Source organism: Trichoplusia ni, chromosome 6 (genome assembly GCF_003590095.1).
Source record: "Trichoplusia ni isolate ovarian cell line Hi5 chromosome 6, tn1, whole genome shotgun sequence".
Classification (NCBI taxonomy): domain Eukaryota; kingdom Metazoa; phylum Arthropoda; class Insecta; order Lepidoptera; family Noctuidae; genus Trichoplusia; species Trichoplusia ni.
The window spans coordinates 10,995,647-11,067,735 of NC_039483.1; the positions used below are offsets into that span (position 1 = coordinate 10,995,647).

A 72,089-nucleotide genomic window follows, 5' to 3' on the forward strand; every position below is an offset into this window, starting at 1 on the left:
GCGAGCTTCAATTAAAACATACTTCAAGCCGCCCAAGAAGATTAGCCAGTCCTTACCATCTGTCAAGTGTCACATACCTCTACAAGATGCAGGAGTATACAAACTAGATTGTGACTGCGGCCTCTCTTACATCGGTCAAACCAAACGAAGCATAAGGACCCGCGTTAAAGAACACATAGCTGACGTCAAACACCGCCGCTCAACGAAGTCTGCAGTCGCCGAACATGCTGAAGGTTCCAGCCATTATATTAGATTTGACCAACCACAGATCCTCGCTAAAGAATCCAAATTCCTACCTAGGATGTTTCGCGAGGCTATTGAGATTAAAAAACACCCTAATTTCAATAGAGAAGATGGCTGGAAGATATCACCTACTTGGGATCCAATAATAAATAAACTCAAGGCCAAACCCAAGAGCAGCGCTGCAAGACATCAAGACACAGTGAGCTCATACTGCGTAGGTCGGACCACAAATAATTAATTAAAATATGAAGGTAGAACGAGCAACATCTTCTGTCAAGACGAACGCCATCTCAGTCTGCCCGTGACCATGATACCTGCAAAGGTTTCGAAACGTCGGGAACTAAAATCTAAAATTAAAACCGCGATAAAATCCGTAAAAGTAGTTTCATTTCACGTGTATAAACAATGTTTGTTTTTCCTTTTCATGGATTAACTGCGGGAGGGCCCTGGTGACCTGTAATACAGGTTGTGCTGCTGCACAAACCTACGGCAGGCACCAGTCTCTCACAAAGTTACCTATTTATCTGGTACAATTGTAACACGAATAGTATTAAGGAAACTATTGTGATGAGAAAAATAAATAAATATTATTTATTTTAACTGGTTTTTCACATCCTAACTCAGATACGCTACTGACCAACTCATTATACAGGTTGCAGGTGGTGGTTGCCTGTTCAATGTCTTTCTGAGACTCTAAATTTGAAATACTTTTATATGCTTCACTAAGTTCTAATTCAAGCTCAGAAATCCGTCTTAATGAAAGTTCATGCGTGTCCATGCAGAGTTGGTAGTCGGGCACTACTTGACGGAGTTGATGATGTTGGTTGTGTATATCCATGTGTTGTATGTGAAGTTCACATAGTTCATTTTTCAGCTCGGTGTTCCTGTCAATAATCTTCTTTAATTTCACTTCACTGTCCTCCCTCTCGTGCAGTAGGTCGGTACAAAGAATCTTTGAAGCCTCCAATTCCTTCAGAGTAGCCCTCAACTTGTCCTCCATTGATGCAGCCCTGCGGGTCAACATGACTAACCTCACAGGTGTCTGTAATGTAAGGTCAGACAGCTCAGTACTATGAAAGGAAAGTTAAGACAGAGGTGAAAAAGAAAGGAAGAAAAGTTAAATAATTCTAGAAAATTAATAAGAAGAAAGGATTTGAGTAAACAATTGAAACAACTGCTATGTAACGATAATTGGTAAGGTACAAAGCCTCTTTTTATTTTGTTATTTAAATTGATCACTTTCAAATTATTTATTGGTATTGGTACGTAGCTACTCATCTAGTAAGAATTGACATTAATAAATATTCTTATTATTATTTTTTATTTTTTTATGGCAATCTGCTAATTGTTTTAGCAATTTCTGCCAGTGTCGTGTTATGACCACACATGGGCACTGTGAGATCTGACTGGAATACAAGTGTCTTTTCGGCAGAATTCCGGTATCTAAAACAACACAAAATAAGTGTTAGTATATTATGCTAATACTTACAATAAATGCTTTTTACACGTATATACTACATAGTTATAAATTAATATTATTAGCTTTAACAAATCTACAAAACGCACATATAATTTGGGGATTAGGAAAAAAGGACAGGAGGTGGCGGATGTTCACTGGCCTTTGAATTTCCAACTGAGTCACGACCCGATCCAAAGCGCAAGTGTTGTGCAGGGGGCAATTTAGAAAAATGTGGTCGATCGAAACTTCGTCCTGACCACACTCACAAAGTGGGCTGTCGCGGACTTTAATTTTGTGGAGGAAAACTGGAGTGCAGCAATGACCAATACGTTTACGACATATTACTGACGTAACCGTCTTTGGAACCTTTTTGAATTTATAAAACCATGGTTTAGATGGAATAGTAGGCTGGATTGCTGCATATGCTCCGCCTTTGGCCTTACTGGTCTCAGACCAATAAGACTGCCAGGCCTCGAAGAGATCAGGTTTTGCGCTATGGATCAAGTCGTAAACTTCAATTGAAAAATGCTTTCGGTCTGCGAAGCTGCTGGAAACAGCAGCTTTAGCTGCAACGTCTGCACACTCGTTGCCCGTAATACCCCTATGTCCGGGAATCCATGCCAATATAACCTCTACGCCCTTATTGGAGCAAGAAAGCAAAAGGTTTTTAATGTCAAAGATAATGGGACTGCGCAGAAAATCCTTAAAGGGATTCTTGACAATAGCCTCCAGGGCACTACTGGAGTCAGAGAAAATAACAGCTTTTGAAATATTGCTGTGTGATGATATGTACAAACATGCCTCGAAAATGCCAATGCACTCTCCAGTGAAAACAGATGTTTCTAGAGGGCACTGGAACTGGAGGAAGGTTTGAGAGTTGGGGATATAAACTGAAACACCGGTACAGCCGTCTGGGGATAATTTAGATGCATCGGTATAGAACCTAGCATAATCCGACCATTTGTCGTTTATAATTTGACAAAACCTGTCATTAGCCTGTACCGTTTCCTTATTTATACCTATGTTGTTGAAGACTAGGGGAACAAAATTTAAAACACTATATGGGGAGGTATAGACGGGTAATTTAGTACCCTGGCGAATAGGGGCGTTCTCCTCCACCATCCTTATTTTTCTGAAAGAATTTATAAAGAGAGGGATGTCCTTATGTCTCCAATAAGAGCTTTGATTACACAAGTGGTGCAAGGTAGCCAGTTTAGGCAGAATCTTGTGGGTAAACGCCTGCCAGAGCCCGCAGCAAGTTTATCTTCCTCTAGCATTTATCGGAAACATAGTCAATATGGGAGGCTCCAGATAACTTCGAGTCCAAGATGACTCCTAGAAATCTCACCCGGTCTACAACCGTAATGGGAGATCCTTCGATTTCCAGGTGAACATCTGGACAAACTCATTTACGAGTGAAAATTACACAGGAGCGCTTAGGGGCTGATAAACTGAGTCCATGGGACATAAGCCAGTGATTTAATGAGTCGAGGGAAAATTGCATGGATTCCGCTGCTCGTTCCATGGATGAACCCGACACATATAAGCACAGGTCATCCGCATACTGTAAAATCTGACAGTCGACGTTGAGAGACGTGTGTAGGTCCGAAGTGTAAATGCTGTACAGGATGGGACTAAGTACCGAACCCTGGGGAAGTCCTCGCCAAACGGTCCTTGGTTCAAGATTTTCACCTGGGATATGGAGCTGAACTTTACGTCCCGACAGTAGCCTACCTATAGCTTGTCGCATCTTACACGGTATACTCAGCTGACGTAACTTACTCCTGAGTACGGAAAGGAGGACGTTGTCGTAGGCAGCTGAAATATCGAGGAACACCGCGAGAACTGAGTCATTTCTAGACAGAGCGATGCGGATATCTGTCAGTAAGACGCCTAAGCTATCCATCGTGCTAGATCCCCTGCGAAATCCAAACTGAGTTTCCGCTAGAAGGCCACGACTTTATATGAGCCATACCAACCTGTTTTTAATGAGGTGCTCATATAACTTAGCAATCACCGGCGACAAGGCAATGGGCCGGTAGTGGTCTGCGCAATCAGGGGATTTACCGGGTTTTAGGATTGGGATGATGAGTTGGGTCTTCCAGGTGTCAGGTATATATGTATATGAGGGAGAAACAGGTGTTGAGGAGGGATAAAAGATAAAGTCGGCTGTGCTCCCCGGAGTTTTTAAAGAAGGAGTAAGGCACGCCATCTATACCTGGAGCCGAGTCCCGAACGTGATTGAGAATAGTCTCTAATTCACGGATTGTAAATGACATGTCTAGAGGATCATTGGAAGGAGGGGAAGGTTAGAGTATAGGGCATTCCTCACTAAGGGGAACATAGGGAGGGGCTAGTTTTGTGAGGAATGTTAAGGCTAGGTCATGGGGAATCGAGGTGGGGTTTTGGTCTGAGCAGCCGCGACTATATCCTTTGAATTCTTTCCAGACTATGGAGGATGGGGTTGTGGGGGTAAGGGATGCACAGAAATTCTTCCAACCTTCACTCTTCTTTTTCCTAAATAGACGCCTGGACTGAGCAACAATTCGGTTATATTCAATCAGGTTCGCTACCGGCATAGCCCGAACATATTTAAATTCCACCTCCCTCCGGGATTTAACCATGGCAGAGGGATGAGAGCCTACCAGAGGCAGAATTTTTTATCGGTATAGAGCTGTCAGCGGCCAAAAGAATAGAACCCAAGTATTGCCCCATACAGGCGTCCAGATTCTCAGAAAATACACTGGGTAAAGCGGTAACCATGCTATCCAGATTTTGAGAATACAAGTCCCATTTAGCATCTGAGATCCTGTATTTTAAAATGGGAGTTTTGTCCCTTTGTGGAAGCATTCTGTTACTCAGAGTGGAACAGATTGGGTCAATCGTTTCCACTCCAATTGTCCCATCAAACTTGCCGAGCAAAGGGTAAGATCTACACAGCTTTTACTTTGTCCTGGTCTGGGTAATCGAGTTTCTGACCCATTATTTAGGACACATAGTCCCACTTCATCCATTATATCCACTAAATCAAAGCCCGGACTGTCACAATGGTCGGATCCCCAAAGAGCATGATGGCAATTAAAATCGTCCAGAATTAGGATGGGTTTATGGACAACACATATATTCTTAACAAATTCTAAACAAAGAGGGTTAGGAGATGGGATATAAATAGAGATAAAATTAATGCCCAGAAGGTTAACACCCACAGCATTAATCTCATTTCCATGGGAAGGAAGGGAAAGAAGGGAGTAAGATAGGGAGTTATTCACGAGCATCGCAGCTCCGCCATAACCGTCAGCACAGTCATCCCGGAGCGTGCTATACCCGGGAATTCTAAAATTGAGCCGTGGAGTTAACCACGTCTCAGATATAGCAAATATTGCTGGTGTGAACAAGTTAATAAGGTGAGATATCTCATGTTTTTTCGGGAGAGCACTCCTGGCGTTCCAGTGCAGGAGATGGAATGTGGTGGACTTGAATGGTTTTTACAAGGTTGTTGGTAACTTGGTCCGGTAAGGAATAGTTGGACAGGAGAGTAGTAAGGAGCATCACAATCTGTTCGATTGTAGATGCACTCTCACTTGGGGGTGGAGGTTTATTCATTAGGGCACTACCATTGGGAGAGAGAGGGAAGCTCGGAAGGAGTAACTATTAATTAGTTCCTGGTGAGCCCGTTGGTTATAACCAGGGGCCAGCGGGGCGTGGGTCTTAGGGCGAAGAAAGACAGTCTTCCTGTAGGATGTAGTGGACGCCTGGCGGGAGTGCATAGGATGAGGAGTTTTGGAAGGCTGTAGAGGATGGGCCATAGAGGGGGCTGATGCTAGAACATCAGCGAAAGATTTCTTAACTGGAGGGAATAGTTTCGCTGCCTCTGAATAGGAGATGTTTTTCTCCGACATGCTTACTTTAATATTCCTCTGTCTGATGTATTCCGGGCACTGCTGACTATTTGCATTGTGACGACCGTCACAGTACAAACAGTTTGGTTCATCAACAGTGCAACTGTCTCCAAAGTGCTCCGCCCCGCAGCGGTAGCAACTCGGTTTGGACCTGCACTGTGTTTTAGTGTGACCATATTTACAGCACCCGTAACACTGAACAGTAGGGAAGTGGTATAGCTCTACAGGAAGGGCGGTGTGGCAGCAAAATACCCGCTCAGGGAGTGCCCGACCATCAAATGTTAACACAACTGTGGAGGTTGGAACCCACTCCGTTTTGCCTTCATTCTGCACTCTTCTATTCATCCAAGACAGTCCAATCAGCCGGGACACCTTTAACTACACCCATTTTAGTGATATTGAAAGTAGGAATCATAGTATTATATCCTTTGCCCTTAATTTCTGAGTTGTTCAGGAATGCATTAGCATCCTCTGGGCCCTTAAATTCCACCGAGATCCGATTCCTGCCTATCTTTTTAATCCCATCCTGCGTTATATTTTTAACTTTCAGTCTCAACAACATCTGTCCAAATTTCACAGGATGGATGGATGTACCCGACTTAGGGTCAGACTCAACCAAAGATGCAAAAACGATAAATGGAGCGACATCAGTATTGGAATATTTTGATCTGGCAATTAGAGACGGGGCAGAAGTCCTGTCACGTTTGCCAGATGTTGTTTCGTCATCATGATTGCCTTCAGGAGCAGTTTCGTTAATAGCACGTTTAGGTTTTTGTAAGACCTGGGATTCTATTGCCTCAAAGGAGGATAACGGCACAGTTAATAACGGAGTATGGGGAAACAACTCCTGGGATTGAATGTTGGGAACGGTTTGGGTAGGATTGATTGGGTCAGGTTGCGGGGATTCATCGGGATCTTGGGGCCGGCCCGGAGGCCTGTCATCCACTTCCATGGTGGACGAGCGTTGCACGCATAAAAGGTGTAAAAAAGGGCTTGTTACCTTCTATGTGACACTTAAACTAACAAAACGCACACAGACAGCACAAATAATCACAGAACACACCGAAAATAACTTTCTATAGCTTAAAAGCCTAATAGAAACAAACTCCACATGTGTCAGTCACCAAACACAAACCGGAAGTCTCCTATTCTTATTTTAGTTAATATAATTTTAATTTGACAGTTATTAAGTTGTGTGCATAATTTAATAGTAAAAAACTTGAAAGAACACGATCTGCTGTGAATTAAATGTCAAAAAAAAAAATTGTCACTTGATAAATCCTAATGAAAGAAACAAAAGGTACTATTATGAGACGTTGATAAGTGTGTTTTTATAAAATCTTATAGTGTGTGATGTGAAAATAGCCAAAAAACTAATAACTCCCCTGGTTTTACGAAGTTTTGAATTCCATCCGTTGACAGTTGACACAGCGGCCGGCACTCGGTTTTAATTTGAACACAAATTAGATTAATGTACGGTTCTTTAAGTTTAAATAACATTTATACATGTAATAATATTGCTAAAACTATAAGGTAATGTTTAATTAATAACTATTTAGATATAAAAACTTTTTTTTTGTGTGAGTAGCCACAGCTATAAGACGTGTCCTAGACTGCTCCTCAAAATAATAGTTAGAATCAAATTATTAAAAAATAATTTAAATTTAAATTATATGAAATAAAACAACAGACAAGTGGCCCGCACCCCCTCTTGCTATTTTTACTAATAATATTAATAAAACAGTGGAATAAATATGGACGGCAAGTTTATGAACAGTCTTGAAGATTTAGAGCAGCTATTCAATTCACGCATGGCTGAATATGAAGAGAAGCTGACCAAGGCTTCAACAGGATCTGGCTCCGTGGCTGTCAATGTATCTTCAATCAGCAGTGAGTTTAGTAATTTTAAGATGTTCGTCTGGCAGGCTTTATCAAAATTAAAAACTCAGATTGAGTTGCTTGGCGTCGGTTTTGACAGACACGAAACCTTCATGCGAAGAAAAGTGTTACTACTTCATGGTGTTCCTGAAAAACCAGATGAGAAATTACATGAAGTAGTCACTGACCTCTTAAACTGCAAATTACGGTTAAGTGACTTGCAAGAATCGCACAATACCTTAAATGTTTGTCACCGGCTAGGGTCTTCCAGGCAGAAAACTCGCCCAATCCTGGTGCGGTTCTTTAAAGTGGAACACCGTCAGCTCATGTGGGATGCCAAGAAGCTACTTAAGGATACCGGCATCACGATCTCAGAATTCTTGACCCAGCCTCGGCATCAAACTTTCCTTGCTGCTAGGAAGCACTTCAGCATGAAGAATTGTTGGACCACAGAAGGTAGAATAGTCATTCTTTGTCCTGACAAAACCAGACGAAAAATTGAGACGATGGGTGAGCTCAACGAGTTGGTGGTGCGTTTCCACACCGGCATCGTCGAGACCGCAGTCACCGATCCTGGATCACGTAGAGATGTCCAGGAAGTCTCCAAAGCACAACGTAAGACTCGTCGTCGGAATTGTTAGCTGCGCGCACTTCGGTTTCAACGCTGAGTTTTTGCTTCATGTGTCGGTACTTCGATATAAATTTAAAGACTTTGTTCTCGGTTACGACACCATAGGCATTTAATCTGTTTATTTGTAGGTACTTTTAAATCGTTAAACCACATCGCAATTTTCTTTTCTTACTATTGGTCGTGGCTGGTAACGAATGAGTAACTTTAATTAATTTAAATCGCACTTTCAAAATTTCAAACTGTTGTCCTTGAATGAGTGACAGCTCTGACAGCGGTCATCTGTCATTGTATTATGCGTTTTGCTAGTGTTACCAGTTTGGCTTCTTGCCTTTTTATATTTAGTTTTATAGACTAGGTAATTTTGTTTTTACTTTAGTTTTATATCCTGTTTTATTAATATGTATTCCTTTTTCTCTTCATCACCAGCGAGAAGGGGATGTCGTTGGTGGCTACTTGTCAATTTTGTGTGTATTTTTTCGTTTTTTTTTTTTTCGATATTTTATTTTCGTATATTAGTATTTTAATATTGTATTATTATTTATACATATATCGGTAGTGATGTTCCTGAAACACCAACTTGGTCCGTAGTAAGTCCCTTGCACAAACGATGGGCGCTAAGAACATTATCTCGTAGTATACGTGACGCTAACTTTACTATTATATTTTTGGGCTTATTATTTTGCTGATGTGCATGTGGGACACGGTGGATGGAAATAATGTCATGTTGTTGAATATTGCACTTAATTATGACCCCAATATTTTGCATCATGGTTACGAGGATTTCGTTACGCCTTTCAGGGATGTTGCATATCTCTATGTTACAATTTCGAGCACTCTGTTCCAAATTATCTATCTTAGATACGGGCTCTATAACAATAGGCTTCAAATCAATGGTTTTTTGAATATTTGTACTCAGATGAGTCACTTTCTTTGTGAGATCAATCTGCTCGTCAGCAACAAACTGGATCGTACTCTCGAGGGAATCAATTCGTTCCGTTGTACTAGAATTCTTCACATCTAACTCTGAAACTTTTTGACGCAGAACTGATTGCTCTGATCGAAGAGAAATAATGTCATTTCTTATCTCTGATGTCACTAGATTGAGCGAAGTAAGTTCAGCTTTCATTGATGCTAAATTCTCTGATATTCTATTAATATTTGTTTCCAGATCCCGTCGCCACTCATTTAGTGTATTCTTCAACTCCGTTGACAACTCATTTACAACCTGTATCCAGTCAGAATCTGGTTGTTTACGTTTACGAATTGCCACATTTTGTTCGCCGCTCATTGGCAAACGAAAGTCGTCAGACGTCAAGTCGGTATTCGAGTGGAATTTTTTCTTGTCCGGTGAACGGAACATACTCATATTGGCTTTTATTAATATTCAATATATCACTCGTTGCTTAAATGGGGTTTTGAAAATGGAAAAAGATTTGCGTGTTGTGAGATTCGAACCGGCGGCACGCCGAGTAGCTCTAGGTACACAAAAAGCTTGCGTCGCCTACCACTCGTCTACGGTGACTTTGAACTAATTATCGAAATTATGTAGCAGTATTTAAAGTTTCTTGTAGGAATGACTTGCAATAAGCTCGTTACTAATGAGGTCCTTTGTTCTCAATGTCGCAAGGTCACTTTGACACACTCACAAACGTTAAAGTTTTAATAGGTATTTTGGCAAATACTAGTATTAAACTGTATTGAATTGTCAATAACTATATATATTTGGATTCCACAACAGTCACTGAATGTATCACAACGAAAATTTGCCGGGATTAGCAGCAAATTACTACTTTTTTAACTTAATTTTGTCGACTGATTTAGGTAGGATACACTACACTCAATGCAACGGTCGTACGACGAATGACTGATATGTGCAATAGTGGTATCATTCCACAAAAATATCAAGCTTTCTTCTCAAATTTACCGCACGTCCAAAGATCTCAAGCAAACCAAATTCAAGCCAATGAGACAGACGCAGACTGATAGTGAGTAAGTTGTAATATGTATTAGTGTATAAGTAATTCCTTTATGTGAGCTTTAAAGTTCTTTATTTAAGTTTTTGATTGTTTATTAATATTGCAATGAGAGATCTTAAGACTTAAAAATAAGGTAAGAAAAGTTAAATTTACTTACCATTTAAAAAATTGTTGATTTAAGAAAACGCATGTGATGAAACTTATTTATAATTAGGTTAGGTTAGGTTATAACTAATTGTTAAACTTAACTTTACCAATGTTCCTATAGAATAAGTTTTTAATTACGCAATATGATGCATAGCTACCTACTAACTATAGGAACTTGCATTTCTAAAATATAAGAAGAGTAATTTTGAAGCAGTAAATCTGCATATTATGTTATTTTTTATTCATTTTACTCGAGGTGAGATAATAACCTACATAAGATGACTAAGTCAAGTCCAATGGAAAACGTAGTAAGTGCCACATCCAACTGAAAAGCTAAAATTCTCCCCGATTAATAGAGTTGGTAGTAGCACTTCCTACAATTTCTCTTTTATGTTTTCGATTAACAATGTTGCATGTGACTATTTTCCTACATTTTTAAATATTATTTGATTATTTCATTACTATTTGTTTTATATTTTATTAATATTCACTTTTGCTAAAGTTAATTTGTCTGTGTCAAAAATAAACGATTTTATGATAAGAAATGTCTTTGATTGCTCGTCCTGTAAAATAACCATTTTGCACTTCCAACATTCTTAATAGCTACCGGCGACTTTAAATCCTCCTGGCCTTCTGTCCGTCTGTCTTTCGGCTGTGGGCATGAACGTTGATAGTTATTTAGAGAGTGAACAGTTTCATAGCTCACCGAGAAATCGAGCTTAAGCATCATTTGGTACGGTCGTGAATTTGATGGGTGACCTTTTTTACATTTTGTACCAACTGTCAGAGTCGCGAATCAGAACCGCACTTGGCCGTTTCTTTTTGCCTACCCTGACTAAAATCTCTGTGCACGCCACTGCTCATAACGCTGCTTTGTAACTGTTACGATACATCATCCATTATGTTCGCATCCTGTCTATCGTATTTCATATTTTATGTTCTCACAGTTATTAAGAATAAGATTTTCTTTTTTTGTTTACATGTTTTAAACTATTCGTTAAAAGATTTTTTATTTTCTAAACTTAATCTAAGAAAGCTACTGACGTTATTGCTTTGTAAAGGATGCTTAATTATTTTTATATTTTTTTATATTATATTACTTATGAGCTTAATATTATTCTTACATATGTATGGTATTAGTACAACACACTCACTGCCTGGCTTTAAAACGAAGTTAGACTATCTACCTAGGGGGCGCTTGTGCTACTGTTTAATTGATACATTTTTCTACAATCCGACATTAAATTCAGTATCTATTATGCAGTACTATTATACATTTAACACTTCTTCCGTTGACATTTTATCACTATTAATACATCATATTAACATATCTAGATATACCAATATTATCAATGGCTGATAAACATTTAACTATTTACTACCAAAACTGTAGGGGAATCCGTACGAAACTGAATGCTCTGTTTATGAACATACTCGTCAGAACATACGACATTATAGTACTCACTGAAACATGGTTAGTGCCTGAAATTAATAACAATGAATTTATTGACCAACGCTACATTGTGTACAAGGTGTGATCGTGATCGCGCTAGCACAGGCAAGCAGGAAGGTGGTGGTGTGCTTATTGCTATTTTAAAAACTCTACGACCTATTGAGGTAGACTTAAACACTTCCGCAAATGCCACTCCTTTGCACAACCATATCGAGCAAATTGCTATAGAAATACCCAGCAATCAAAAGCTAAAGCATCACGTGCTAGCAGCTGCTTATATACCACCAAAAACTCCGTCCTCTATGTATGAAAAACACTTCAGCTTACTTTGTACGTTTTGTGCAAACCAAATGTAAACCTGTTTTATTTAATCGGTGATTATAATCTTACAGAAGCAACATGGTGCTCGTCTTCTACCTCGAATTCTCCACTAAGTTCTTCATTGTGCTCCGGCTCTACTATGTCTTGTGACCATGTAAACAATTTTATGTCACTTCTGAATGCCGCTCAATACAATAGCACACTCAATTCAAAAGGAAAAATATTAGATTTTTAGCTTATATCTAACAGCCTATGTAATGTCCAGCTTGAGTCTTCTCCCCTGCTTCTTTCGGACGTTTATCATCCTCCATTTGTTTGTGACATTAGTCTTAGCGTAAAAAATTATCCTCTGGACAGACAACTGTTAGAAAAATACAACTTTTATAAAGCTGATTACGTAAACATAAGGGAAATGAAACACAAAACTGATTGGCCTGGACTCTTATCACATAAGAAGTCAGAAGAAGCCCTTTCAATGTTCTATGACAAACTCGATCAGATTATCAAGAAACACACTCCTCTATCTTATTCTAAATCCTCCCACTTTCCTGTCTGGTTTTCACGTCCCTTGATTGCCACTTTCAAGAAGAAACAAAAAGCTTGGATAAAATGGAAGAAATATAAAAATATATCCGACTATGAAACATTTGCTACACTCAGAACTAATTTTAAGGAATCGTGCCAAACATGCTTTTCTCAGTACATTAAATCGATAGATTATAGCCTACAAACTAATGTTAAACACTTCTGGACATATATATCTAATGGAAAAAACAAACCATGCATCCCAGCAAAAGTTCACTACAAAGACATCCAGTCTCATGGTTCTGATGCAGTCTGTAGTATTTTCTCAAACTTCTTTCACTCTGTGTACGAACCAGCATCGCCGCTCTTGCCAAAATGGCTGCCACCCACAGAAATTTATTCGGCTAATGATATTATCACCAACATACACTTTGACGAACATAAAATAGCTAAAGAACTAAAGTCTTTAGATCCTACCATAGGTCCAGGGCCAGACGGTATACCCGCATATTTTTTACGAAACACTGCGGCTCACATCTGCAAACCATTAACTTTTATATACAATAAGTGTATCACCGAAGGAGTAATTCCTAAAAAGTGGAAATGCGCAAACATCACACCTGTACACAAGGGTGATTCAAAGAGTAATGTAGAGAACTACCGTCCAATCTCTATTCTTTCCGCTATGTCGAAAGTCTTCGAGAAACTTGTCCATAACGAAATATATCCATTGTTAAACAATGCCATTATAGAGCAACAACACGGATTCGTTAAACAACGCTCAACTACCACAAATCTCATGACCTTTTCCAGTTTTTTATTCGATAGCTTTGATCAAAACTTGCAAGTAGACGCAGTATACACAGACTTCTGCAAGGCCTTCGACAAAGTGGATCATGAAATGTTGCTTAATAAAATAGCATACAACGGTATACGAGGCAACTTGCTGCGATGGTTTGCCTCATACATATCAAACCGTTGTCAAAGGGTAGTAATCAATGGTTACGAATCGAATAATGTCGAAGTTACTTCTGGCGTTCCGCAAGGCTCCATCCTCGAGCCGGTATTATTTAACATATTTATAAACGGCATAAGCTCCTGCTTTCAAAATACTATGATTCTATTATACGCAGATGATTTGAAAATCTATAAAGCCATCAAAACCGCACATGATTGCATCCTATTCCAGCAAGACCTAGACAGACTTACAGACTACTGCCACAACAATAAACTTACACTTAGTAAACCAAAATGCAACCATATTACTTTCACCAAAAAGAAGCAGACTATTAACTTCACATACAGCCTTTGTTGCAAGCCTTTTTCTAAATTAAAATCTTGGCGTTATACTCGACTCTAAACTTTGCCTAGAGTCGCATATCAGCAAAATCACCAGCAAAGCTTACCAAATGTTTGGTTTTATCATGCGATCCACCCATAACTTCAAGATAACTACGTCATATCTATGCTTATACAAAGCCTTAGTTCGTTCACAGCTAGAGTATGCAGTATCAGTATGGAATCCATTTTATACATTTTTTTTTTATACAACTTTAGAGATGATAGAAAATGTACAATACAAATTTCTTGCCATGCATTACAGATGCCATAAACACAACTTGTCCTACTCTCAATTACTCAGCAAGTACAAGCTCCTCTCACTTAGTTCCCGCAGAAATTATCTAGAAACCATTGTGTTATACAAAATTTTAAGAAATGGGTTTAACTGCATGAGTCTGAATAACATGATTTGTTACACTGTCCCCAGAACATTCCATAGGCGGCAGGTTCGCGTAGGTACTCTCTTTGCGGTTAACACTTGTAGAACTAATTTTGGCCTGCGCTCACCTATCCGTCGTATGGTTGATACATACAATACAATGTTTGAAAACATCGATATATTTAGTTGCACTATGGGTACTTTTAAAAGTAAAATTCATAGCTCCTTATCAAAATAATGTATTGCTCTCATTGTTTTCATTAACCCTATAGTAATATTATTTAAAATTCCTACTTTTATATAATACTAGCTGTTGCCCGCGACTTCGTCCCCGTGGGTAGAAAATATAAGTTATGATTTATACCCGCCCAGTTTTTTTTTCACATTTTCCATTGTATCTTCGCTCCTATTAGTCGCAGCGTGATGGTTTATAGCCTAAAGCCTTCCTCGATGAATGTTCTATTCAACACAAAAGGAATTTTTCAATTTGGTCCAGTAGTACCTGAGATTAGCGCGTTCAAACAAACAAACAAACAAACTCTTCCCCTTTATATATTAGTATAGATATAGATTATACCCGCCCAGATTTTTTCACATTTTCCATTGTATCTTCGCTCCTTTTAGTCGCAGCGTAATGGTTTATAGCCTAAAGCCTTCCTCGATGAATGGTCTATTCAACACAAAAATAATTTTTCAATTTGGTCCAGTAGTTCCTGAGATTAGTGCGTTCAAACAAACAAACAAACTCTTCACCTTTATATATTAGTAAATAGATTACTAGCTGTTGCCCGCGACTTCGACCCCGTGGGTAGAAGATATAAGTTATGATTTATACCTGCCCTGTTTTTTTCACATTTTCCATTGTATCTTCGCTCCTATTAGTCGCAGCGTGATGGTTTATAGCCTAAAGCCTTCCTCGATGAATGGTCTATTCAACACAAAAAGAATTTTTCAATTTGGACCAGTATTTCCTGAGATTAGCACGTACAAACAAACAAACAAACAAACTCTTCAGCTTTATATATTAGTATATAGATTTGTTTACATGTACCATCTCTTAGCGATTATACTTACATTTCATATTTCTATGACTATCTGTGGACAGTGTTGTTGGTTGCATTATTACCAAAACTTTAATTAATTCTAATTCTATGCTTGTTTTCTAACATTGTAATGTAACCGTTTACTGTTCCATTTAATAAAAATAAAAACTATGAAAACCAATCGACCTCTTGCTTGACCCGATATCAAAAAATTTAGCAAATTCGCCAGAATTTTTGGAACCAGTGGAGTAAAGAGTATATCTCGGAACATCAACAGCGTGTCAAATGGCGATCATGTGCTAGTCAACTGGAGAAGGATACTCTCGTCGTGTTGAAGGACGATCACCTTCCCCCACTGAGGTGGAAGCTGGGCCGCATTGTAGCAGTGTATCCCGGCAAGAACGGTATCAATCGTGTTGCTAACATTAAAACGGCGAATGGAACGGTCCGAAGGGCGTTGAGCAAAATATGCCCGCTCCTTCAAAAGGATGAATGAGTTGGAGTTGGTTGAAAGACAAGCTTTCAACGTCCCGGGCCATGTTTGGACCTGAGAACGCCTAACCAAATTATTACCGCACTCCAAAGTATATCCATCCATATTGCCACCTTGTACTTCGAAGGAACTATCATTTCATACATAATTATTTTTACCACCCACATTACGTCTGCATAATTATTATAAAAATTATTGTAAAGGTTTTCATATTCGAAATTACATCGCTGTTTTATTACAAATACTCCTGATATTCCCAAACAATGGGCTATACATCCAGTTCTGACATCGCTAATAAAGGTAATAATTATTTCATTGACATAGCTAATTATAATTTCTCTAGCAATAATTTAATTCAATCATTTGTTGCTTATAGTAATACAATTAATTCAAATAACATTAACGATAATAGTATATTCATTCAAACTACTGATTCCTCTGAAATATATCGAGTCATAATGTCTCTAAAAAACACAAAATTGGCTGGTAATGTCATCCCCATTAGCACATATCATAAATTTATCTTTTGAACAAGGATGCTTTCCTGACAGATTAAAATTGAAATGAAACTACTTTTACGGATTTTATCGCGGTTTAATTTTTGATTTTAGTTCTCGACGTTTCGACACCTTTGCAGGTATCATGGTCACGGGCAGACTGAGATGGTGTTCGTCTTGACAGAAGATGTTGCTCGTTCTACCTTCATATTTTTAATTAATTATTTGTGGTCCGACCTACTGTGGTGTCGAAACGTCGGGAACTAAAATAAAAAATTAAACCGTGATAAAATCCGTAAAAGTAGTTTCATTTCAATGTCTAACATTCGCGTAATTAGGTTTACCACAGCAACCAGGAAACCACATATTAAAATTGTTAATAATAAAGCCACTACATAAAAAAGGTTGTAAGTTAAACATTGACAACTATAGACCTATAGCGCTTACTCCCATTTTATCCAAAATATTTGAAAGAGTCATGCATGAACGGGTTCTTAATTTTTTAAGTTGCGGCACTAGCCTGGTAGTAGGCTTGCCGGCAGGTAGGTAGGTAGGTAGGTAGGTCCAAAGAAAGCAAATCTTTGGTAGAAGAAATTTGTCTTTATTTCGGCCAACTTCCGTTGGCCCAATCACACCCCGATCAGGAGGTCGTAGGAGTAAGACTGGGAACACTGGCCTGAACCGTGGGTAGCTCTGGCGGCGGCCTTGCTCCTTCCCAAGTACGCTTCAGGTAGTCCAGACAGGATCCGGTCGGTCTTCCACTCGCCGCAAGGTAGTAATAGGTTGCGAAGCGAGGGTCCAAAGTGGAACATAAATCCTGGAAGCGCAGACACAAGACAAGCGTTAACAGAGCTTGGACCACGTAGCCGGGTCCAAAGGTCACAGTGTCCCAGCAACAAAAGAAAAAAAGGAACAGCTGATTCAAGCTAGAATGTAAAGCAAAGGAGAACACCTTACAATAGAAACACTATCAAGCAATGCACGGAAACTTACCTGTAGTGTATGTAAATTATATTAGAAGCTCTGTCGTCTCATGCGTACACGCCGCGCGCTATGGTGTGGTGGGGGATAGCGGGGCTTACCCTCCCCCCCCCCCCCACACACACACTTGGTTGGGAACAAGGAAGTGGGACGGACGCGCATGCGGCGAGTTAGGCAGTGAGCCGATAATTCAAGTTAAGTGCACGAACAGTACATTTTGGCGACGAGTATTGTAAGTACTGTGTTTTTGTTGGAAAATGCGAAATTGTCAACGTTTATTTTTCTAGTAAGGAAAGGTTAGACTACCAAAGAAATACTAAAGGAAAATACCTAATATTACTGTGCAAGTTCATAAATATTAAGCGTGGGTTATTTACTACACCAAAACATTGCTTGGCCGTTTTAATGGATTAACTTTTGCGCGAAGGAGGACATAAGTTATATATTGATATACGTTGATGATAACGCATTGCTGGTCATTTTTGTTCATATAAACTTTATGAGTATCTTATTGTTTTAAACATTTTTATTTTATCATATGATTAGATTATGTTAAAACTTAAAAGGAATTTGTCACTTAACTATATAAACAATACCTTTATACGGCTATGTATATATTCTAGGCTATTGTAGCATGATATAAACATTATTCGAATCACTTTTTAACAAATAAAGTTCTACATGTAAACAAACACAAACAAAAAGTCGTTGTGTGTAATGCATGTATACCAATAATGAGCATACAGTTAATTAGGATATTATGAATCTGTATTTATTCTACCTACCCACTATCCTATCGGGTTCAAGACCCGATTATTTTGTTGATTTCTGGTTATCATAACAATTAGTAGTTATTATTCGAAGTATGTTTTTATTGTACCTACCCACTTGTCTATCGGTTTCGAGTACCGATTAAATATCTGTCGACTACTGGTACAACAATTTAACATCTTTTATTATTGCATTATGTTATCATTGTAGGTATTTATTATTTTGAAATGAATGTGTTTTTATCGTTAGTAACATAGAAATCTAAATAACAAGGTAATAGAAGTGCCAACGCCGCGTGACCTTGTCGCCACACTGGTGTCTCGGACGACACCAGCGCGCGAACTTACGCTTAGTCGCGCGCGGAACGTCGTCACAGCAAGAACCACTAAAAATGGTGTTTTGCGGCGTTTCTCAGGCTGGAAATTCATCTGCATCGTGTAATAACATAAATAAATAGATAACATTTTATCGGTAAGTAAATTATTGCAGTAATATTGATGTTATTGCAAAATTAAATTTCAAAACATAACCTTCATTATAAACCATATGAATATCGCACCATCCTGCAACAATTGCATTCTTTACTAATCATTGCCTCTGCAATAAGAGACTTACGGAAATGCACCGTTGTAAAAAGAGAAATGTATAACGAAAAATAATATTTATCAATGCGATCGTATTTATAGTGGTACGGCGGCACAAAACTGTCGGAAATAGTGATGTGGCGTAGTGAGCGCGGACAAATTATCCAAAATGAATATTGTATACGAAAAGTAACAATTTTAATAGTCGTTTGTTTTTGTGAACATATTATTGAATATATTTTTATTTCAGATTGCCACAGGATTTAAATAAATACAAAAGACAAGTGGATGTCTACCACGGGTAAACGAAATTGGTACCCTAAAACTTAGGCCGAATATACACTATGAAATTAGTTGCATGCATGATAACTTGCCGCCCGCCGCCGCCCGCGCCCCTCTCCATTGTTACGGCTCGGACCGCGCTCGCAACTGAATGTTTCGAAAAGTACGCCTTGCGTTATAGCATAGCATTGAATAAAAATTGCAATTTAAATTTATCCAAATCTCATAAATACCCATTTATATATTATCAACGTTTACTAGTCATTGGATACATGAACTGGGCTGCTTTTGTAAGACGACTAAAAAATCACCGTATATACCAAATCCTACCAAGTATTTCCTAATAATATTTTTTTTTTTCAACCGACAATTATCGATTTTTTTTTTGTAAATACATATTATAATGTAATCCATAGAAGAATACAACAAAAAACATTGTCACTCATAATTTCGTCTTTCATTATATTTCGGATCCGTAGTAGTTTACGTAATCACTACAACTAATGCAAAAAATGCAATGACTGTGTGAGTTAGTGAATCCATACAACGACAAAGTCAACCTTATTGCAATAGATGTACGGCCTAGTGTTGTTTGCTTGGTCTTCTCGATGTTAATGTGTGCGTGATTGCGTTGTTATTTGCTGTGAATGTGTTGAAGCCCCGCCCACCGGCGACATGCGTTTCGATAGATCGCCGCGGTGTATGCCATTTCTATTACCTTGTTATTTAGATTTCTATGTTTAAGACATTATTTTATGTAAATAAAGGTATAAGGATAGGGTTAAATAGGGTAAAAAGGTCTAGAACATTTGTAAGGGACGCCTAACTGCCGGTATAAGCCTCTGGAAGGGTTTCTTGCCGGCCAGCGCGGGAACGCGGCACGCCATGATTGGCTGGCGCCAAATACGCGCCCCCGTGATTGGTCGGCAGTCACTATAAATTGAGGGACCTCCCGGCGGTTAGGCATTCCACATCCAGTGAGCATCCGGAAAGGAACCTTGGAAGACTAGGAAGCCTAGAAATACTGGGGAGAATAAAGAACTATGTAAGTACTGCACAATTATCTTTTACTGCGTTGAACCCCTGCTTCTTTGTATCCCGCCAGTGCTCGGTCCGAACCCATTGGACCAACGGACCAACCACAAATACAGTCCACTCGCTGGCTACATTTGTGTATAGGTATAGCTATAGTTATAGACATAATGAGTAATGATTCCAACTCCTGATAACAGATGGCGCTAGCATCTAAGCATAGGTGGTTACCCATTTTAATGCCGAAGATTGGTCTCTATTACAGTATATCAGAATGTACTCTGTGATTGATTTTAATGTGTTCACTTCGACGGCTTGGCGGCAAGTGCCGCCATCTTACCATTACTAACTTGATATCTGTCAAAATAATCAGCAATATTACACAAATAAATCGAAACAAACTAAAATAACATATCGATACTTTTTTTAGAAAAAGTTACTACATGGTTAATTAAAATATTATTATAATCACAATATGCACTCTCTTGTAAAAACTGTAGGTTACGTGTCTTACATAAGCAACACTATGTCGAGTGCTGTGGGGATGCTGGTGATGACGGTAAGCACATGTGCTATAATATTCGCACCGTACGCGGCGAGCCGATGCGGGAGTCTGTTTGTGTCAATGAGATTCAGCTAACTTTTGAAATAGATACAGGTTCACCAGTTACCGTTATTTCTGGGCAAACGTATAATAAATACTTTTTTAACCTAACATTAGAAGTCAGTGATGTTATTTTGCATAGTTATAACGGTGATAAGTTACCTATTCTGGGTTAAATAAATCTATTGTTCACATATAAAAATAAAGCATTCACAATAGGAGTTTATGTTGTACGGAATAGAGCCCCTCTTTATTAGGCAGAGACTTCTTTTCGCGCTTTAACTTACAAATATGTTCGTTAAATAACTGTAATGATTTTATTAAAAAAATTGCTTCAAAATACCCACAGTTATTTGGAAATAAATTAGGTTGTTTGAAAGACGTTAAGGTAGATTTAGCATTAAAATCAGACGCAAAACCGATTTTTTTTAAGGCTAGACCTTTACCATTTGCGCTTCGAGAAAGGGTAGAAAATGAATTGAACCGTCTTGTAGATTTAGGAGTGTTAGTACCTGTAAAATACGCAGAGTATGCGAGCCCCGTTGTATCTGTTTTAAAGCGAGGTGGTTGGATACGTTTGTGTGCCGATTACTCCGTGACAATTAATAAACAGTTACTTGTGGATAAGTACCCTTTACCTAGGTATGACGAGCTGTTTTCAAAACTACACGGCGGCAAGTATTATTGTAAATTAGACCTTTCGCATGCCTATAATCAATTATGCCTTAATGAGAAGTCACAAATGCTAACCTGTATAAACACACACAAAGGCTTATTTAAGTTTACTCGCTTAGTATTCGGACTAGCGAGTGCCCCCGCCATTTTTCAGCGAACCATGGAGGCGCGTCTATCAGGGTTAGATGGTACTCTTTTATTTTTAGATGACATTTTGATTAGTGGAGTAGACAAAGATCAGATGATGAGCAGGTTGAATGAAGTTTTCCGTAGGTTGCTAGAAGGGGGCGTAGTTTTAAACCTAGAAAAATGTACCATCTTTCAAGAATCTGTTTCCTATCTGGGGTTTGTCATTGATCGTAATGGTTTACATAAATCTCCAGAAAAAATTAAAGCTTTTAAGCAAAGTCGAGTTCCTAGTAACGTTACAGAACTAAAATCATTTTTAAGAATGGTGAACTATTATCGGAATTTCATTAAAAACGCTTCATCGATTTAAGTCCCCTGCATGACTTACTTAAAAATAATGAGCCCTGGGCATGGACTAAGAAACATGATGAAGCAGTATCAACAATTAAACGCGAATTAGTGTCTGAGACTACATTAGCGCATTTTAATCCAGAGGCATTGTTAATTGTAACTGTCGACGCGTCACCGACCGGTTTAGGCGCCGTGTTATCACAGGTCGAAGGCGGTATAGAAAAACCTATTTCGTATGTTTCTCGTTCATTGAATGCAGCCGAAAAACGCTACAGCCAAATACAAAAAGAGGCTACCGCTATAATTTTTGGTATAAGAAAATTTCACCAATATTTGTATGGTCGACTCCAACCTTTTATTTTGTGAACTGACCATAAACCCTTGGTTATAATTTTTAATCCAGATAAGGGCATTCCCGAGATATCAGCAAATCGGTTACAGCGATATGCTATTTTCCTATCCGCATACAATTATAAAATTGAATATGTAAGCAGTGTATATAACTGTGCGGATTTCTTAAGTCGATCGATAACGGACGATTTAGCAATGACCGCCATGCACTCGGCGCATGATGAGTCATTAGTAGATAAATCCAGTTACGTGTACTTTGTTTACGAAGGAGAAAGATTTTTGTCAATGATGGATATTAAGATTACGCAATTGAGCTAGATAAGGTAATAACAGCCTTCATCGGCTACTTGTCAAATGGTTGGCCGAGTAAAATTATTGAACAGATAATTAAGGTTTATTACAGCCATCGGTTAGAGTTGTCTGTAGAAAAAGGTTGTCTTATGAGGGGCCACAGATTAGTAATTCCAAATAGTTTGCGATATAAAGTATTAAAAGAGTTACATACAGGTCACTTAGGAATCACAAAAATGAAAGAAGAAGCACGCAATAGATTTTGGTGGCCGGGTATGTCTGTAGCTATAGAACTGTACGTCGGCTCGTGCGCCGCGTGTAGCTCGCAGCGCGCCGCGCCCCCGCGTACCCCTCTCACACCATGGCCGTTCTCTACCCAGCCGTGGCATCACGTACACTTAGATTTTCTAGGGCCGATCTGCGGTAAAACATTTTTAATTCTGCATCTACTATAGATGCGTATTCGAAATGGGTGGAATGTTTTGATGTTTCAACGGGGTTCTCTTCGCGAGTAGTGATAGAAAAACTATGCGAAGTAATGTCACGATTTGGCTTATTTCATACGTCTTTTGTATCACATGAATTTAAAGAATTCTGCAATCGTAATAACATTACTCATTTAACTTCACCAACATATAACCCAGCTAGCAATGGACAAGCAGAAAGTTATGTAAAAATTATAAAAAAGGCAATAAAATCATACTTGTCATCAGGTATGAATTCTTGCTTTATTATAGGAATTCTAAACATTCGACCACAAACAGATCACCGGCTGAGGTATTGTTCGGACGCAATTTGAGATGTCGGTTGGACCTCCTGACACCGACCACCACCATGCCATCCGACGCAGCGCTTGACACAGTGGTTAAAGTTAAGCAGTGTTCGCAGATTGACAGTTATTGTGGCAACCGTAAAGTTACGTTTAGTGTGGGTGACCAAGTTCTGGTGAAACTTTATAGTCAACAAAATCAATATTGGTCACGTGGTGTGATTATTAAAAGTGTAGGACAAACTGTATATTTAGTCCAACTAACTGAATCGGGACAAATTATCAAAAGACACGCCAACCAGTTGCTCAAATATAGAGGGAGAGAAGATAAGTCATGTGAAAAGATCGTTCCCGCATTTATACTGCCAACACATCCGACTAGCACCGAGCAGCTGCAGCCGAAGTCTCTGCTGAGGAGTCAGCAGCACAACCAGAGACGACCTCAGGACTTGTTCACGGTGACATCTCCACGGTAGAGAAAGCGACCTTGGCTACTCCCTCTATAGAACCCGAGCCAGACCCGCGCTCGAAACGAAATAGGCCTGTTGTAGATTATAAGAAGTTCTTCTAAATAAAGGTGGAGGGATGTTATGTGGGTACCTACAAATATCTTCTAAGAAGTATGATAGGGTAGACCAGGCACACCGTGTGATTTAATGACTGCTGCGTCAGTCGAATAAACGAGTTTCTACGTATCGGTTGTTATTTTTTCTTCCACGACCCCTTGGACATAACACTCCGCAATAAGAAAATCATTTTATTGGGATTTTAAGTTGTATCGTACCGCGAATACTGTCAATAGATAGGGCTCGCTTGTGCGCATTTTGATATATTAAACGAGTGCCGGAGACTTTCTCCTGGAGTAGGAGACTGAAAAAAGTGCCTAAATTTAGGTTAAGTGACAAAAAAAATCGTGAAAAATACTAGCACATAATCCAAGTAAATCTACATACAGAGCTTTAGGAATGGGGATTGGTTTTTGGTAAATCCATGTCAAGTTATCGACGATTGCAATTTCTACAGGAGTTTTGATTTAGCTGGATCCGGTCCAATCTATTCATCCAATTTATTCCGTTCTATAATGTACATGTCAAAATATTATTATTTTAATTATGTCCATAATCTTTGACCACGAAACTTTTCTGCCATATTACTGTAAAACATTTTTTCCAAATAAGAGACAGATATGACACCCTGGATTAATACATAGGCTACTACGTTAAATCTACGAAAAAATCTTATTTCCATGGGAAAATCGATGTAAATGAATTGGCGGATACTGTAAAACTTTCTACATATTTTTTTCAAATACATGTTAGATATAATATTTTACTGTAGATGCATCTACAGTACCATGAAAGTATATGTAAGTGTTACCAGTAGAGCAGGTAGCAGTAGTAAATGAGGGTGAAACCAGTATAGCAGGAAGTAGTAGGTACATGAGGCAGTACCATTAAATTAGGCTGTGGGAGTTTAAATCAAAATAAAAAAACAAAGAAAGAACGAATTAATAGTGGTCATGGAGATGGTCCACAGGAGCAGCAAGGTAGATGTATATGAAGGTGGTTTCAATCTTGGGAAAGAGGTGCGATTGACATAAAACATGGTTTAACAAAACGCAAGTTTTCAGGTGAAAACAGTCCAGTCGCTACTCTACAAAAGTGAAAGTCCGCGAGTAGAAGATGGGGGTTGTACGCGGAGAGCAGGTAAGGTGGTGCCAGGAAAGCAGGTAGCAGTAGTACATAAGGGTGGTACTACGCAGTTGTATATGAAAAGGTGCGGAGCGGTCGCGATTGGCATAAGTAACTAACTCTGGTATTTTTTTGCTTTTTTATCATCGACTTTCAGGCGGTAATAGTAGTAGGCGAAGTTTGACGAGAGAGTAGAATTATTTATGTGGGCTGTAGCACGAGAGCTGGTATGAGTGAGCATGAGAGTAATAAACTAGAAGGCCAGGTAGCAGATAGTAGTAATACACGAGGGTGGTTCCAGGAAAGCATAACAGTAGTACATGAGGGTGGTACCAGGAGAGTAGGTAGCAGTATTTCATAAAGTTTGTAGCTGGGTAGCAGGTACTGTACATGCATGAGGTCGGTATCAGTAGAGTGGGCAGCAGTCATGAGGGGGTTACCAGGAGAGCAAGTAGCAGTAGTACATGAGGGTGGTAACATTGGTTCGCGAGTCAAAATAATAAAAGGAGTCATTAATTGGTAGCAACTATCAGATTGGTACTACAGCGGCGGTAGTACATTGCTTTTTCAAATATGTTGGAAAATGTTGGTAAAAGGGCTATAGGTCTGTAATTACTGGGGATATCTGTGTCGCCTTTCTTATGAATGGGTTTTACTAGGGATATTTTTAAAGCATCAGGAAATTGACCATCTTGGAAACTTTGGTTTACTAAGTAAGTCAATGGTATAGATAGGTGTTCTGCGCATTGTTTTAGTAAGATTGGAGGAATATCATCTATACAACATGTAACAGAATAAACGCAAGACCTGAAAGTAGTTTGCTTAGAATCGGCTTCTGAATCGATTCCGATCATTATTTATATGTGTTAATTTTCTCCAGAAATATCCTTCATTTAATCTAAATTAGGACCACTGCGTAAAACCAACGTAATCAAATATTTTATTTAGGGAATTATAAGCCTTAGCTCAAAGTAATAAAAGCCCATAAAAATGCACGGCTGAATTTGTAGATCGCTTAATATCCATCCATACACACACGTAAAAAAATCAATACATTTTAGAATAAAGTATGATAGTGTGCGAAAGGTAAAATATTTAATTTAAGAAAGATTAGTCTTTATTTCCGAGCAATACGTCTTACTTAACTGCACAACCGAATTTGTAAAAATAACAATATCATTTCTATCCTTACCTACACACACACGTAGGTTATTACATTTAAGCTAGTTAAATAAAAACATCATTTTAGGAAATTTCAAACTTATCTCAAAGCAATAAAGCTTTTTTAAATGCATTACTGAATTTGTAATTCCGCATTCACAATATTTTGTAGAGAAATGACAAAATATTAGAAAATCATAGGTACGTTTTTTGCAAACGCTAAATCAATATGAAAGAGCGAGATGCAATAATTTACTGACTTAGCCCTTTGAGTTCCCGCTTTTGTTTGATATGCCGCCGGCGCACGTGCCGCCAAATTAGTCATTCGCCGGCAACCGACAAGTGAATTACGCAATTTTGTTGTTGTTGTTTACGCGCGTGTCAGAAAATGCTACAGACCACGTTAGTGATAAGCTTTGTTTTGACTGTTTTACTCATGATGTAATTTTGACATTTGACTAATGAATTTTACTACAGGGAAAATGAAATAACTAGGAGAATAATTAGGAAACAAATATGTATCTAAATTTATTTTATTTCTGCAATTTACTGTTTACTAAATGTAAATATAGTTGTAATCTCAAGGTCTATTTTTCATGAAACATGATAACTGTATATTTTAATTATAACAAGGCAAGGGGAATAGACAACTACATAAGTGATATTGCCATTCCTACTTTTATACATAACACATAATGTACATAAAACATAATAATTGTATTGTATAATACATAAAAAACACATCGTCATCATATCGTAATCAATTAATAATAAAACAAGAGACTTAACTTTGAAGAGAAGTAGTCCGTTCCGTAGTCGAAGCTCAACTGGCTGGCGACGCACCGTCCATCGCTTTTATACTGTACCGTCTAAGTCAATTGACAACTAATAACAACATCCGTTAAAATAAGTTACATTTTAAAATTACTACTAACACTTTAAATTATTATTTTGATGATTTGTAATTAATATTTAATATTTTACTAATATTTAAATAACCGACATAATAATATTTCATACCGGAAGTTCTGTTAAAAAGTATCTATTTAAATCTTTGAGGGTAGATCAATTGAAAATTTGAATCACATCAAAATAATTTTACAGATACCATCACGCGCGATGGCTTTCCGGTACAGCAATATCCAGTGTACTGAGATGGTGAGGACACTGGCTCGTTGCGACGATAATGTGGAGTTAGCGTGTCGAGTCTTCAATGAACGACATGGTACCAGAATGAGCGCCAGGACAATGCTAGGTGCAACTCAGCGCCTGAGGGACTTCGGTACGTTTCGTAACACGGCCTTGGATAGAGGGACGAATGTGCGCTCTACTCGTTTGCAGGAAAACATTCTCGATTATTTCGATGAACATCCAGAGAGCAGCACGAGGGAAGCAGCGTCGTTGTTTGACTGCAGCCACATGTACGCGTGGAGAACGTTACGTGCTGATGGCGAACACCCCTTCCATCTACGACGTTGTCAGGAGCTAATGCCGACTGACTACTTGCCATGACTGCAATTTTGTAGATGGTTGTTGGAAAACTGGCAACGAAACATCATCTGGACGGACGAGAGCACCTTCACACGAGTTGGTATTTACAACCAACATAACATGCATTTGTGGAGGCACGAAAATCCACATGCATGTCGTGTAGACTCATTTCAGCACAGGTTCTCCGTGAACGTGTGGGCGGGAGTTGTAGGTACACACATACTCGGCCCTGTGTTTTTACCGAGGTTGACTGGAGATACCTACCTACACTTCTTGCAAGAGATATTGCCCCAGTTATTGGAGGAGGTCCCTCTCTCGTTGTTACGACGACCCGTGTTTTACCAACATGATGGAGCTCCCGCGCATTTCACGTGGAACGTTCGACGGCATCTTGATGCGGAGTATGGCTCTCATTGGATTGGACGTGGAGGACCTATACCGTGGCCTCCCAGATCTGCCGATCTAACACCGTTGGACTTTTTTTTGTGGGGTCGAATAAAATCGCTAGTGTATGTAAACGAAGCAACCAGTATAAATGACCTCAAACATAAAATTGAACTCGCGTTTTTTAAAGTGAAAAGTGAAACTGAAGTGCTTAACAAATTAAAAATTAACTTAAGAAAACGTGCAATAATGTGTACCGAGCAAGGTGGTGGACATTTTGAAAATCTTTTTTTGAAAATCTTTTTGAAGACATTTTGAAAAAGAGGACGAAGAAGAAGTATTTAGTGTAAATAGCTCAGGTATGTACCTTCGTAATACTTATTTACTACTGTAAATACATAAATGATTGAAATCTTTTAAACACTGAATATGTTTTATACCTACGTAATAATAAAACCGGCCAAGTGCGAGTTGGACTCGCGCACGAAGGATTCCGTACCATTATCGACAAAAAACCGCCAAAAATTCACGTTTGTTGTATGAATAACCCATTTAAATATTCATTTTATTCCGTTTTTAGTATTTCTTTTTATAGCGGCAACAGCGAAGTCTTAACAACAGGGACAATTTTATCCTCTTGGTACGGAACCTTAAAAATGTAAACACACTGACGAGTAGGTGGTACGCGTGACATGTCTGACTTTAGGTATTGCCGTACTGATAAATCGCAGTGGGATGAAAGGTTGCTCAATTTAAAAGTACTTCTTAGCTATCCGTAGTTGAACTGAATTATTCGAAGTTCAAAGCCTGTAGTAGTAAGTGTGCGGACGGCGAGCAATGGGTAGTTCGCCGTTCAGTCGTCTGGTAAGATTCCGGACCAAGCCCAGTCGTCGACGGCACGCACTGTTCCCGCGCGCCTCAAGGAGTTGTCCGAAAAACGTAGGGACCCTGTAATAGGGTCGAAGCCAGCTGGGGCCCGGGTGCGAAAGGCAACGTTGGAACGGGGTGGGTCGTTTAGTCAGTAAGAGTCTGACACTGTCTCTCGCTCCGCCCAAGAGCGGGATTCGTCATTAGATGATTTTTCCCACCATAAAAAAAGCCTGTAAGTGTGATGTAAAGATGAAATCATTATTTTACTAGTTAGGCAACTAACAATATTTTTTTATTTTTTTTATTTAGCGTATACTGTCCCACAGCTGGGCAAAGGCTGGCAACAATAATTAATAGGGTAATACCACAACTTACTAATATCAGCTAGGTACGCAATATTCGGCCATTAAACGTAAAGATACATACCTAAGCTTACATGCATTGCTTTCTACTCCTACCTACATGTTACGTAGGCACGCGCACGAGTATGCGCTATGAGTGTGTGCGTAGGGATACAGTAATATGCTCAAACATTATGCGTCCAGCTAGGAAGGAGGAGCTAGGAGGACCAACTATTTTATAAAAAAAACATAGCGTTCTTTAGGTAAATCGAATTACAGATGTTTCTTTAGTTCTATAATTTAATTTTCTAATTGGGGTGTCTGAGGTCTTGCGTTTATTCCGTTACACGTTGTAGATATAAGTTATGATTTATACCTGCCCTGTTTTTTTCACATTTTCCATTGTATCTTCGCTCCTATTAGTCGCAGTGTGATGGTTTATAGCCTAAAGCCTTTCTCGATGAATGGTCTATTCAACACAAAAATATTTTTTCAATTTGGACCAGTAGTTCCTGAGATTAGCGCGTTCAAACAAACAAACAAACTCTTCAGCTTTATATATTAGTATAGATTGTAATCCCTGATTAACTATTAATTCTTTAAATTGGATACTATTTTTATCGGACGCTCCTAAATCTTTATTAAAATCCCCACAGATTACTATGTTATGTTTTTTATTTCGTAATTTGGAAAGAATATTTGATAAATGTTTGAAAAAAATTGTTACGTCTGAGTTGGGTGTTCGGTATATAGAAAGTACGATTATTTTAGGTTTATATAGTTGTATGCCGCAGATCTCAAAATGTTTATCTCCAGCAAAGGTTTTTGTCACATCAAGTTCAGTGCTTTTGTAACCTTTCGAACACAGTATACAAGAACCTCCACGTCGTTGATCAAGTCGTGAGTAGCTCGCAGCCAGCTAGAAATTGCTTACGTTTAAGTAACTTTCTTCGTTCTTTTTCAAGAAATGTTCGCTCAGACATACTATTATAACATTTTTCTTTAACTATTTTAACTCTTGCAACACAATTTCTAAATCGGTTATTTTATTTAACGCACCAGCAATATTTTGATGAAAAATTTGCTTTTGTTAGTCAATTTGCAGACAGGTTGTATTTGTAATGTTTTTTTTAATAACGGGAAAATAAAAAGGTATTGTACCCCTTCTTGGTTCCAATATAATGGTGTTGTTAATTTTAGGTTTGACAGTCGGTGTCGCATCTGCTGAATTTCGTTTTGTAAACTGATTTCGAACAATATTTCTAAAATTATTACTCTTTTCTAGTTTGTGGTCATTGTATGAAAGAAATGTGTTTGTATATTGTGCAATGTTTATTTGGTGAATAATTTGTGTCGAGATGTCTATATTTGGATCAATTTCAATATACGAACAATTTTCGTAGTTTTAATTATTTATTTAATATTTAAGGAACAAATTGCGTACTCTATTAAAAATCCTAAAAAACTCTGGCGTAACATTAATAATATCACCCATTATAAGAAACCTAAATCTTCAAATGTACATTTACTTCCAATCTCATTACATCCACTTGACTCATTGAATAGAATCAACCACTTTTTTGCTACTATAGGTAAAATACTGGCAGAGGAAATTATGACTCAGACCGGACATATGATGAGCGTGCCAAGTTGTTCTAATTCATACACTCAACCGACCTCTTTTGTATTGCTAGAGACCGACCCAGGGGAAGTTGATGGAATACTGATGGCCCTTGATTCTGGAAGCGCTCCTGGATGGGACGGTATACCCAATAACTTCCTCAAATTGTCCAGAGATTTTGTTGTCCCATTAATATGTAGACTAACGAATCTGTGCTTCAAAACTGGAATATTTCCAACTGCTTTAAAACGTTCCTTAATTACACCTGTGCACAAGGGGGGTGACACGAACGATGACAATAATTACCGCCCAATTTCTGTCTTGCCATCAATCTCCAAAATTTTAGAAAAAATACTAAATAACCGACTTGTAAACCTTAAATAAATATAATATTCTCTCTAGCTCTCAATATGGTTTCAGACAGGGGCTTTCGACACAGGATGCTGTTACAGCGTTAACAAATGAAATCGTTAGAGAAGTGGACAAAGGGTATAAATGCATAACAGTATTTCTGGACCTTAAAAAAGCGTTCTACACCGTTTCTGTTCCCATCCTTGTGCAGAGGCTTGAAGCCATAGGATTAAGAGGCAGGGCTCTCTCCCTTTTCGACAACTATCTTCGGGGAAGGAAGCAACAGGTTAAGATAGAAAACATGCATAGTGAAGAAGAAAACGTTGTTTTTGGCGTCCCGCAAGGGAGTGTGCTCGGCCCAACGCTGTTCCTGTTGTATATAAATGACCTATGTAATCTCAGGGATAGCGGTGGGAAGATCTTCTCCTACGCGGATGACACAGCCATTGTCTTCTCTGGGCAATCATGGGAGATTATGCGCCAAAAAGCAGAAAGTGGCCTAACTATTATTGGGAACTGGTTAAAAGCTAATCTTCTAACCTTAAACATTTCAAAAACGAATTACATCTGCTTTTCCCCAAGTGCAAAATCTAAACCAGGTTCAGATTTTAAAATAGTAATCCTCAAGAGTAAAACGTCTTCTGATTTAAACATAAATTGTCAAGAGTTACAACGAGTCACTACCACAAGATACCTAGGTATTATTATTGACGAGCGGTTATCGTGGTATGCACAGATTGACACTAATATCTCTCGAGTTAGGAAATTCATATGGATCTTTAAGACTCTTCGCTGTGTTATGCCTCCAGATCTGCTTGGTAAAATCTATATTGCGCTGGCACAATCTGTTATAACATACTGCATCCCGGTTTGGGGAGGAGCCTCCAAAACTAAATTACTTGAGCTCGAAAGAGCACAGCGGTCACTTTTAAAAGTAATGTATTTTAAACCATACAGATATCCGACTAGCAGTCTATATTGTTTGTGTGGTTTACTAACAGTTAGACAGCTATATTTATTAAACATGACCTTATACCCGCATAAATCTACCCCATATATCCCAGCAGACCAGGACAAAAGACGGAATAATATTGTGGCTCACTCCTCGCGGGTCCGTACGGCTTTTGCAGAGCGTCAGTATAGCGCTCAATCTGCCTATGTTTACAATAGAATAAACTCTAAATTAAAAATCAATCCAGAGTCTAAACATAAATGCAAGAAGATTATTACTGATTGGTTAAAAACGTTAACATACGAGGAAATCGAACAAATTTTGATCAGACCTTGCTAAAATGGAATCCATAATAAACACACACACACACTCACACATATTATATACATAAACATGCACGCATACACACTCACACATACACATATGTATACACACACATACACCATCGAGCTACTCTTTTTGATAGCATTACTTACCTTATCATAATTATTTTTAGTTTTTGATTTGTATCCTGTTTCTTATTTTAGTTTATTAGTCTCCATTATATAAATGTATTACAGCGGAAGTAGCGAGTCAGCCCCAACACAAGTATTGTTAATAACTTAATGGGGTTGCCTCATGCTATACTTATGTAACGATTATGGAACAATAAACAATTTATTATATTATTATTATTAATTAAGAATTAATTTTATATTCAATAAGGTAGCGATTATGAAAAACATTAAGGACAAAGACGTTACAGACTTTGAGGTGATGCTGCGCTATAGATATTTCAGACATAAATTCTACTGGATTAGAATCGTTACTGCCTACCATTAACACAACATAGTCATTTTTTGTCAAACTTTTCGCTAAATTACTACAGTCCGCTAATACATATTTTGTTTTCGCATTCGGTTTTCTAATTGAATGAATTTTATAATTTTTCAACATAAGTTTTTTCTTGTTATGGATAAGTTTCTGCACAACGCCTTTACCTTGATTATCTGCTAGGAGAATTACCTGTCCACATTCAGGTACCGAGTTTTTAATACAATTGACTTGTTGATAAGTCGCTGGAGATTTTTGAGACTCGCAAGTGGTACTTCCCTTTTGGTAATTTTCCTGAGTTTTTTGATCTTCAGTAACATTTTTTTTTTGTGGGTGGGTGTAAACTAGTGTACACATAAAAAATTTTGCAATTCTTTAATATTTAAAATAAAATAGTTTGGACACATTTTAATATATAAAATTAACAGTTTAGTGCTTTTTAAGTTACAATATATCAGTGCCACTGTTGGTATCACCCTACATGAAGTGATACTTAAAGACACCACCCACCAGCATACACTTGCACTACTATTACCGGAATCTTCAACGAAATGTCTCAGCTCAGTGACATTCAGTCAGTCCAGCTCAGGCTTGAGGATACCTTCAACAAAAGAATGGCTGAACTGGAAGCACAACTTACCACCAGCGCAGCAAAAGACACTGTGGCTAAAGTGGCTGAAGAATTTCGAACATTTAGGGAGTTGATGTTTAACATGCTCAGTCTGCTGCATCCGCAAATTCGCGACTGTGCCTACTCAGTTGACTCCATTGAAACAAGGCACCGTAGGAAGGCTCTTCTTTTCTTGGGAGTGGAGGAAACTGATGAACAGGACAATGTGGCTGTGATTAACAACATCCTTCACAAGAAGATGGCTCTGTCACCCTCAATAAATGCCTGCTACAGAATTGGAGCCCGCGGGGAGGAGCATCACCGACCATTACTTGTGTCGTTCTCTAATGTTGCTGATAGGAATGCTGTTTGGAATGCAAAATCAAAACTGCAAGGGTCATCAGTAGCATTAAGAGAATTCCTCACGAAACCCAGGCAAGCAATCTTCGCCAAAGCACGGCAGCATTTCGGCATGCGAGCTTGTTGGACGCAAGATGGCACCATCGAAATTAAGGTCGCCGATGGAGATCGCCAAAAGGTCATTACTATGGCTGCGTTAAACACCCTGTTGGCGAGACACGCTAAAGGTACCGGTCAAACATCGTCCAGTCCTAAGAGTGGAGGCGTGAGCGCGGGCGCAGGGTTGTCTTCCAAGCGCAAAAACTAGCCGAACTTGCCAAATTCTTTCGAGTCGGTGTACGGTCTAGTGTGTGACGTAATCCTTTTTAACATCCATTTAATTGTAAGTAAAGCTGCTTATTTTATCGTTCACCCACATTACTTTACGACAATTTTAAATACGGCGTACCCACTTATTGTGCTCACTAATGCTCACCATTTGGACCGTAGTGAATTAGACCAACTCAACATAAGCTTGACATCTGTTGATTGTCACAGACTGTCAAATGTTCTGTCAAACTGACATTAGAGTGTTTGATGAAATGTCTTTTTATATTCCGGCATTTCGTTTATCTGTTGTTTTCTTGTTTGTTGCTTCCTAGTGTATTTTTATTTATTTTTTTGTGTCCTCGTTCTATCAATATGTGTGTTAGCTGGCGGGTGGTGCCCAGAGACGTAATGTTTGTGACTGTTTTTTAATTCTTTTCCTATTGTAACGGTGAGGGCCGCACAGGTAGGCTGTGCGGACCGTTAACCTAAAAGGACAAAGAAAACAAGAGGTAGGTCTCGTACAGGTCTTTAATTAGGTTAGGTCCGGCTAGGTCGCGGGTTTGTGGCACAGGTAATTAAGTTCTCGCTCTTATATGAGTAAGGGGGGTACCGTCCCTGGGGGTCCACGTAGGGTGCCCGGTGAGCTGGGTGAAGCTGACTGAAGCTGCACGGAAGCCGGCTGAAGCTGCACGGAAGCTGGCTGAAGCTGCCCAGCAACTGGGGTCGCTGGCGTGACAACAGCCGCGGCCACCAGTAGGTGCTTAGCTGCCGGCTGGAGAGCGGGACCCGCAGATAGTAGTGGGACGGCGGTAACCCGTAGGGTGACGCAACCCGTAGGGTGACCCCTGGAAGCGTGCATAGAGGTGCGTAGGTTAGCGGTGCCGAAGATGTTGGCCCGCGTGCGATGTGGATGCTCCCCTAGTGGTCCCAGGGTAGTACAGAGGCAGGGAAAGGGAAAGCTCACAAGTAGGGTAAAATTGGGGCTTCTGGATCACTCACCTCGCTTCGCTTGATTCGTGATCCAGAAGCCCCAATTTTCCCTACGTGCTCGAGTAACTATATAAACAGAGTGATACCATACGCCTTAACGATACAATTCTGATTGAAAGATGACTTTATCTGATATTAGATATAAATTGTTGTATATCGTGTTTCACTCAGTGACATCAAACAGATGAATCTACGAACTGTCAACCTTGTTTAATGCATTGAAACAAAATCACTGTGCCTACGCACAGTGATTAAGTACGTCGAATCATAAACAAAGTGGTCTGAGTGCATTTATGAAGTTCGATCGTTAGCACTGTGTTGCACTTTTGAATGCCAAACCGTAAATGAATATCTCATGTTCCCATAACATATTATAGATTGAAGTAGCTTAGTAAGTTGTTGAAAGCGTGACGATCGTTCAGAGGTTTTTATTCGTTGAATCGTATTGTGATTATAAAAAGTATTGAATCAAACACGCATGATATGTTACATATGGACATAGTCTAATATTTGAATATAAAAACATAAGATACATGTACTGGACACACACACACACACACACACACACATAATCACGCCTATATTCTCCGAAGGGTTAGGCAGAGGTGTATAGTACACCCACGCTTCGCCAGTTATGTTTCAATCTCAGGCAATAGGGGGCGAACCTAATGCCACATACCGAGCACAAATGAAGGGTACAGGGGCAAAACAGGAAATGTCACAAAAACAAAAAGTTATGTAACATTTTAATTTTTTAAAGTTAACAACATTCTTAAATGTTACTTACAATATAAACTGGTAATAGGAACTTTAGTTTACCTTATAGTCTTATTTTTAGGAACTTAAAATATTGAGATGAAATTAGTTATTTTTAATTAATTAAAAAATTAAAGTAATTCACTTTTGAAACATGCAAAAACTGGTAATGTCCACTGTGTCCCATACAAGGAATGTCCAATGTGAAAGTTTGGATGTTTGTTACTCAATTATGCTTAAATGGCTAAACGGATTTGGATGAAATTTGGCACACAGATAAAGTATATCCTAAATTAACATACACTTAGGATACTTTTTATCCCAATAACATGTAGGTACCTGTAAGATTAATAGTCCACGCGAGCGGAGCTGCGGGCAGCAGCTAGTATTTTATATGTGAGGAATGCCTTCAAAGTAGGATTGGGCCCCCTCAGAACAAAATCTTTTTAAATCCATTAAGTCCTTGTACTTTTCTGCACTAATAGGTAGAAAAAATTGGTAAGAAAATTCTGGCAATTCAAATTCATTTGATGTGTCTGATCCAGTTCCCTTTTTGCCACTATGGGTGATTTTTCCCATATACCATTATAATTATTTCTGTGTAAAATAACTCTAAGGTGTTCTCTTACACACATTAATTCTCTTTTTTCAGGTATTTATTTTGAAAAAATTCTGAAAATTTTCTTATTACTTCGCCTATTCCTACCTCAATCACCTCAAAGGGTTTGGGTCTTTAGCGACTAACTCTCAACAAATCATACCACTGGTATGGAACTTCCATGTGGGTTTTTAGATTGATAAGGTCCATATTTTTGTCACACTCTAAGTATGAAAGTCCTCGGATTGGATATGTAATTTTGATGGAATCCAAAAGTTTCATTTTATGGACAACAAAATGAATGAATCTTATCACTGTGTAGTTCTTATTCTGTCCACCTGCTGAATCACAATATATTTCTAAATGCTTAACACGACTATCCAGGTGGTTAGTTAAATAATGAAACAGGAAAGAAATCACTTCATCTGATCCCTTGCGTCCACAGGTTTCAGGATAGGTATAAAAGTAGGAGCTTGCATCTCCCAATGCATGGACATTAAAAGAGTACATTGATAACTGACGCTTGTAATACACATCGTTAGTGGTAATGTTTGGCAGAGATACATTCTTCTGGTACTCCATGGCTATTGTTTGAAATTCTACATCTCTTTTGCTCTTCATTCTTGCATTCTTCTTACGATCATAAAATGTTTGAGCCTTTTTCTTATGCAAATTGTTAAGAATAGTTAACCGATTAAGTTCAACAGTATTCCCTTCAGCTCTTAATGCTTTTGCTTTTATTGTAAATTCATCACACGCACTGCAAGTGTCAGTCCTTGGATAGCCAAATGATATATTAAACTCTGTGTTAAAGATGGTTCTGTAAGTTTCATAAGATATATGATTTTGTGACTCATATGCATCCAAATATAACTTATACATTTTCTTAATATTTAGATCTTCGGGCAGATATTCTTTTTTTGTATCATTCAAGCTATAGTGACTTAACCTTCCTTTGAAGGATTTTATATGATTAATTATCAGATCTTTAATGTTTTTGTCTAATCTCTTGTTTGAACTTGACTTGCCTCTTTTGTCACTTGGTGCAGCACCTGTAATTTTCAGTGACTTTTGAAGATGTTCAAGTTTTCCTTTAGTAATCCCAAATATGGATAAAAATGCCTTATAACAAACAGGTACTTCCTTTGTGTCATTATTTTCTATCACCCTCACTTTGTAAGTGAAATAGGTTTGGTGGAAATTAGCATCCATTTCATCTGTCTTTCTACTTCGCCTTCTTTTAATTGAACACACATTTATCAAGCCACATAAGTATAAACTTTGATCATCTGAGCTCTTCATACTGTTGAAATCTTTAAGTAATTTACACGTTGCTCCGATGATATTCTATGTGGTGCCCAGGATATACCCCCTAAAGGGAAAAGATGCGGAAACGTATATTTTTTGAGATTTTTTTAAATTTAGTTTTGAGGTTAGGAGTGTCAAAACGGTGTTATTGGCTCGGTCGACGGAGCCCCGCTTCGCGGGGCTCCTACTTCTGGGTGGTTTAAAAATAAATAACCACGAAGTGGTTGGCAGGGTCTATTCGCTCGCTTCGCTCGCTCAACGACCCCGCCAACCACTTCTAACCTAACCTGTCCATGTCGGGGTGCTCCGAGTCGGGGTGTTAACTATGATGATGGTTCTAGATTTAGTTTTATACATTTCAACATTTTACATAAATTTCGATTTATATGATAATCATCATAACAATTTAGAAAAATCACAATACGAAAACACGGAACATAAACAATCGCGAACGAAAAGCGAATGAACTAAATGAACTATTGGAATGTAATTACACTCTTTGACAGTTGAGTGACACTTCAATATGACGGTTAGAGTGAGAAAACACTAGTTTTTGCCATACATTATAGAATTTTCTGTTTCATTTTTGAGAATTAACCTCAAAACTTTAATTTAAGATTTCTCAAAAACTACACATTTCCGCACAAAAACACTTTATATTATAACTCGGGGCATCATTGCCGATCTATTAAAACCAAAAACACCCAGTAATTCGTGCAGCCCGTTTCTAAAGTCAACCCTTAGTTTCTTCGTCACTATCACTCATTTTACTGAGTATAGACCAAAAAAATAACTATCTTTTCGAAATCATACACAGCCGAACCAAGTAAATAAATACTCGACATAACCTCAAAATTTTGACAGCTTGGACGTTCCTTGTTACGTTCCGTTACACTAAGGACCTTCCCTGTTTTGTTCCTGTACACAGTTTTGAAACTTATGTAATAGATCTGACTATTCTTGTTTTTACGCTTTTTGTGTAATGCCAAATAAAAATACGCGGGAAAAAGAAAACGTTGCCATAAAAATTAACTTTTTGAATTTTAGTGACATTCCTAGTTTTGCACCTGTACTCTTCAAATTATGTTGTTGGTAGTTTTCCCGCCACCTCGCGGGAAATTTTTTAAATGTTTTCGCAAAATTTTTACTCTTATGTACTGGGCATAAGAGTAAAAAAAGTAAACCCAATCATATCCTAAGCATTTAGCTTACTTAGAGGGGTTAAAAAGAATACTAGTAATTTGTGGCCCAAATAGCATATTACCTTCTTTATTTTTTTTTATAAATAACAGATATTCATCGACAAAAATCCAGACCGGAACATATCGCTACTTCAATTCAAAATTAACACAAATTTTAATTATACGTTTTTACAGAAGAGCTAATCAAAGAAAAAATTGTTTGAATAATAACAATAATGATCATAATTATATATTTATTCAGATAAATTTTGTTTTTTCTTTGATTAGCTCTTTCATAAAATGTATAATTTTGGTTTGTGTTAGTTCTGAATCAAAGCAGCGACATGTTGTTCCGGGCGGGAATCGAACCTGCGAGACTTGGCCAACTTAGTGTCCGTTAAATTAATATTTATATTGTAATGGTTGGGTTACTTTTCTGATGCACCAAACGTGTTGTCTGTTGTAGTCTCCTATCTGTAGCTATATATATAATAACTATGTACTATTTGTTGAGAGTATGTATCGGCCCATTAACCTCACTCTAGCACGTCTTCACTCCGCGGCGGTAGGTAGCAGACTGCCCTGTGCAGACTGATTCCCCCACCCCGCACCCTGCGCGTGAGTGTAGGAACGCGACGACAGATGTTTGATAGTGTGTGTGTAGCTGTATGGTTGTGTGTATGTTTGTTTGTTATGATCGTGTATGCTACATCCCTCCCTTACTTTTTTTTTTAATAAATATACTTTTTTACGTATCTGTAATCAACTTTAATTATTTATTTCAAATCACTAGTATTAGTTTAAATTCCTGTACAGAATATTAATTATTTGTACTTATGTAATCATCATCATCAATTTATGTTACTTCTAATTCATTATTATAATGTTAATTAATCAGAATCGGTTTCACTCTTGTTTGAATGTTCTGCATCTATATCTTCAGTTCCGTTATCTACCTTTCACTGTCCTTCTACTCGCTTTAGGTGCAGAATGTTTCGTCTAACTACTTGGCCTGTGTTATCATTGCGCAATTCTACATCTCCGTTTTTGTTGGACTCAACGGTATGTGATGTTGGCTCATAATTGAGGCTCAATTTGTTGCTTTTATGCATACTCTTTACGTAGACCTTCTCCCCTATATTCAATTCACTTTCCACTGCTCGCCTTTTCCTATCTGCATACTCCTTTCCTTTCTCTTTTAATTCTTTGTCTCTATCTCTCATCTCCGAGTCTTCCGAGCTGTACGTCATATCTTGTATCATCGGTAATTTGTCTCTGAATTGCCGCCTGAAGAATAACTCCGAGGGAGTCTTACCGGTTACCGAGTGGGGAGTGCTATTGTACATTACCATATACTCCCGGAGAGACTCTTTCCAATTTTTCTTCTCGGCCTGTGCGATCTTGAGGCGTTTTAAGATGTCCCTATTTTGTCTCTCCACTTCTCCGTTTTGTTGGGGCCAGTACAGTTTGGTGTTATAAAGCTTGATGTTTCTTTCGGAGCAAAAAAGTTTGAAATCCTCGCTGGTAAATTGACGACCGTTGTCGGCCGTGATGGACACTGGATTACCTAATCTACTGAAAATGTCCTTCAGTTGGTTGATAATTTCTGAGCTCGTAATTGTCCGACAAACCTTCACTTCCTTGTATCGAGAGTAATAGTCCACGATTACGAAGATGTAGTCATTACTAGGTAGTGGGCCCATCAGGTCCACTGCGGTGTCCACCCATGGTTCCGAAGGTAGCTCTCTCCTTTTCATGGGGTTAGGAGGATTGGGAGTCGAGACCAAAATACAACTTTTGCACGCCTTGCAAAAGTTCTCGGCATCTCTATCACATTTTGGCCACCAGACCTTAGTCCTCAGTCTAGTTTTCATGGCACATATGCCTGGGTGGCCCTCATGTGCAATACGCAATGTCGGATCTCGGAGTTTTTGTGGCATTACGATCTTAGTCCCTCTTAACAGGATGTCTTGATAAAAACACAACTCGTCTTGGAATATTTTATAGCCTTTGGTAAGATCGTTCCACTGGTTGCTGTAAAGGCCATTCTTAACTGCTTGTATCTCCGCATCTTGACGTGAATGTGCCATAATGTCTTGCAATGGTATGGCTGTAGGTCTTACTTGTTCTATCACGTTGTGCACGTAATCCACTCCAACTTGTAGAGGGTTTGTAGAAAGTTTACAGAGCCTCTACAGCGGGTCTACTATGTTATTCTTGCCAGGGCTATATCAGTACCCCTAGCACGAACATTTGTAAGTTTCGTATCGTTAACGTATCGAGTTGACGATACGATAACGGAATACAACTAAAGTAGGAAGCACGAAGCACTATCGTAATCGTATCGAAACCTCGATACGATTTCGATAGTGACGTCATACTAACGTAAGTAAGGAGGGACAACATTGAACGAAGGATCGTAAAATTGATTGAACGTTTCGTTCAAAAACTATAACGTATTTTGTTCGTAGTGATTTCACTGCCTTTAAAACTTTAAAACCATTTAAATATTAATGCTTTACAACGACCCAGTAATAAAAGTTAATATTAATTTAAAATAAATGGTGTATTTAATTAATATAATACTGAAACTTTGTTTATTTTGAAACTGTGTTCCTAAACGAACGACATGACATTTTGTGCCGCGAAGCTCATTCAAGGACAACTTTGTTTTGAAGTGAAGTGAAGAACTCGTATTACTTTACATCTAAAAGTGTTAACGGGGTTTACAATCGCAGTTACAAAACCACTGAAGTTTAGAAAATGAGGACCAGCCACCCACAATACACAATTATGGTGGAATTCATGGAAAAGTAAGTAAATTTCATTTAATATGTTATTGTAAACATACCAGTTGATAAATGATATTTTAATGGAAAATTTAAATATACATATTATTATGAATCAAAAGGTAGTGTATTTATACAATTGGGTCATAAAAAATGGTAAGCTAAATTGATAGTTCTTTAACAAATTTGAATCAAATTGAAATAAACTTCCATGGGGTATGTATTTAATTTATGATATTTATGTAGGTCTTAAATTAAGTGTATACCAGATAGAATGGGAGACAGTCGTTTAATTATAAAATTATTTAAATTATTATAGGCATGGAGACTTGTCTAAACCCAGCGGAGGCCCTCGTGGTAGACACTATGTACAGCTAAAATGGAAGGAGCTTTCGGATATGCTCAATAGTGATGGCACAGGCGACTCTAGAACAGAGGAAAAGTGGCGAAAGGTATGTCTCAAATCTTTATCCATGGTTATAGTTTCATCTCACAAGTAGAAATTCATTGCATGCATTTTATGTTGGCGTTGGGCATCCTTCTCTATTATTGGTGTGGTGTTTTTTATTCATATTAAGGTTTGGAGTGATTTCAAAAACAACGTGAAACGAAAGTGGGCCAAAATAAATAGGTCAGCTCATGGTACAGGTGGTGGGCCTGCGCTTCAATTAACATTAACCGACTTAGAAACCAGGGTTATGAATATAATTGGGGTGCAGGCTGCTACTGGAATGCCCATACAAGAAGCTGGCTTCATACAGGTGTGATTAAGAATTTTTCTTTGTAACATTTAAAATGAGTTTAGTTTCAATTTTTGATGCACATAATTACACAGTCACAAGCAAAGATAATTATGTTTATTTAAATAGTTACTAAAATTATAGTTTTTACCTCAGACTGATATAAGTCAAGTGTTCAACTTTTGGATTGTGTACTCATCATATTGCTCATGACTGGACATATAGTATATTTTCATAGAAATATAATAAGCTTGGTAACCATTGAAGAATTATGTGAATATGATATTCCTAAACGGGACTGAATGTGGTCAAAAGTTTTCTCTATGAGAAGGACCTACCTCTTTATAAATCCCCAGAATAACAAAAAAGGGTCACCACTTAAGCTCTTTTTTGTTAGTATAGTTACACTTAAAATTCTTTTGCAGTGGTGCATGACTTAATCTCATGCTTTTGTTTTTGCCACATTATTTATTTGAATTATGATGCTTGTTAGTCTCTTGAAGTTTGATGTTATCTGCATTATTGATTATCCTCAAGAGCAGACTTTTGATAAAAAAATAAACATAAGTATTAGTTAGCACTGCTTTGAAACATATGATGTGTGTTCCCTAATGTAATTTTTTTATGAAAATTAGGTTGATGTTGAGGAGGAAGAGAGCTTGTCAGGTACTCATCCACAAGAAACAAACACAAAAACAATAAGTGAAGTTAATGTTGATGACATACCTATAAAACTAACACCCGTTGCTGACGGTTGGTATATTTTTAATTTAAATACTTTAGATTACCTTTTGAGTTTGAAATAACTAGTACTAAATGAATTATAATTCAATCATTAAAACTAAAAACTAACACATTAAGTCGAGATAACTACCTAAATGCCCATCATTTTGCCAGATACTTGGAATACTCCGGGAACAAGTAGCCAACGCTCAATCGCTCCACCTCCACCTCCCGCGCATCCACTACCACCTTCAATAGCTTCAATCGACACACATTGGAAGCCGCCGAAGAAAAAGAAGAAAGCCGACGATGAAATTTTAAAAGTATTTAAGGAGTGTGAGGGGACCGCAAGGCAGTATGAAAGAGAGCGTGATCGAGTTGCGGAAGAATTAGAAAGAGAGAGGATTAGACAGCGTGATGTAGAGCTGCAGTTGCAAGCTAAATGGCTGGATTTTTTTAAAGAAGCTTTGAAGGTATTGGATGCATATTTGGCGAATAAAAGTGTATAAAATCGGACATTATTTGTTTCGCCAAATATGCAACTAATAGTAAGTTATTTGGTTAGGCTTATTGTTTTGTTTCTTTATTGTTATTAAGTTTTATTTGTGTATGTAGATAAAGATTAGCTTAATAAATAACTTAGACAATATATTATTTTAAGATCTTTTAATTATATTTCATAGAGAAATACTTTTTTATTAAATAGTGGAATAGTATCTGGAAATTTTTATTTTATCACAAAAGAAAAACCATTTCTACATTCAAAAACCATTTACTAAAACTTGTCTGCAAAACAGCTCTTTATGACCGTCAAAAATTCAAATTAAAATAACAGCACATGTACAGTCTCTTAGCGACAACACCGTTCTATAAAATACAATTTAGAGCTTAAAAGTAATAACACGAAAATACAAATAAAAAACAATTAGCTAAGACCTAACACTCTGTGCAATGAGTTTAAAATTACAAATAAAGAAAAAAAATACAGACAGAGTTCTCATACAATTATTCTCTTATGACACATGGTAACACAAAACCTAGAAAAAAAATGGAATATTAAATTAATTATTAACAATGTGTAGTCTATTGATTCTATCCACTAATATTTGTCGTAGTGTTCTACCGCGAATCAAATCATCTCTAGAACCATGATCGCGAAGAGGTTCTTCTGAAGAAACTGCTGATATTCCTAATTCTAAAGAATCTATGACATCTTCTTCAGGATCGGGCACCATAAAATCTATCGCTAAGTTGTGTAGAACGCTACATGCCATAATTATAGTTGCACATCTTTCGGGGGTGTAGTGTAATGTCCGGTCCTTACAAAGGCATCTCCACCTATTTTTAAGTCTACCAAATGTATTTTCTATTACAACTCTGGCTTTCCCATGGATGGTATTATATTTTGCCTCTGGCGTACCTTCAGCAGCATCTGGGATTGGTGTCATCATCCAAGGCCTCTGTGGATATCCAGAATCACCTGGAATTTTTTTTATTTAAAGAATAAGTTATTAAAAAAATCTATAAATTTTAATTACTGGAACTTGCCTGCTGCCCTAAGTATTTTGCAACATATCTTTTTCTAATTGGTTAATACATTTTTACCTACCTAAAAACCAAACTTGTTCATTATTTTTATTTATGTCCTGGATATATCTATTGGCTTGACTATTTTCCCAAATAAATGCGTCGTGGGTAGCACCTCCATATTTTGCATTAACATTAATAATTCGGCATTCACTGTCACATATCTGAAATGTAAAAATGTGGATGAAGATGCAACTGTACAACATAATTATTGTAATTAATTAATTGTTAGGCCATCGGTGCTGAGTGAGGTATATTAAAATTTAATATCTCACCATTTGCACATTCAGTGAGTAGAAATGCTTTCTGCAATAAAATAAATGCTCAATGTCTCTTTTTGGAGTGAATATATGAAAATGAGACCCATCTATGCATCCTATTACTCCAGGGATGCCAAATTTTGTATAAAATCTGTAAATAAAGGATTTTTTGTAATTTAATCTATTCTTAATTTCGCTATTCAATACAGTCCACTCAATTTGTGCAAACTTAGTTATTATAATTTGATTACTACTTACTTGTTTTTTATAATATTACGCTGCTCTAGCGTCGCAGGAAATTTTATAAAGTAATTTAATATTGAGGGGGTTACAAGGGCGTCAGTAACCTGTCTCACATATTTACTAACTGTGGTTTGCCCTAAACATTTAGCCATTCCTACTATTCTTTGATAGGAGCCTGTAGCATAAAATGATAAAGCACACAGTACCTAGAAATACAAATAATAAATGAATATGTGTTTAAAAAATATTATATCCATTAAATATGTAGAGCACCCATAAAAATGTACCTATTGGTTAAAATTTTGGGTAAATTCAAGTATTTACTACACTTACTTTATGTTCCAGGCTGATCCTTTTACTTGGTCTTAGACTAGATTTGACCCTTAATTCGCGACATAAATGCAAAAATGCTTCCTTACTGAGACGAAATCTATTTCTAAATTCTGTATCGCTTAGATATTGCACGTTAATATTGGCTATATTTTTTCTGAGGAGAGCTCTCCTCGAGATTTCTCTGAAATTACAATAGTACATTAATAAACCAACTTATTTTCTATTTATCTACATAAAGTATTGTAGTAGATGACTCACCTAGTTTCTCTTCGTACATTTCCACTTTCAACAATCAATCGCGCCGCAAGATAATGGTACAACGTGCTACGTCGATGGGTGCTTCTTGTTAATCTAAGCATTTTTCAGCAAAATTCGGTCACACAATCACTTAATTACTATTTAAATCTTCCAAGAAACTCTGACGAAAGTTTTGTCACTGTCAAATTTAAAGTGAATAAACTTTCGTAAAACTCGCAAGCCAGCCTTCGACAATCACGATACGGTACGTCAATTTATACCTTCGTGCTTCCTATCTCCATACAAACGACTCAAGGTTACGATAGTTACGTTACGAATACGATACGAAACTTACTTGACTTATGTTCGTGCTCACAAATTTAGTTCATATTACGCACACTAGAGGCGCTGTTTATGTTTCCATACAAAACGCTCACGTTAACGATACGAATACTTTTTCGCAAGATGTTCGTGCTAGGGGTACTGATGTTGAATTTATAAGACTGAAGTCTCAAGACCCATTTCTCAATGCGGGCGCACGGCTTGGCTTTGGGGCCAAATATTGCCTCTAGTGGTTTGTGGTCCGTCACTAAGTCAAATTCTTTCCCATATAGGAACATATTAAAATGTTCAATGGCCCAGACCAACGCGAGAGCCTCCTTCTCGGTCTGGCAGTATCTACGTTTGCAGTCGGTAAGTCTCTTGTTCCCATATGCTATAATCCTGGAACCTTCATTATTTGTCTGCACCAGTACTGCCCCCAACCCCACAGGACTCGCATCTGCAATCACTGCCGTTTTGTCATTAGGGTTGTAATAGCCCAGACGTGGTATATCAGCAAGTGAAGCTTTTAATTTATTAAAAGCTGCTTGCCGAATGTCATTCCAAGAGTCAGTGATGTCCGAGTTCCTTCCGGCCTTCTGCCGGAGTAGCTCCTTTAGGGGCTCTGTGGTCGTAGATAAGTGTGGAATCCATTTTCCAACGGAGTTCACTAGCCCCAGAAAGCTTTGTAATTCTGAGATAGTTGTAGGTGCTCTAAAGTCCTTGATTGCCGATAAATATTTATTCCGTTTTCGGAGAGCTCGTGTCCTAAGAACTGAACACTTTTAACTCGATAAATACATTTATCTTCCTTTAGAAGCACGTTGTGTGTTTTTAAGACATCCAGGACTTTCTTCAACCGTTCGTCATGTTCAGCCTGATCTTTCCCACACACCAGGATATCATCTATGAAATTGATGACTCCTTCACAGCCTAGAAGTATCCTCTCCAAAGTCTTTTGGAAGATTTCTGGCGCACAGCTGATGCCAAACATCATCCTTTTATAGCGGAAGAGTCCCTTACCCGTTATAAATGTAGTTATATGCCTTGAATCTGGGTGGAGTTCAATATGATGGAAGGCGTCCTTGATGTCTAGTTTTGAGAAAAGCTTAGCTTCTCTCATTTTAGGAAGAAGTTGGTCCATGGTCGGAAGCGGGTGGTTTTCCCGTTTAATGGCCATATTCGCGCGTCGCATATCTACGCATAAACGAACGTCCCCATTATCCTTCAGCACCGGCACGATCGGCGAGACCCAACTAGAGGGGCCTTTTACCTCCTCGATTATATCGGCTTGCAATAGTTCGCTAATCTTCTGTTCGATTCTGGTTTCCAGAGGAATAGGTACCCTGCGGTAAGGTTGTGCGACAGGTTTTATTGACTCGTCTATCGGGATCTCCACGAGCACGTCTTTAAATTTCGGGAAGGCTGTCGTCTCCACGTTATTAACATCCGTTGGTAAATTAATTTGCAGGACTCCTAGGGAAGTAGCTGTCACTTTCCCAAGCAGATTTTGGGTGCCACTAGAGATCACATAAAAGGTTGCATTTTCTGATCTCTTCCCTAGTAGTATTTCCGCTTCAAACGATCCCAGTAATTTTAAAGGAGTTCCGCTTCCATACGCAACAAACTTCTTCTGTGGGTCTTTGTTTTGATTGGTGACTTTTGAATGGTTCTCTTTCATAGAGAGCCACGTTTTGTCCGTGATTAAATTGTGGTTGCAGCCAGAGTCTATTAGCATATCTACTTTCGTTCCCCCAATCATGCATGATGCTGTAAAGCCGGTGTTCACGTTGAAGATGTAATCAATTTGCTTGCTTGTACCTGCTGCATTCGCTTCTTGTACATTGTTTGCTTCTCTGGATCTTTTTGAATTATTGATCCGTGTTGCCTCATCTGGTTCTAGTTTCCTTTTCTGTGCTTCTCTTGTTCGACATCTTATTTGAAAATGGCCTATAATTCCACATTTATTGCATTTCCGTGTTCTTGCAGGGCATTTTGGATCTCGTGCGAAATGTTTCTTGCTACCACATCTGCCACAACCTCTGTCTTGTCTATCTCCTGTGTCTTTATACTTGTCCGGCTTCATAGTTATTTTGTTCACGACGTGATTTTCAATTTTCTTCCCTACAAAATCGCCCAACTGTCTCTCTACAACCTCTAGCGCATTAGCCTCGAATATAATTTCGTCAAGGGTCATTTTGTCACCGTTTTTCAATTTTTTTTTCTTAAATCATCCGACGAGCATTTTTCGGTTATTTGTTCAATAATATGTTCATCTGTATTTGTGAACTGACATTTTGAAGCTTGATGTCTTAACCTTACTAAAAACTTGTCAAATTTTTCTTGTGGTTCTTGACGTATAAGACGGAACAGGTGTCGCTCGAATCCCTTACTTTGCTTGGGGGCGAAGTATTCGTCTAATTTTTTTATCGCAATTTCAAATACTTTGCCGCCGTTATCATCGGTTGGCTTTGCGTCCGCTCCTGGTATATTGTAGAACACCTCTTGCAAGTCAGCTCCACCGGAATGAAGTAAGCATGCTCCTTTCTTTTGCTCGGTGTCTATGCCCGCTGCTTCCAAGTAAATGTACAACCCGCGTTTCCATCGCTCCCATCGGACTGCAACTGACCCTATATCACCTTCGCATTCGAATTTATCAAGTGTGAATACGGCCTGAGTCATTTTTGTTAACCTGTAAACAATGGGATATAGCGTTACGCAATTTAATGCATCTCGCAAAAATACCCGTGATTTTTACTAGCCTAATGGCCCGCAATTTAATGCTTGATTCCTCGGCTCGCAATTTAATGCTTTATTATTAATACTACATATTAACGCAATCAAATGCATAGTCTCACTGTACTACTAGTACTGCTTAGTATGTCATCGCAATTTAATGCCAAAACACTATTAATCGCAATTCAATGCCATATTACATTTTTTTTTATTATTATTTTGCACAAGTAAAGCGCAAAGCAATCGAAGCACTTGCTGCAGCACTACAGCGATATAAGCATCCATACAGATAAGCGTGGAAACAAAATAGCGATATACGTACGTACACCGCTTAAAGACCATTAACGAACTAACAGTGGCGATCCTTACGCCGTTATTTGTAAATAATACACTCTGGATAGGCACGGTTATCGAGGTACATACATAATTAAACATGGTTTAGTACCTTTTTTATATTTGTTTGTCTTGCACACATCCCTAAGATCACTGGAGCATTGTGTACAAATTGACATATGTACCCTTGTTTAACGCAAACCGATTTAACATTCAATAAGCACTTGGTAAACCAAACAAGAATAAATTGTTCATCTTTTACGAGAATGGATAATTATTTTGTGAAACGGTTGGTAGGTATGCAAAATTGTTTATTAGATATATTCTTTATTATAATTAAAAGTAATTGCAGTAGAACAAACAAAACATTTTAAAACGGTTATATTATATATATATTTTTTTTTGTTTTTGAAGCTACGATATGCAATAATAAAAATTGTCGGTTCTTATAATATTAACTAATCAACTTAACTATTCGAGCGTTTGATTCTACATATTTTATCGGCTGTTGGAATAAATAAAATTTACTTGGAATCTAGTCTTAAAATTTAAAGAATATAAGTACTTTTATTCACGAGGCCAACGAATTACTTTTCTTTTCTTTTTTTTTCCTTGTTTTTAAAGAGAGAAAATTACTCACAGTTCTCCGTCGTCGCCAAAATGTTGTAGTCTCCTATCTGTAGCTATATATATATAATAACTATGTACTATTTGTTGAGAGTATGTATCGGCTCATTAACCTCACTCTAGCACGTCTTCACTCCGCGGCGGTAGGTAGCAGACTGCCCTGTGCAGACTGATTCCCCCACCCAGCACCCTGCGTGTGAGTGTAGGAACGAGACGACAGATGTTTGATAGTGTGTGTGTAGCTGTATGGTTGTGTGTATGTTTGTTTGTTATGATCGTGTATGCTACACGATCATAACAATACATACTAATGTAATCGTTTCTGAAGTTTTGTATAATATTCATTTGAATGTAAAAAAGTTAAATTGTGAATTTAAACTTATGTGTTCTCAATACATTCACGCAACATACATTAGCATGAATTATTCAATGTTTATTCCAGATTATAGTTCTTTGGCATTACATATATCTCAGTTGACACTAAGGGAAATATTACGGATTGCTTATAAACAAAATTTTAATAAGTATTCGATGGAAAGGCTCAGCGTTGATACTGCTCCAATGTATATTGACAAATGTACACAAACAGAAAATATTGAAAATACAAATCATCAAAATGAGAGTTCTCCTACTAATAAAGATTTTTTTCGAGTATAAAAATATAAACATTCTGCATCAAAATATTAATGGCCTCATTACTAAATTAGATGAGCTAAACGTACACTTATACTCATTAAGTAAAAACAATATTGAAAATCCTATTGACATTTTATGCATTACCGAGCACAATATGACCCCGGAAGATACCAAAATACTTAAACTACACAATTTTATTCTAGGAGATTTCTTTTCACGTAAAACCTGGAATGGGGGATCATGTATAATGATAAGAACAAACCACAAATTTAAAATTATTACAGAAGCTAGAGACTTAAGTATAACTAATGTTTTCGAATGTAGTGGTATTGAATTGACTGACCACAAAATTATAATATTATGCATTTATAGACCACCTAAAAATAAACGAGACATAATGGATCTATTTTTTTCTAGGCTAACAGAATTATTAAGTAAAATATCGTACAGAAATAAAAAAGTTATATTATGTGGTGACTTTAATATAAACAGACTTGAGAAAAACAACATATCCAGACAATTTGAACAATTACTATCAAGCTTTAATCTAATATTGACAATAAATCAACCTACAAGACTAAATAGCATGACTTGTATTGATAATATAGCACATAATATTAGAGGCTCAAAAACAAAAGTAGTGGAACTTTCACTCTCTGACCATACAGCACAATTATTGACTTGCCCAGTAAAGAAAAGTTACTACATCACACACTGGTATAAAAATAAACGTGACTATTCCGAAGAAAATATATTAAAATTTATAAATTGTATTCAAAATCTCAGCTTTTCCGAATGCTACACTAGTGATGACCCTGAAAAAAACTTTGACACTTTTTATAGTTTATTTTGTCTTTTCTATGACTTATGTTTCCCAGATACATGTGTGAAAACACCAATTTCCAAGAAGCCTGCATGGTTAAGTAAGGGTATAAAAATATGCTCGAAACGAAAACGCCAATTATTGTGGAAGTATAGGTTGACGTCAAATCCTAATGATAAAACAAAATTTAAAAACTTTTCAAAAAGATTTAGAATTATAATTAAAAAAACACAAAAGGCTCAAAACAGTTATTATATTAATTCAGCTACAAACAAGGGAAAGGCAATGTGGAAGATCATAAATAATAATAAAATAGTAACTCCAAAAGAAAATATTACACAAATAAAAGTAAAAGATCAACTAGTTACAAATCCTAAGGAAATAGCACAATTATTCAACAACTACTTCATTGATGAAATACAGTCTACTTCAACCTCTAGCGGCTCAGTTACAAAAACGTACAATACAAATTCAAATTCTATTTTTTTAAAGCCAACCAATCCACATGAAATAGATCAAATTATAAAAGGATTAAACAACACGAATAGTACAGGGTATGACAACATAAATACGAACATTATAAAACGAGTGTCTAGTCACATAGCTCCAGTAATTAGTAACATTATCAATCAGTGTCTAGAACGAGGTGTTTTTCCTTCAAAATTGAAAATTACGATCGTAAATCCATTATTTAAAAAAGAAGATAGAGAGGATATGCGTTTTTACAGACCGATTGCGTTAATACCAGTGATGGCAAAAATTTTCGAAAAGGTTATATATAATAATTTATATAATTTCTTTGAACTCAATAACTTATTTACTAATGAACAATTTGGCTTTCGTAAAGGAAGATCCACCGGTGATGCTCTATTTAATTTTCTTAAGAAAGTAATGACTGGATTGGATAGCAAGCAACAAATAACCGCTATTTTTATGGATATGACTAAGGCTTTTGACCATGTTGACCATAATATCCTACTTAACAAATTAGAGAAATATGGGATAAGAGGGAATGCGTTGGAACTTATTAAGTCGTACTTAAGTGATCGTTTTCAAATAACACGAATAACGAAAATAGAAATAGACACAAAATTCGAACGCATCTATATGTCGGACCCTAAACTTGTAAAATTTGGCGTTCCCCAAGGAAGTATCCTTGGGCCTCTTTTATTCGTTATATATATCAATGACCTACCAAGGTCTATAGACCAGGACATGATATTGTTTGCGGACGATAGCACGGCCATTTTTGCAGATACCGGTCAAGAAAATTTTGAAGCTCAGGTTAATAAATCTCTCGAAGATATTATAAACTGGCTAATAATTAATAATTTAAAAATAAATATTGATAAAACAAACTATATGTCCTTCACAAATAAAAATTCAAAATCAAATAAAATCAATGTTAATTATAAAGGTCATTCAATAAATCAGGTCAGTAACACTAAATTTCTAGGAGTCCATATCGACTCAAAACTTGACTGGAAAATGCATGTAGATGATGTCTGCAAAAAACTTAACCAGTATTCATATGCTCTCTATTTACTTCGAAGAATTGTAAATGAAAACGTATTACTCAATGTTTATCATGCATATGTGGGTTCTACTCTAAAATATGGTATACTGTGTTGGGGTAACTCTACTAACAGAGAATTTGCATTCAGAGCCCAAAAAAAATGTATCCGAAGTATATGTGGGCATAAACAGACCGATTCATGCAGAACAGAATTCAGAAGACTAAAAATCTTAACCCTAGCGTCAATGTTTATATTGGAAGCAGCCTCAATCACAAAGCGAGATATCAGTAATTATGAGACTATGAGAAGTACAAGATATAAAAATGACCTTAAGGCAGCTAAGAGTAGAACAGTTAAGTTTAAATCATCCATATTTGGTATGGGTGTGAAAATTTATAATAAATTGCCAGACTTTATTAAAACCACTGAAACATTAGCTACTTTTAAATACAAACTTAAAAAACTACTGATACAGAAAGCATATTATACAATTAATGAATTCTTTAATGACAAATGTCTGGACTGAAATTTATTTAATGGTATTATGATAATGAAAAGTGTTAGTTATTGTTTAATGTATTTATCTGTAATGTAGTGGTAATGAATATTATATTGCCTTGACTATTTTGTACACTTGTCATGACGATTTATATTATTGTTATTTTTATTTATTCTATTTCTTTTTTTTTGACATCAATTAATTCAGTGACAAATGTTTTTGACTAAAATTTATTTAATATGACGTTAATGATGCAATAATTATGACAAATACCAATTGATTTTCATACTTAATTTATTTTCTCTAATGGTTATTATGTTACTTTAATGATTTCATTTTGTTTTTCTTTTGACAAGTAATTGTAAATTTTAAAGATTGTACACCACATGGGTATGTTACAGTGATACTTTGTTATAACACTAATTTTAAGAGCTGAATTTCCACCTGTGACAAACAATAAATAAATCTTGAATCTTGAATCTTGAATCTTACATTGTCAAATCTGTGATGAATTATTTGACCACCGATACGATTACATTTCATACTTCAAATATTTATTGCATTCATATGTCACGTACCAAAAATCAATCAATATGAACCTTGTAACACACAACAAACTTATAAAATAATGTCATTTACATTAGTGTAGTTAATAGTTTTGTATTTACTTCCCATAATAATATAAACAAAAATGAACGTAAGTATGCCTATTTGGCTGAAGTGTGGCCTACAACTATCGATATTATTAAGCATTTCTAAATTATATCGTTTATTATCATTTATAGAAATATTTATTTATACAATATAGCACCTAAATTTCATTAAGTATGTTATCGTAATCGTTGAGCACTCACTAATTAAGTAAATTACAAAAGTGTGCGATTCTAAATATTATTCTAATTCCACATTTTTAAGTCAAAAACGTTTGATGGATTATATTAAGCTAGTATTTAATTTTATTTTAAGTTAAACTGTGTCTTACATTAAGATTTATTTACGAGTACATACGATTACCTTATAAAAATTTCGTCTCAAATTGTAGCGACAGCGCGGCGCCGGTGTAGTATTGCGTCCAAATAAATTTGTTAAGGAGATGTTTACACTCGAGTGCCTAATTTGTAATATGTAACAAGCAATAATAATTCTTATGATCAGTGAGTACAGTGTTCAATATTAAATATAATAATTGATTGCTTTTACATTTGAAACGTAAATGTAAAATTAAATTCGTTACGATGATCGTTCCCTTATAATATTAGTGCATAAGTAGAGTCCTCAAGACGTTTTACAGCGCATTGTTAGTGCATCATTTCTTCATTGCTAATTGTGGATATCTTCTTAAGGCGTTAAGTATGTAAGTTCATAACTCTTAGACCCTAAGCATATAAGCCACCCAGCTGCAAAATACAGTTGTTATGCTCTATATATATTTTTATAAAAAAGTGTGTTTCGTTAATAGTTTACTTTACTTAAATTATCTTTTTTAGGTCTTCAAATCCCTTCGATTCGGACGCTGGAGCGCCTTCAACATCGGCTAAGAAAAGGATTAATAAGGCACTAAAACCCAAGAAGCAGCGTATTGGAAAGCCACAATAAAAACAAAACCATATATTGGGAAGTGACTCAGATTCAGAGCCTGACGCAACGGCAACAATCGAGAATAAAAGGCGTAAAATCAATTTCTTTCCCGATTCTGAGGTGAGTTAATTTATTTATTTACATAATATATTATTGGCCCATAAAAAACAAATACGGTGGCATAGTGACTGAGCTATCAGCATTGACGCTACGCTTTACGGGTTTGATTCCTCTATGGAACAAATATTTGCATGATTTATAATAATTGTGTCTGGATCTATGTGTATATGAGATTTGCGTTTGCAACCAACAGTAGGTATAGGAGTAATCCTAGCGGGACAACCTTATAATTAAATTCATAAATAAGTGGCAGCAAAACCATATAATTTCGATATTTTATTTGCCGGATGGGTTCGATTCCCTATCCGGACTAAAAGATTTAGGGTTATCGAGGAAAGACGTGTTATCTTATAAATACATTTTATTAATGTTTAAAATTTGTAGCAAAATCGTAAATTAATATGATTTTTGTAATGGTATAGTCAAATATTATGGTATATATATATATATATATTATATATATATAGCATATATATATATCATATTTGACTATATATATATATATATTTCATCATGATATAATCAAACCAGCGCCAACATTAGGTTGAAACTGAACTATATTTATTTATCTATAATTTCGTATGCTTAGTTAAGTATGTCTGTTTTTAATATTTACAGGATGATGAGCCCGAACCTGCCCGAGCATCAACATTAAAAAATTATCTTTCGCGGCGTATAGCTTCTGGCAATACTCATCAAAGCGATCCCACCAGGCGCGGTGAGTACTACGTCGAAGTTCGCGTCTCGAACTGCCGCGAACTAGAGGCAATTTCCACCAACCGATGGAAACACTCGCTAATCAGTTTTAAAACTGCAGTAAATGATAAAACACCGACGTGGAAAGCTGTTACTCAGCTTGTTTCCGCGGTAAAAGCGGACTATCAGAACATTCCACCTATTTTGTACCCATTTAAGGATGGTTAATTGATAACATGTTTATACACTGGTTTACTTATTATATATATAATATCTACTTCGTTTTTATTTCAATATTTTTTATTGTTTAGAATTTTCATGTTTTTTATATAATTAAATGCATTGTTTCTCACAGGATCTACTTTGTAGATAAAGCTAAATAAAACTAAAAATCAAACCTAGACACAAAAATTAAACTTAAATGCAATGTTTCTTACAGGATCTACTTTGTAGATAAAGCTAAATAAAACTAAAAATCAAACCTAGAAACAAAAAAATGAACTTAAATGCAATGTTTCTTACAGGATCTACTTTGTAGATAAAGCTAAATAAAACTAAAAATCAAACCTAGAAACAAAAATTAAACTTAAATGCAATGTTTCTTACAGGATCTACTTTGTAGATAAAGCTAAAAATCAAACCTAGAAACAAAAAATTAAACTTAAATGCAATGTTTCTCACAGGATCTACTTTGTAGATAAAGCTAAATAAAACTAAAAATCAAACCTAGAAACAAAAAATTGAACTTTATATATAAATAAATACATATAAAAAATATAAATAAAATGTATTTCTGTCAACACTGTAATCAATACGTAAAAAAATATTCTTCTCATAAAAAGTCTAACATTCACAAATCCAATTGTTTGCTACAAACTAAATTTGACAATGTCCATATGATTGCTTGTGCCTTTAAAAACAAAATCGTCAGTTATAAAATAGATTCTCAAAAAAAATATATTTCACCTGAATTCTTTTTAAATGATATTGCACGCATATGTTGTTATCTTATTAAAGAGAAATTGAAAGTACATACTTCATTAAAGGTCAATTTTGAACTGTATGTTACATATACTTTACCTAAAAATAATGAATCATCTCTGAAATCTTTTAATACTAAATACGAAATAATATTGCAAAACACCGATTTACTATCCATATATAATAGCTGTGCTGAGAAAATGATTTTGAAATGTTCAGAGTTTGAACTTTGCGAATCAGGTTGGACAATTGAGAGAATAAGTCATTTAGAAATAAATATCTTAAAATACAATCCTTTAAGAGCTGGTTCTTACATTCCATTACCTGAAAATATTCGCAAAACCAAATCTTGTCTAAATTTAGTTAATAAAGATGAACACTGTTTTTTATGGAGTGTGGTAGCTCATTTGTATCCGGCTAAGAATAATCAAAATAGGCTGACATCATACCCCATTATTCAAAAATTTTGAACACAACTAATATGTCCTTTCCTCCAACTTTTACAGATATTAAATTATTTGAAAATCTAAATCCGAATTTGAGCGTAAACATTTATGGCTTAGATTCGAAAAATCAAGTGACAGGACCATTATATAAAACTTTAAAAAGAAAAATAATGCACGTTAACTTACTTTGTATTAATAATAAACATGGTAAAAATCATTACTGTTTAATAAAAAAGTTCGAGAAACTGGTACATAAACAATTAATTAAACATAAGTCCAAGAAACATTAATGTGATGAGTGTTTTTCATATTTTAATACTTCAGAAAAACTTTTAAATCATAACTGTGCAAGAGTGAAAACTATACTACCTGAAGATAATACAACATTACATTTTTCAAATTTTGAAAGAACTCAAAGAATTCCTATAGTTATTTACGGTGATTTTGAGAGTTTATTACGTGAATATTCGGACAAAAATAAAACAACAAGTGTTGAAAACATTCAAATTCACGAGGCAAGTTGCTTTGCATATTTTATTTTTTGCCATTCTCAGCCCGAACTTAATAAATTTGTATCATACAGGGGGCCAGATTGTTCAAAAAAGTTTACTAAATCGATTACCAAAAATGTGAAAAGATTATATAAAATAATGTCAGATCCAAAGCCCTTGATAATTAGTGAAGATGAGCTTAATTCTTTTAACAATGCAAAAAAATGTTATTTATGTAAAGAAACATTCTGCGATACAGATATAATTGTTAAAGATCATGATCATTTCACAGGAAAATACAGGGGAGCAGCCCATAATAAATGTAATTTAAATGCTAAAACATGCCCATTCATACCAATAATATTTCACAACCTTTCAGGTTATGACTGTCATTTGTTTATAAAAGAACTTTCTACTATTTGTGGGCGCATAAATTTAATACCCAAAAATAAGGAAAAATATATTTCGTTCACAAAATTCATACCAGTCAATAGTAAAAACGTAGCTCAATTAAAATTTATTGACTCATTTAATTTTTTAAGTTCAAGCCTTGCTAATTTAGTGGAATCAATGAAATCAGAGGCCTTTCAAAGTCTGCAAAAGTTTTTCAAAAATGAGCACTTATTTAATTTAATTCGAAAAAAAGGTATTTACTGTTACGACTATATTGATTCATGGAATCGTTACGAAGAAAAAAAATTGCCAGATCAAACCAAATTTTATAATAATTTGACATCTGAAACTGTTTCCGATGAAAACTATAAACATGCGTTAAAAGTTTGGGATGCATTTAATATTACTAATTTAGGAGAGTATACAGATTTATATCTTAAATGTGACGTTCTCCTTTTATGAGATGTTTTCGAAAAATTTAGAGCTATGAGTTTGAAATATTACAACCTTGATCCATGTTATTATGTGTCTTCACCATCACTAAGTTGGGACGCTATGTTGTTATACACAAATATTAATTTAGACTTGATTTCAGATATTGAAATGTATCAAATGTTGGAAAAAGGTATAAGAGGAGGTCTTTCTCAATGTTCACTTAGATATGCTTAAGCAAATAACATCCTTCTCCCCCATTATAACAGCAAAGAACCTAATAGTTATCTAGTTTATCTAGATTGTGTTAATTTATACGGCTTTGCAATGATGCAAAAATTACCAACGGGAAATTTTAAATTCTTGAATGAAAAACAAATAAATAAATTTGATATAATGAATGTTTCTGATGACAGTGATAGAGGATATATCCTCGAAGTAGATTTACATTATCCGTGTGACATTCATGATGACCATTCTGATTTACCATTTGCTGCTGAAAAATTTGTACCTCCGGGAAGTAAAAATTATAAACTAATTGCCAACTTGTATGACAAATGTCAATATGTGATTCATTACATTCATTTAAAAGAGTGTTTGAAACAGGGTCTTATTTTACTCAAGATTCATAGAATATTAACTTTTAATCAAAATACATTTTTAGCACCATATATCTCATTAAATACAACACTTCGTCAAAAAGCAAGCTCAGATTTTGAAAGAGACTTTTTTTAAAAGCAGAATAATTCTATTTTCGGAAAAACTATAGAAAACAAAAGAAAACAGGTTGACGTAAAATTAGTTAATGTATGGAAAGATGCTTCAAATAAAACTAACAAAGTGTGTGGAGCTGAAAAATATATCAGTGCCCCTAATTTCAAAAACATGTCAATGTTATCAGAGTCATTGGTTGCAATCCAGTTACAACAGACACAAATAATTCTAGATCGCCCGATTTATATTGGGTTTTCAATTTTAGAATTGGCCAAGAGTCATTTATATCATTTTCACTATTCTGTAATGAAACATATTTATAAAAACTCTATCAAGCTTTGTTATACTGATACTGACAGTCTCTTGTATTTAATATACACTGATGACTTTTATAAAGACATGAAAAAGCATATTAAGTACTTCGACACAAGTAACTTTGAAAATGATAAATATGATATACCCCAAGTAAACAGTAAAATACCAGGATTTTTCAAGGTTGAAATGGGCGGTGATATCATATCTGAGTTTGTGGGCTTAAGAGCAAAATTGTACTGTATAGATTCTGTATCTACTTCAATAAGAAAAGCAAAGGGCATTAAAAAAACGGTTACAAATAAACTAAATATTAATAACTATAAAAGAGCTTTACAAAACAATGAACGCTTAAGAGAATGTATGTATATAATTAGGTCAAAAAATCATAGTATATTTACTCAAAAAATTAATAAACTTGTACTTAGCAGAGATGACGATAAAAGACAAATATTGGATGATGGTTGTAAGACTCTACCTTGGGGACATTATAAAACTGTTTTTTAATACATGTTTTTTAATATGTAGATCTTATGAAGCAATGCATTTAAGTTTTGGCTTAAGGCTGTATGAGCAAAACATCATAATGTTTACTATTACTAAACTTTAACTTTAAATGTATAAGGTTTTTTAATTCAATTGATATTCATTTATTCTTTAATACTTTTTATATAAAGCTATAACTAAACACAAAAATTACTTTGAATTATGTATTGTGTAAAAGTGTACCTTGGCATGTAAGAAAGAATTATATTTTAATAAATGTATTATTTATTTATTTATTTAACAATTCATGTACACGGAAAATTCACAAAAATATGGGATATGAAAATACATGTACAAAGGTACTGCTTATTTCTATAAGAAATCTCTTCCAGCAGACCTGCGAAAGGAGAAGAAAATTAGAAATATAGACATAGGTGCACAAATTTGCAAGAGAGAATAATAAGATAATAATATATACTGTGTATGTTAAAGGAAAAGAAATAGGAGAGCAAAGATAAGAATATAGATAATACATACTAGATAGTGACACGAGAAAAACAATATATAAAAAAAAAAAGAAACAAAACAACATAAATTAAGAGGACAGGTAATGTTCCTTCACTCGTCTCTTAAATATTGAAATAGAAGGAGAGTTACGTATGTCAGGCGGCAGTGAGTTCCAGAGTCGGACTGCATGCACAGAAAAGGAATAGGAGTAAAAGTCCGTGCTGTGAGGGTGGAACTTAAGGAGGGTTTTGAGGTGGGATCGACACGGAGCGTCAGGAGGCTTAACATAAGAGAAACGCTCTCGCAGGTAGGATGGATATTGAGGATTATGTAGGATGTTGAATAGGAGACATAATATCCGAGTGTTCCGGCGAAGTCGGATCGGGAGCCACTTGAGATCCTTGCGGAAGTTGGAGACGTGGTCGTACTTACGTAGCCCGAAAACAAAACGTATGCACAAGTTTTGCAAGCGCTCAAGTTTGTTTAATAGCTCCTCAGTAGCATCTAAATAGCAGGCATCGGCATAATCAATTATTGGCTGGATCAAAGCTTGTGCCAGCGAAATTTTAGTTTTTATTGGGAGGAAAAACTGCAAGCTTTTGAGGGAATGAAAAGCATGATGAACTTTGCGACTAACATCATTAATGTGCGTACGCCATGATAAGTTGGAGTCGATTGTTACACCTAGATTTTTGGCTGTATCGGAGTAAGGAATAGGGATACCATCAAGAAATAACTTTTGGAGGCTGTTTATATTGAGAGCATTGCGCTGATGTCGGCTGCCGATGATCAACGCCTGCGACTTTACAGGGTTTAATCTTAGACCATAGGACTTAGCCCATGAACTAATGTTTGCCAAGTCATGGTTCATGGCGGAGATGGCAGCATCAGCATCAGATGGTAGGAAATGTCGATATACTTGCAAGTCGTCTGCGTAAAGATGGAAACTAGAAGTAATTACTCGCGTGATGGAGTTTATGAAGATGCTAAATAATAAAGGAGAGAGGACGCCACCCTGAGGTACGCCCGCAGCGAGGTCACACCACTCAGAAAAGGTATCTTCATGGCGGACACACTGCGAACGGCCCCGAAGATAGGAAGAGAACCAGGCTGTAGAAGAAGAAGAGAAGTTAATGGATTTGAGTACCCCTAAAAGTACGTCATAGTCAACTGAATTAAATGCACTGCTGAAGTCCAGAAGAACAAGTACCGTTAGGCACTTGTCCTCCATAGCTAGGCGGATGTCATCAGTGACATTAATCAGGGCAGTGACAGTACTGTGGCCCGGGCGGAACCCAGACTGAAAAGGGGAAAGAAGAGAGTTAATTGTTAAGAAAGTAGAAACTTGGCTATGTACAATATGCTCGAGGACTTTGGAAAGGAAAGGAAGAATAGAAATAGGTCTAAATTGTGAAACTGTAGAAGCGTTGGAAGACTTGGGCAATGGAATTATGAACGCTTGTTTCCAAACGGAAGGAAAGGTACAGGAAGAGATGGATAAATTAAAAATGTAGGTGAGGATGGGCAGTATTTGCGGTAGAATAGGTGTAATCATCCTCGAGCAGAGATCGTCAACGCCGAGAGCAGAGGAAGATATGGCTAAGACTGATTTTTTCACATCAGATTGAGTGACAGTATTGAGTTCGAAAAGTGGGCAGTTCGGTACCGGTAAAGAAGACAGTTCAAGCAGAGTGCTCGTTTTCTCAAGTGGCCCCAATGTAACCGGAGACAGAGAGAAATGACGATTAAGGTCATTGAGGTCAATGTCTTTGCAAACTTGAGTAGCGGGAGATTTACCGATACCGACTGACTTAAGGAATTTCCAGGAGTCAGAAGGACTAAGTTTATTGAGTGAATCGTGGAAATAGCGCCTCTTTGCATCTTGACACAGACGATTGCAGCGATTTCTTAAAGATTTGTAGACGGCCAGATTGTGATCGGATGGTCTCCGCTTGTATCTGCTCTTAGCCCGGTCTCTGCTAGCCATGACCTCCTTAATGCTCGCATTAACCCAGGGAGCAGGATCATGCTTGACTTTAATACGACGCTTGGGAGCGTGTCTGTCGATTAAATGAATGACCTTGGTATTAAAACACGATACAGTGCTGTCAATGCTTTCCGATAAGAATAGTGGTGACCAGTCCATCGCCTCAGCATCGCGTCTCAACGCCTGTAGGTCTAAGCTACTATAATTCCGTAGATTTAGATATCGAGGTTTAATTTTTGGACGGCGGATACGGTACGACATAAAAATGAGGTCGTGGTAGGAAAAAGGAGCAGAGAATTGTCCGTGAGCAGAAACATTATTAGGGGAAGAAACTATCATAAGATCAAGAAGAGAAGGGGTGCAGTTAGGAGCAAAGTGTGTAGGAGAAGAAGGTAGAATGTCGAGATTAAAGGAAGACAGAAGCGATTGCAACTTAAGGCAACGATTGTCACGTTTTAAAAGGCAGGTATTAAAGTCGCCCATTATGACTAAGTGGTCGTAAAGGGAACAGTAATCGTGCAGGAGGGATTCGAGAGTGTTAAAGTAATTAATATGAAGATTAGGACAGTAAACTACGCCTAACAGCATTTTGGTGTGGTGGACTATAATCTCAACAAAGAGATACTCGGCTGACTCTGAGTACAAATTAGGGGAAGAAATTATTATTTTATAAGGTATATCAGCACGGAGATACATAGCCACACCGCCACCACCTTTACCAGTCCGGTCATTGCGGATCAGCACAAAGCCTGGGAGAGCATATTGGGTGGAAAGGAGTGAAGGTTTTAGAAAGGATTCCGAAATAAACAGCACATCGATATCTTCACTGCTAATAGATGCTAGAAGGTCATTATAATGTCCGGGAACACTCTGGGCATTAATGTGGACTAGGCGGAGGTTATTAGGAGTGCAAGAGAAAGCAGAGACGATTCTGTCACGCAGAGGGACCGGTGGAGAATCACTACCAGCACTGACGTAACTACCTAAAGAAGAGCACGAGACGAAACTATCATCTAGATCCAAGGAGTCATCAACCATCTAGACTAAAATGTTAAACAATAAAAATAACTAAACAAAAATAAAATAAAATAAAAAATTAATGAGCTGAAAGAATACTAAACCGGATAACTGGCAGAGATTAGCGTCAAAAACACCAAAGACTGCCAACCACCCTAAGCTCAGGAAATTCTAAATTAATCAATAAAATTTTAATAATAAAAAAAGAAACAAAAAGCCCGAAAAGTTGGAAATAAAAACAGAGACAAATAGTAATAGTGCGAGCACTTGCAATCACCAACATTTTATGTATGAACTAAACGCAAAACGTCAAACAAATTTATTATTGACAACTAAACTAATGACAGGTGACAAGTGAGGTTAGAAATAGAGTAAAAATAAAATGTACCTGCTTGTGAGAAAAGAAAAAACAAAATAACCAAATATTAACAAGCAAAATGTCGGTGATTCGCAAATCTAATTATAACGGGAATAACGGATACATACTTTATGGCGTACAAGATGAAAACACAAGCCGAAATCCGATCAATTACGCCGCCGTGCCTTCCTCAAGCCCTTAGCGGGGGCACCCAGCTCCTTCGGCGATCCTGTCTCCTTCGGGGATCCTGGCTCCTCCGGTGGTACAGCTTCTTCGCCAGCTGTTGACGGGAAATGCGCCAGTAGTTGGCGAAGTTCGTCCATCGTCTCAAACTTATGTCGCGACTTGTCAGGGGTTACTACAACAATCCTGCCCTCGACTGTCCAGCAACTGTTGATGCCGAAGTGCTTGCGAGCTGCAGTGAACGCTAGATGGCGAGTACGAGTCAGGAACTCCGACACTGTCACACCAGTGCCCTTCAACAACTTTTTGTTGTCCCACACAAGTTGCCGATGCTCCATATTGAAGAACCGCACCAGGATGGGTCTGGGCTTAAGCTGCGATTTCCCAAGCCGGTGGCAGACGTGGATGGAGTTACTGATGTTCACATCAGACAACTTCAGATGCGACCGCAGTATGCCCTGAACAGTCGTCTGCACCTTTTCTGTAGTGTTCTCCGGGACTCCGTGCAACAGCAACACTTTGCGTCGCATGAAGGTTTCATGACGGTCCACTGCAGTGTTGAGAGCATCAAGCTGCAACTTCATTTTGTTCAGAGCCTGCCAGACAAAAGACTTGAATTCTGCAAAATCAGTGGCCAGTGACACAAGATCTGGATGTGCTGGGTTCAATCCAATTGTGGCACGCTGCAACTTTTCTTCATATTGGTGCATCCGGCTTGAAAACAGCTGCTCCAGGTCGCCAAGAGAGAAGTTAGTGTTCATGTTTTCAATGGGGTCAAAGTGCAGTGATGAAGTCAGTTAAAACTTGCTTGTAGCTCAAAGATAATAATTGATGGTGAGCTTAGGGTGGCTTGACACTCAAAAATATTAATAAATCATAAAATTATTTAAGTTTACTATTTATAATTAAACTTTTAATAGCAGCACACTGTTTTTAATTGTGACCACTATGCCTACCCACAGAGGAAAAAAGTTTTCATGTATGTTAACAAATGTATGTGTATTATTTGGCAGACTACCTACTACTTACAAGACAACAAAAATAAAACACAAATATAGGGATATATTCATTTATTTATTTCCTTTTACAACGTAACATAATCTTCTTAATTACTAAAACAATAAGAATACTATACAATACTATAAAATGTTTTACTTCTACAATATACACATATATTTAATTATCATTTAAAATAATAAAACACTACAGTTTTAAAGTTAAGGTAACTTAATTTCCTAACTTTTTCACTATTTTACTTACTAAATTATCAGTTTCGCTTATGATATCATCATAGTCACTAGTCACTAGATATTGCACATTCACACTAGCATTATCAGGTTCAGTATCAATATCTTCAAGTTTTCGGCCATCCAAATCATAGATAATATTTTTTATAACTCGGCGAATATGCTCATGCTCCTTACGTTTTATAAAAGATACGTTTTTAAATGATTTCAATTTTTTAATTCTTTTTTTCAACGTTTGCTCCTCTGCCTTTTGTTGTCGACTCTCCTCGTGTGCTTTAGCTGCTACTTCCATATCTCAGCTGTCTCTATCTTGGGCATAGTAAAAAGGATTGGTAACTGGGTCTGCGTCTTCTATTAAATTCTGAAATAAAATCAAGAATATTATAACTAAACAGCTTAAACTTTGGTAATAACTTAATAATAATAGTAATAGTAGGTAACTTACCTCGAAACTTCGGGGGTTAACGATATCTAAAACTGGGCTGTAGGATGGCGAGTGTGACATGATTCTGTAAACAAAATATATTACATAATCAATAATATTAGTTTAAATAACTAATTATATAACTTTTTAAAATAAAATACTTACCATGAAAATTTAGAATCTTCAACAGAGGACCTGCTTATGCAAAGGACAACTACGAAGTGTTCGCTTTATAATATACACAAAAACATTTGATCGACATGTGATGATATATACTATAGCTTTGTAAGATGAGAATTACATATTAAAAATGATACAAGTTCAAACTTGTTAAAATTTGGTATTTCATAAGTAAGACGAGTTTGTTCTATCCTGCAAGTCGAAAATATTGTATATGATCTAAAAATTTCAATATATATTTGAAGGTTAGTTCGAAACAAAAGTAATAAGCAAGATGAAGTTGATCAAGCAACCTATATCTTTGAACGTGAATAATATAAATTTTGGTGACTCTGCTCGCCAGATCAGACATAGCGCTTTATTGCCAAACACACAATTCGTTGTATAATATGTGGTCCATGAAACTGTGGTAAAACTAATGTTATGATCAGTTTGCTGTTACATGAAAATGGGCTCAAATTTAAAAAACCTATATACCTACCTTGTAAGATGAGAATAATTATAATATATAATCGTACCTGTAGTGACGAGTCGAGATAGCTCGAAAATTAAGTATATATGTCTATGTTAGGTAAAAATGAAATTAATTGACAAAATGAAGTTGATCAAACAAGCCATATCACTTAACGTTAAAAATATAAATGTTGGTGAATCTCCACAACAGATTAGACACAGTGCTTTATTACCAAATACGATTCTCTGTATAATTTGTGGTCCCTCAAACTGTGGTAAAACAAACGTTGTGATCAGTTTGTTATTGCATGAAAATAGGCTAAAATTTCAAAATTTGTACCTTTACTCGAAGACTAACTTTCAGTCAAAATATTGTTTTTTACGTGAAGTATTAAGAAGAGTGCCTCAGATAAAATTCAATGAGTTCAATGACGATAAAGATGTCATATCTCCGAGTGAAGCTTTACCAAATTCTGTATTTATATTTGATGATGTAGTATGTGAAAATCAAATAAACATTCGTAATTATTTCTGTATGGGAAGACATAAGCAAATTGATTGCTTTTACTTATCACAAACATATTCAAAAATCCCGAAACAGTTGTTACGCGATAATGCCAACCTACTTATAATATTTAAACAAGATGATGTGAACTTAAAACACATCTATGAAGAACATGTTAACTCTGATCTAACGTGGAATCAATTTAAAGAAATTGGTAAAACTGTATGGAGTAACCCTTATAACTTTATTCTTATTAACAAAGAGTCATCATTAAATAATGGAAGATACAGACAGAACTTTGATACATTTTTTAAACTTTAATGAAAGCAGATACGTGTTATTACGTATATATAAATGAATTATATACAAAAAATGCTAGTGTTATTCCTTTCTTAGTTGAACGCAGTTGTGGTTATATAAGATGGAGAAAAGTATTAAATTGGAATTAATGAAGTCTGTTGACTGCATAAAAAATAAAATAAAAGAAATGAAAAATCAAGAATATGAAGTTAACTTATCCTTGGATAAAATGTTTAAACCAGTTTCGGACCCTCTAATAACTCTTATAAATTCTAAACGATTAAAAGAAAATATTAAGCATCATAAAAATGTATCTGAAAGTTCTATACCTATTGAATCAGATACAAATTGTGAAAGCACTTCTACTGAATGTGAGAATTTTCAAGACGCTGATATCAATTTTTCAAGCTCTCCTAAAAAAGAAGTAAAAGGTAATCTAGAAATGTCATTGATAAGTGAAGATATTTATGGTATTTATGATGGTGTAAATGTACCATTTGGAATAAGGACCGACAATAAGACTTTAATGATGGGTAACTCCGTATTATCATTTTCTAAAGTTCAAAATATTGGCAGCGATAACTTAGTTTTGGTTAAAATTGGAGACAAAAGTTATGACTTGACCCCTGGACTAAAAGAACTTTTACTTCGAAAAAAACCTGATTTAAAAAATATAACCGACATCGATAGACTTGTCTACAAAGATATCCTACATTGTACTAATGCCCATAAGAGGGATTATAATCCTAACGGTCAAATAAGAGGTGACAAAGGATTCAAATATCGAGAAATAATCAGACCATTATTTTCTGGCATTTGTTGGAAAACAATCAGAATAAAATTGGAGGCAGTTTGCCAGCTCTTAAAACATATAAAAAGAATACTGACTTAATATATTGGGACGATCCAAATGAATTGGTTGAAAGATTAAAATTATTAATAGCTTCAAGAGAAGCCGGTAATACAAACCATGACAATGAAATATTATCAAAAATTGAAGAATTAAAAGAAGCTAATATAATTAAAGAATAAATACTGACTATCAGGAAGCTTTTCATTCAGTATTGCAATAGCATTCATTATGAACATTTAAAAAGTTTATGCGTTCTATAATATAAATATACAAATTATTGAACCTTTAATATGTATAGGTTAACAATATCTTATTAAAATATATTCGAGATATTTTTTAAAATGAGCAAAGTGGATGTGGTAAATGAAATTCATAAAAGCGCTAGAGTGAATTTTCCGAGAAGACAAGTTATTATGAAGGATATAGATGATCTATGACAAGCGGATTTAATAGATATGCTATCAATGTCGAGAGAAAATAATAATTATAAATATATTCTTGCTGTAATTGACACATTTTCCAAATATGCTTGGTCGCTCCCTTTGAACAAAGATGAGGTGTATAAAGCATTTGTAATTTTACTGAATGATAATCGCATTCCTAAAAATTTACAAACTGATAACGGTACAGAATTTTACAATAACAAATTTAAGTATCTTATGCAGTCTTACAGTATTAATCATTATTCAACATTTTCATCAAAAAAAGCTTCGATTGTGGAGAGATTTATAAGAACATTAAAATCCATACTGTACAAAGAGTTTAGTTTAAAAGGTAATTATAATTGGATAAAAGATATCCTGGACAATGTTGTTCATAAATACAATCATACCTATCATCGCACGATTAATGAAATACCAGCAAATGTCAATAATGTAAATAAGGAAGAAATATTAAAAAGACTCAATAGATTAGCGAAAAAGCAAGAGAGTATAAAATGCAAGTTTAAAGTGGGTGATTACGTTCGTATCAGTAAATACAAAGGAACATTTGAAAAAGGTTATACTCCCAATTGGTCAACAGAAATATTTAAAATTAGATACAAGCAGAATACTACTTCTATCACTTATTTGATCGAAGATACGATCAGAGGACAGCCTATCCTAGGAGCATTTTATGAACAAGAACTTCAGAAGACAAATCATCCCGATGTCTATTTAGTCGAGAAAGTTCTTAAAAGGAAAGGGAATAAAGTTTTCGTAAAATGGCTTGGTTTGCCTTTCCATGAAAATAGCTGGATAGATAAGACAAACGTGCTTTGAGATAAAAATAAACCTATTCGACTTGTTAAACTCCTTAATATATTATAAAGTGTTGAATCTTTGATTGCTCAGTCGTATGATGTGTATTGGAGAGAGTAGTCTTCTTAACTGGCTAATAAACCACCTACCTTTTGAATTTCATTTACCGGGTTACAATTATTGTGGTCCTGGTACAAAATTAATTGAGAGACTTAGACGCGGAGACAAAGGTGTTAATAAATTGGATGAATATTGTAAAGACCATGATATTGCATACTACAAGTCGTCAAACTTGAAGGATCGTCACAACGCTGATCTAGTTCTATTAAAAATGGCAAAAAAACGATCACTTGCTCCTGATGCGAGTACAGGAGAGAAATTTGCAGCACGTTTAGTAAAGAATGCTATGTTAGCGAAAATTAAAACCGGCACTTGATTAAAAACTCGTCGCCAAAACTCTTCACCGAAAATTAACGGTGCTAAAGGTCTTCAAAAGAAATTGAAAAATGTAATATCTGTTACGAAAAAACAAATGAAAAAATTAAAACCAAAATGTAAAAAAACTGCAATAGCGGTTTCTTTGTCAATGAGATTAAACATCTACATCTTCATGACAATGAAGTAATGGTTAGTTTCGACGTACAGTCCTTGTTTACATGCCTACCAGTCAAGGATTGTATTGAAATTGTTTCCAAGAAGCTAGCAGAGAACAACCTACCTCTAGAATATGCAGAACTTCTCGAGCACTGCCTCACATCTGGCTACCTACTGTGGAACAATAAATTCTATGTACAAGTAGATGGTGTAGCGATGGGCTCGCCTGTATCCCCTGTAGTCGCCGATATATTCATGGAAGACTTCGAGGAGACAGCCTTAAAAACAGCTCCTTTCACTCCCAGGTTCTACAAACGGTACGTAGATGATACTTTCACAGTTTTACCATCTAGTCAAGTAAATGCATTTTTAAAACATCTCAACTCCATCAATAACAAAATTCAATTCACTATGGAGTTGGAGGATAATAAATCTCTTGCCTTCTTAGACATATTAGTTAAAAGGAATCCTGATCAGACCATAAGTCACACCGTGTATCGAAAGAAGACCCATACAGATAGGTACTTAAACGGTGAATCTCACCACCACCCTAAACAGTTAGCTACCGTGGGAAAATCTTTGTTTCAGAGAGCACACGGACTCTGTGATGACAGACACCTTGCCGCTGAGCTTCAACACGTCAAGCAAGTACTGCGAGACAACAAGCTCCAAGTTCCACGGCCCCGTCACAGAAACCGAGTGAAGCCAGCCACTGTTGATCGTTTGCCTGCTGTACTACCATATGTCAGAGGAGTCACTGACAAGATTCGTTACATCCTGAAGCGAGCTTCAATTAAAACATACTTCAAGCCGCCCAAGAAGATTAGCCAGTCCTTACCATCTGTCAAGTGTCACATACCTCTACAAGATGCAGGAGTATACAAACTAGATTGTGACTGCGGCCTCTCTTACATCGGTCAAACCAAACGAAGCATAGGGACCCGCGTTAAAGAACACATAGCTGACGTCAAACACCGCCGCTCAACGAAGTCTGCAGTCGCCGAACATGCTGAAGGTTCCAGCCATTATATTAAATTTGACCAACCACAGATCCTCGCTAAAGAATCCAAATTCCTACCTAGGATGTTTCGCGAGGCTATTGAGATTAAAAAACACCCTAATTTCAATAGAGAAGATGGCTGGAAGATATCACCTACTTGGGATCCAATAATAAATAAACTCAAGGCCAAACCCAAGAGCAGCGCTGCAAGACATCAAGACACAGTGAGCTCATACTGCGTAGGTCGGACCACAAATAATTAATTAAAATATGAAGGTAGAACGAGCAACATCTTCTGTCAAGACGAACACCATCTCAGTCTGCCCGTGACCATGATACCTGCAAAGGTTTCGAAACGTCGGGAACAAAAATCTAAAATTAAAACCGCGATAAAATCCGTAAAAGTAGTTTCATTTCAACTGCAATAGCATTAGTTATGGCTGCTGCCAGAGAATTAGCTAATGATTCATCCATTAAACTTCCTCGAATTATTCCAATACCAAAAACTGGTGGAGTGTTACCTTTGATTCCTATTTTTGCTGGATTATCAGCTGCGGGAGCCTTAGCAGGCGGGGCAGCTGGTATAGCTAAAACTATAAATGAGTTCAAGATGGCTAAAAAACTTTACGAAGAATCGAAGAGACATAATGAAAAAATGGAGGCTCTTTGTATCGGTAAAGGACTACATCTTAAGCCACATAAAAATGGACTTGGAATTTTTGTATCAAAGGAAAAAAACTAATACAACGGCTACCCAAACGGGCCCTAACTAATTTTGACATTTTAAAATATGGAACTAATATTCCCTACTTTAGAGGTGTATTTATGAGAGATAAACTCCCTAAACATCCTTATAAAAATGAATGTGGAGTGGTTAATTTAGATAGTTCTAAAAATCCTGGTTCTCATTGGGTAGCCTATGCAAAATACAGTGATTATATTGAATATTTTGACAGTTATGGAAATCTAAAGCCTCCAAAGGAATTAATAAAATACTTAGGTTTGAAAATCTACTATAACTATGAAAATATACATGGTGATCACCCTTACAAATGTGGGCATCTATGTTTACTTTTTTTAACAAACTTTTGGAGCAGACATAGAATATAATAAACAAAATTAATGAAAAGTGTTCAGTATGCAACTATGTCTATAACTGTGACTATCTCTGGACATAAAGCAGAATTAGAGTCGTATTTTCAACCACCTCTTAGTTTATCTGAAAAATATGAGTGTGGCTTGCTGTACTATTCAGTATTAAACTCTGTATCAAATGTGCTTTCTAGTAATACTCC

At 36.5% G+C, this 72,089-nt stretch overlaps 4 protein-coding genes across 4 annotated transcripts; 2 read left to right on the forward strand and 2 right to left on the reverse strand.

Moving 5' to 3' along the window:
* Window positions 1-7,274: 7,274 nt before the first annotated feature.
* Window positions 7,275-8,590, forward strand: LOC113494910. The gene has a single exon (XM_026873428.1). It carries the CDS (start codon window positions 7,356-7,358, stop codon window positions 8,118-8,120), a length of 765 nt encoding a protein of 254 aa, XP_026729229.1. The 5' UTR covers window positions 7,275-7,355; the 3' UTR covers window positions 8,121-8,590.
* Window positions 8,591-39,851: 31,261 nt separating this feature from the next.
* LOC113495147 (uncharacterized protein K02A2.6-like) lies at window positions 39,852-40,982 on the reverse strand. The gene has a single exon (XM_026873755.1). It carries the CDS (start codon window positions 40,980-40,982, stop codon window positions 39,852-39,854), a length of 1,131 nt encoding a protein of 376 aa, XP_026729556.1.
* Window positions 40,983-41,430: 448 nt separating this feature from the next.
* LOC113494911 lies at window positions 41,431-43,705 on the forward strand. Its single transcript, XM_026873429.1, has 4 exons — window positions 41,431-41,705; window positions 42,001-42,133; window positions 43,057-43,174; window positions 43,319-43,705. Exons 1-4 carry the CDS (start codon window positions 41,656-41,658, stop codon window positions 43,651-43,653), a joined length of 636 nt encoding a protein of 211 aa, XP_026729230.1. The 5' UTR covers window positions 41,431-41,655; the 3' UTR covers window positions 43,654-43,705.
* A 168-nt stretch (window positions 43,706-43,873) lies between these two features.
* On the reverse strand, window positions 43,874-46,250 carry LOC113494908 (putative nuclease HARBI1). Its single transcript, XM_026873427.1, has 6 exons — window positions 45,826-46,250; window positions 45,568-45,748; window positions 45,250-45,440; window positions 45,007-45,142; window positions 44,754-44,895; window positions 43,874-44,624 (listed from the first exon to the last, which is right to left on the reverse strand). The coding sequence occupies exons 1-6, from the start codon at window positions 45,924-45,926 to the stop codon at window positions 44,206-44,208; spliced, it is 1,170 nt and encodes a 389-aa protein (XP_026729228.1). The 5' UTR covers window positions 45,927-46,250; the 3' UTR covers window positions 43,874-44,205.
* Between the last annotated feature and the right edge of the window lie 25,839 nt (window positions 46,251-72,089).

What these genes read in the sequence shown, in the direction of transcription:
- LOC113494910 (XM_026873428.1), top strand. Translation starts at nt 7,356, where the DNA reads ATGGACGGCAAGTTTATGAACAGTCTTGAAGATTTAGAGCAGCTATTC.
- LOC113495147 (XM_026873755.1), bottom strand. Translation starts at nt 40,982, where the DNA reads ATGGCACATTCACGTCAAGATGCGGAGATACAAGCAGTTAAGAATGGC.
- LOC113494911 (XM_026873429.1), top strand. Translation starts at nt 41,656, where the DNA reads ATGAGGACCAGCCACCCACAATACACAATTATGGTGGAATTCATGGAA. An exon ending in ATGGTGGAATTCATGGAAAA is followed by an intron (nt 41,706 to 42,000) that starts GTAAGTAAATTT and finishes AAATTATTATAG; the next exon opens with GCATGGAGACTTGTCTAAAC. An exon ending in ACTAACACCCGTTGCTGACG is followed by an intron (nt 43,175 to 43,318) that starts GTTGGTATATTT and finishes TCATTTTGCCAG; the next exon opens with ATACTTGGAATACTCCGGGA.
- LOC113494908 (XM_026873427.1), bottom strand. Translation starts at nt 45,926, where the DNA reads ATGCTTAGATTAACAAGAAGCACCCATCGACGTAGCACGTTGTACCAT. An exon ending in GGATCAGCCTGGAACATAAA is followed by an intron (nt 45,441 to 45,567) that starts GTAAGTGTAGTA and finishes TTGTATTTCTAG; the next exon opens with GTACTGTGTGCTTTATCATT. An exon ending in ACTCACTGAATGTGCAAATG is followed by an intron (nt 44,896 to 45,006) that starts GTGAGATATTAA and finishes TTTACATTTCAG; the next exon opens with ATATGTGACAGTGAATGCCG.